This window comes from Triticum aestivum, chromosome 5D (genome assembly GCF_018294505.1).
Source record: "Triticum aestivum cultivar Chinese Spring chromosome 5D, IWGSC CS RefSeq v2.1, whole genome shotgun sequence".
In the NCBI taxonomy this organism is placed as follows: domain Eukaryota; kingdom Viridiplantae; phylum Streptophyta; class Magnoliopsida; order Poales; family Poaceae; genus Triticum; species Triticum aestivum.
This window is the reverse complement of record NC_057808.1, coordinates 543,070,994-543,143,082: the sequence shown is the minus strand read 5'-3', so window position 1 is coordinate 543,143,082 and position 72,089 is coordinate 543,070,994. Positions and strand designations below refer to the sequence as shown.

The window sequence follows — 72,089 nt, the reverse complement described above, 5'->3', positions numbered from 1 at the left end:
CCTCAGATCACTGGCCAAGTCTGCATCATTGCTACTATCAACTCTCAACTTATTTTTCTCTAGGAACATAACAAAAAATAAACGGGGAGCTACATCGCGAGCTATTGATCTACAACATAGTTATGCAAATACTATCAGGACTAAGTTCATGTTAAATTAAAGTTCAATTAATCATATTACTTAAGAACTCCCACTTAGATAGACATCCCTCTAGTCATCTAAATGATCACGTGATCCAAATCAACTAAACCATGTCCGATCATCACGTGAGATGGAGTAGCTTTCAATGGTGAACATCACTATGTTGATCATATCTACTATATGATTCACGTTCGACCTTTCGGTCTCAGTGTTCCGAGGCCATATCTGCATATGCTAGGCTCGTAAAGTTTAACCCGAGTATTCTGCGTGTGCAAAATTGGCTTGCACCCGTTGTATATGTGAACGTAGAGCTTATCCCACCCGATCATCACGTGGTGTCTCACACGAAGAACTATCGCAACGGTGCATACTCAGGGAGAACACTTATACCTTGAAATTTTAGTAAAGGATCATCTTATAAAGCAACCGCCGAACTAAGCAAAATATGATGTATAAAAGATAAACATCACATGCAATCAAAATATGTGACACGATATGGCCATCATCATCTTGTGCCTTTGATCTCCATCTCCAAAGTACCATCATGATTTCTATCGTCACCGGCATGACACCATGATCTCTATCATGTTGATCTCTATCAACGTGTCGTCATATGGTCGTCTCGCCAACTATTGATTTTGCAACTATTGCTATCACATAGCGATAAAGTAAAGCAATTACATGGCGCTTGCATCTTATGCAATAAAGAGACAACCATAAGGCTCCTGCCAGTTGCCGATAATTTTAACAAAACATGATCATCTCATACAACAATTTATATCTCATCACGTCTTGACCATATCACATCACAACATGCCCTGAAAAAACAAGTTAGACGTCCTCTATTTTGTTGTTGCAAGTTTTACGTGGCTGCTACGGGCTTATAGGAAGAACCGTTCTTACCTACGCATCAAAACCACAACGATTTTTCGTCAAGCGTGCTGTTTTAACCTTCAACAAGGACCAGGCGTAGTCACACTCGATTCAACTAAAGTTGGAGAAACTGACACCCACTAGCCACCTGTGTGCGAAGCACGTCGGTAGAACCAGTCTCACGTAAGCGTACGCATAATGTCGGTCTGAGCCGCTTCATCCAACAATACCGCCGAATCAAAGTATGACATGCTGGTAAGCAGTATGACTGTTATCGCCCACAACTCTTTGTGTTCTACTCATGCATATAAAATCTACGCATAGACCTGGCTCGGATGCCACTGTTGGGGAACGCAGTATTTCAAAAATTCTTACGCACACGCAAGATCCATCTAGGTGATGCATAGCAACAAGAGGGGAGAGTGTTGTCCACGTACCCTCGTAGACCGAAAGCGGAAGCATTATATCAACACGGTTGATGTAGTCGTACGTCTTCACGATCCGACCGATCCTAGCACCGAACGCATGGCACCTCCGTGTTCAGCACACATTCAGCTCGATGACGTCCCTCGTACTCTTGATCCAGTTGAGGCCGGGGGAGAGTTCCGTCAGCACGACAGCGTGGCGACGGTGATGATGAAGTTACGGGCGCAGGGCTTCGCCTAAGCACTACGACGATATGACCGAGGTGTGTAACTATGGAGGGGGGCACCGCACACGGCTAAGACAAATCTTGAGTGCCTTTGGGGTGCCCCCTGGCCATGTATATAAAGGAGGGGAGGGAAGAGGTGGCCGGCCCAAGGGGGGCGCGCCAGGTGTGGGGAATCCTAATAGGACTCCCCAGTCCAAGTAGGATACCCCTCCTCTTTCCTATTCGGGGTAGGAGAGAAGGAAAGAGAGGGAGAGGGAGAAGGAAAGGGGGGCCGCGCCCCCACCCCTTGTCCAATACGGTTTGGGCAGGGGGGAGGCGCGCGACACCTCTAGGCCCTTCTCCCCTCTCTTCACTAAAGCCCAATAAGGCCCATTACTTCTCCCGGCGAATTCCCGTAACTCTCCGGTACTCCGAAAAATACCCGAATCACTCGGAACCTTTCCGATGTCCGAATATAGCCTTCCAATATGTCGATCTTTACGTCTCGACCATTTCGAGACTCCTCGTCATGTCCATGATCTCATCTAGGACTCCGAACAACCTTCGGTACATCAAATCACATAACTCATAATACAAATCGTCATCAAACGTTAAGCGTGCGGACCCTACGGGTTCGAGAACTATGTACACATGACCGAGACACATCTCCGGTCAACAACCAATAGCGGAACCTGGATGCTCATATTGGCTCCTACATATTCTACGAAGATCTTTATCGGTCAAACCGCATAACAACATACATTGTTCCCTTTGTCATCGATATGTTACTTGCCCGAGATTCGAACGTCGGTATCCTCATACCTAGTTCAATCTCATTACCGGCAAGTCTCTTTACTCGTTCCGTAATGCATCATCCCGCAACTAACTCATTAGTCACAATGCTTGCAAGGCTTATAGTGATGTGCATTACCGAGAGGGCCCAGAGATACCTCTCCGATACACTGAGTGACAAATCCTAATCTCGATCTATGCCAACTCAACAAACACCTTCGGAGACACCTGCAGAGCATCTTTATAATCACTTAGTTACGTTGTGACGTTTGATAGCACACAAGGTGTTCCTCCGGTATTCGGGAGTTGCATGATCTCATAGTCATAGGAACATGTATAAGTCATGAAGAAAGCAATAGCAATAAAACTAAACGATCATTATGCTAAGCTAATGGATGGGTCTTGTCCATCACATCATTCTCTAATGATGTGATCCCGTTAATCAAATGACAACACATGTCTATGGCTAGGAAACTTAACCATCTTTGATTAACGAGCTAGTCAAGTAGAGGCATATATACTAGGGACACTCTGTTTTGTCTATGTATTCACACATGTATCAAGTTTCCTGTTAATACAATTCTAGCATGAATAATAAACATTTATCATGTAATAAGGAAATAAATAATAACTTTATTATTGCCTCTAGGGCATATTTCCTTCAGCAGGCCCACCAAGCCGACAACCTGCATCTCCTCGATGAGCACCAGCAAGCGGAGGAGCAACTCTTCGCCGGCATGGCCATCGCGCCGGACGTGGACGTGGCGGAGCAGGCAGCACTGCTCGGGTCCTACCGTTCGCCCGCAAAATCCGCCCCGACCGCTGGTGGTACCGCCAATATCAGGTGGAACTGGAGGACGCCTACAAGGAGATGGATGAGGAGGTGGACGAGGTGTTCGGCAAGAGCCACGACGAGGAGGACATTGATGACGAAGGGGACGCAAATATGCACACACAAAATTTTGACTTTTATTCAAAAACTATAATATATCTAAAATTAAAAGTCAATTGAAAAAGCATGGGTGAGTGGAGCTAGTATTAGCATGGTGTGATAGATGGGGCATGTAAGAGCATCTACAGCCGGACTTGGCAAATCCGAGACAGTGACCGGTCACGCCTCAAAAAATGCAATCCACATCCGAATACCTCAAATTAGAAACCTCAAATCCATATTATTACATGCAACATAGCGATCTTTAAGCGGAGCTCCTCCGATCACCGTGGCCATGTCCGGCGGCCGGTTGCGCTCCTCAGAACGTTGGCCCGGTCGCCGGCAAGGTAGAGTAGGGCATGGAACACGAGCCGGCTCACGGGACTCAAGGCGCCGCCGTCTCCCATGCCCTACTCTTCCTCGTCGGAGTACAGAACCCGTTGGGTGCCGGTGGACGTCGGATCGATGACGGATCCGTCCTGGGACGAGCCACCGACGTCCACCACGATGTAGTTGCAGCGCCCGAACTGATGACCCACACAGGGCACTGGAGAATGCAACTCTGCCTTGCCGACGTCCAACGCCGCAAGGGCAGCCGCTGCCTCCCGCACACGGTGCCGGGCACGGTGGGCACGCCATGCCATGGCCTCATCGAATGAGGCCCGTGGTGTGTCCCATGCTCGGCACGCCAACGGAGGGGTTGCGCGTCCGCCAATGCGTTCGTATGCCAGACGGACCGCATGGCCTCCGGCGAGGCAGCTACGGCTGGCCTAGTGCCGGATCCATGCGCCATTTGGGCGGACGCAATGGATTCCCGACGAAAGGAGTCCGAACGCAGCCGTGCATGGGCCTTCTCTCGGGCGAGGCGGAACGCAAGCCGGATGGCCATCTCCTCCTCGGGGCCACATGGGATGAGCTCGGGGTCGCCGGATCTGTAGGTGAAGGATTAGGATCCGCTGCCCGCCATGCCGGAGACGGCCGGAAGTAGCCAGAGACGAGTTTGGGTGGTGGAGAGGAGTGGAGAGGAGGGGAGTGAAGTGGCTAGGGTTTGGGCCGGCGAGCGGATGTGGAGGAATTTATGTGGAGTCGGGTGGACCAGCGTGGGCCGGGTCCGACGTGGCGGGCGTGCCCGGGCGTCCCATATCTACCCCTTATTTGGGCTGGATATGAGGGGTGCCGGTCAGCCCAGGCGTTCGAGAGTCGTTTGAGGGGGGCGTCTAGGTAAAAAAAACATGACCGGACAATGGCCAGGCGGCCAGGCGGCCCGCCCAGACGTATGAGGAGAGTTTGAGGTGCCCGGTTGTAGATGCTCTAATCTCTCATAAAAGCATACGTGCATGGGCCTCCAAAAATAATCAAGGATTAAGCCTTGCATGCAAAGGACAAATCATAGACTGAAAAGAGGTCTTGCTGAGGTGAGGTGCACGTGATTGGGGTATCTTCTTGTTTCCCATAGTACAGTAGCTAGCAAGAACCCCAACCCAACCAGCCCTGCCCTTGCCGGAGCTTAGGCTTAGCTATATATATACATATATATGCCAGGCATGAAACAAGTATTAAAAGCTTGAGAGGGATTCGGAGACCATTTGCAAGGATGTGTTCTTCGTACTTGACCGTGCAATCATATGCAATGATGTGTCTTCTCGTCAGGTAAGCGTGTGATTTATATATTAGATCCATCGATCTGTATATAAACTGTTCTATAAACCATTTATTTTGGAGTGATTCGATCAGGTAGAAGTAGCTAGCTGGAGATCGAGCGAGCATGGATGACTCGAACATGTTCATCCAGTGGGCAATGGAGACGCTTGAGCAGGAGCAGGACGGCGCCGCCACCGGACACGTCTTCCCGTCGTCACTCCTAGAGCTCGACAACTCGGCGGCGCTGCAGAACGGCACGCACATGGCGGCCCACCGACACGGAGCCACCGACAGCTGGAGCTCAGGCGACAGTGGCGCCGCGGTGGCCGTGGAGAACGACGGCTGGTCGTCCAACTGCAGCACCAACTACCCGGCCGCGAGCTGGAACTTCATCTCGGCCATACCGCAGCCGCCCAGCATTATCGAGGCCACCCCGAGCCCACCCGCAGCTCCCAGCCACGTCGTGCCGGAGCTGGCGCACAGGTCGCCACCGTCGAGGAAATCCTCAGGCGCCAGTACAGGGACGGTGCCGACCGTGCAGGAACACGTCATGGCGGAGCGGAAGCGCCGGGAGAAGATCAACCGACGCTTCATCGAGCTCTCCACCGTCATCCCCGGCCTCAAGAAGGTCTGTACATTTCTCACACAAATAAATTTGTAGTAGCATCACTCACTTCAGCAGTTCAGCTCAGCATTGTTTCGCTCACTTCAGCAGTTCAGTTCAGCTCAGCATTGACTAAAATAATTTTCCGCTCAGATGGACAAGGCGACCATCTTGTCGGACGCCGTGAGGTACGTCAAGGAGCAGCAGGAGAAGCTCAAGGCACTCCAGGACCGTGACGCGAGGAGCATCGACTCGGTGGTGCTAGTGAAGAGGCCGTGCATCTCCAACGGCGATGATGGCTGCCCGTCACCGCCGCCGTCAGCAGCAGCTGGAGGAGGTCCGCCGACGACAAGGGTCACGTTGCCGGAGATCGAGGCGAGGATCTCGGAGAGCAATGTGATGATGAGGATCCACTGCCAGGACGGCAAAGGGGTCCTTGTCACGTTGCTCGCCGAGGTCGAGGGGCTCCACCTTAGCATCACACATACCAATGTCGTGTCTTTCCCGGCTTCCACTCTGATCATTAACCTCATGGCCAAGGCATGTTCACCACTTCACTCTACACATTTTCTTTCTTTTTTCTTATTTATAGGTTAGTACTCCTCAATATCAAAATATAAGACATGTTTGCAGTTCAAATTGAACTACAAAAATGTCTTCATTTGGTACAGAGTTAGTACTTGTTACCATATGAACAATTATTTTGTTTTTTTAGGTGACATTTTGTGAAGTCAAGAAAGACAATAACTCTAATGATAGAAGATAACTTGTGGCCCGTACAAAATACTGTGCAAATTTATGCATGATCTAAAAGAAAGAAAAATTAGAGGACTACCTTACTTGAGTTGTAGCAAATTGCCACAAATGTTTATTGAACACAATACAATAAAAGACAGTCCCATACACGCACATACACTCATTCGTATGAATAAATCTAGAAAAATATGAGCACCAACGCTAAGTCTAGGACTTGAACCCTGACGGGCTGGTTCCATCACAAGGAAACTAATCATCTGAGCTACTCTCAGTTCGCAATTGCCACAAATGTTATATGTATATACAAAATCACAATCATAATAAAATATTGATGAATAAACTTGATCAACGGTACCAATTTTGAGTCACTCCAACATATACTGTTGACCAAACCCTTAAACTTCTTAGAAAATAATCTCTCCATTCCAAAATGTAAGATTAATTTTAACACTATGATAGTGCAAAAAATAATCTTACATTTTGAGACGGAGAGAGCACTTATTATGGAACCACAGCCATAAGGAAATACTTATGAATAAATCTGATCAGTGGTACAAAGTTGGAGTCACACAACCTAGATATATATAATAATCGTCAACTAAGAAGATAGTCGAACTGCATCTTATATTGTTAACAGATGAATATCAAAGAAGTATTTACATTCCATTTTACTAACTAGTCTATAATTATTTCCTTTCAGTTAGACGAGGGCTTCGCCGTCACAGCGGACGACATTGTATGGAAGCTCGACTCTGCTTTGCGCGGACATCATAGCGGCAAATGATAGTTCTAGCTAGGAGAGGACCAATAAACATGAAGACGCAAAGGCTTAAGAAGCGGCAAGCAGGCAGCTCATGTCCAATTAGCATGTTCAATTAGTGCGTGTGTGTGCGCGCGCGTGCATTGTGAGTTACACTAATAGTGACCAGTGTGAATCTCGGGCACATGTTCAATTTAGCATGTTACCGTTTTTTGGGTGCATCTGTACGTGTCACTACAGCATCAAGGCGTTGATTTTTTAGCATGTCGGATCTTTCTCATGTCATGGTCCATCATGCTAGAGAGAGTAGTAGAATATTTTAGTCTGTATTACCTTCGTTTTTTCACTCTGCATATTAGGTCATCTCTGGATATACCTTTAATCAACAATCCTCTATAGGGGTCATTCGGTTTGGTGGAAAGCAAAACGTAAGAATTAGAAGTAGTATAGGATTTTGATAGGATGACATTTGCCATCCTAAGAAATTGACTTGCCCCGTTTCTATGTGTAAAATGAGCTTTGGGTGGATATGTAGTTTTCTTAAAAACACAGAAAATGAATTGTAATCCTACAAAATGTATGTACACATTTCCTACAAACTGAATGCATCTATAGGATTTTTTTTCTAGAATGCTTATTTCTATGTTTTTCCTACGACAATCCTCCAGACCGAACTAGGCCTAAAATTGCCTTGTCTGCAGAAAGGTAGCACGTCCAAGTTGGCAGGACAGGCCAAGCTCGATACAGTACTAGGAGTAGTGAGATGGACAACTCACGTGCGCCAGATCGACCGGATACACTCTCCTAGTCAAGCAGAGCTGGCATGCATGGCACATGCAGGCACGATTCCAGACGCTGGCTACACGACGGCTTTCCGGGCGATTCACGGACACGTAGTACACGCTTTCCGCATGTGCCTCTGTGGCACCTCGCACGGACGCCGTGACCACCGCCGACAGCATGGCGCAGACCACGGGCCACTCACTGATTGAAAGCGGTCATGCAGCTCGGGCTCAGCTGACTCGCCCACAGTTGGCTAGTCCATGTAAATTTTGTAGTGTGTGTTGAGTAACGTGTATTAGGAAATATAGGTTAGACTAGGAAATATACAAGGCCTTGTACTTCTATATATATATATATGCCCACGAGGCTCAAGCAATACAACGAACTATTCTATCAATCCTTTCTCTCCTTTCTAACATGGTATTTATCGCAAGTCGATCCTAAACCCTAGCCGCCGCCGCTTCCGTACCTGCGCGCCTCCCCCGGGCAGTCGGCCTCCATGACCGCCGCCGGGGGCCGCGCCGCCCGTACCTAGGGTTCGTCCGCCGGCCGTGTTGGCCGGCTGCCCTAAAGAGTCTTTTTTTCCGATCCTTTGATCCGGGTTTTCTCTCTCTCGCCGGTCGCTTTGATCGGCGTCTACTTTTTTGTTTTCCGGTCTATGTGATCCGGTTTGCGTCGCCCACCGCCGTCGTCGACCCCGTGCGCCTCTACTCCAACACCGGCGCGATCGGCCGACTTCTTCACCGACCCGGCGGCCTCGCGCGTCGTCCGCGCGTCTGCCCGTCGATCGGCCCGACCCGGCGGCCTCGCGCGTCGGCCCGCCGGTCGCCCCGACCCGGCTGCCTCGCGTCATGCGGCGGCCTTCACCGCCGCCGTTCTCGCACCGGCCCGCCCGTCGATCTACGCCGGCCGTCACCGCCCTGCTTCGACCGGGACTTCTGCATCACCCTGACCCGGCGGCCTCGCGCCATGCTGCGGCCAATCATAGCTGCCCTGCCGCCCGCCGCCGCCGGCTTCATCTCGGACTCCGCCTTCACCGAGCGGCGTCCCCGACCTCGCGCGCGATCGGATTCATCACCCGCACGCCGCCGCGATCCGCCTCATCTACGTCGTGCGACCGACCTGGCCCGTCGGTTGCGCGCGCCTCCGCAGGCCCCGTGAAGACCGTCCCGAGTTCAGCGCGCCCCTCTATCGATCGAGCAACAGGCTGCCGCTGCGTCGCCCCGTCGGGCCGCAGCGCCGCCGCCCCGTGGTTCTTCTCCCGGCTGCACCGACCCCCGTCACCGCTGCGTCGCCCCTTCGGGCCGTAGTACCGCGGTCCACCGCCGCCCAGAGGCCGTCCGCTCCAGGTCGTCCCCGTGGCAGTACCGACCCTCGCGCCACCACTGCGTCGCCCCGTCGGGCCGTAGCGAGCGTGGCACGCGGTCCACGCTGCCGTCCAGAGGCCGTCCTCGCGGTTGCACCGACCCGCGCTCCTCCGCCGCGCCGCCCCTTCGGGCTATCGCGCTGCGGCCCGCGGCCCCTGCCGCCGCCCTGAGGTCTTCCCGCCATCACCCCGACCTGAACGCCCCCGCGGCGTCGCCCCTTCGGGCCGTAGCGCGGCGGCCCACGGTCCACTTTGTTGTCCACGCGCGTTGACTTCCCGTGGTATGCGTCGCGCCGCCTCCATTGGCGCGGGAACGCCACCGTCCGCGCCGGTCTTCGTCATGATGTCGGGTTCTTCGCCTACTTCGAGCACCGCCGCCGCGCTCCTAACCTAGCCGCCGCCGCCGCCGTCAGGCCGCCGCCGCCGCTCTTCTTTGGCCGCCGCCGCCGCTACCCACGTAGCCGCCACCGCCCGTCCACCTCCTTCGTCTTCGTCCAGCACCGGCCCGTCGCCAGCATCGACGTCATCTACCCACTTTGTCTACTCCGACAACTGCAGGCAACATCGGCCCCGCGCTGATTGACGCCGCAACCGTCGTCGAGTCCTTCTCTGCTGGCCTCTCCGACTCCGCCGACATGGCGTACAGCTTATGCAGGTCCTCGTCTATGCATGCCCGGTGCTGGCAACACCGATGCGTGCCTTCGTCCACGATGTGTCCCCGGGTCTGGCAAGCCTGGTGCGGCGCTTCACCAACTTCGTCTTCGTCCGTCTACGCATGCCCGGTGCTGGCAACACCGGTGCGTGCCTTCGTCTACAATGTGTCCCCGGGCTTGGCAAACCCGCCGCGACGTGTTGTCAACAACATCTTCTTCCCGACGCACCACTACTTCGACACCAATGCGACCATGCTAACTCGGCGCCTCCTTGCGCCCGCGGCTCCACGGCGACATCCTCGACACCGGCTCCCCGACTCGACATCAACCATGACATTCTTCGCACGGCTACCTCGACCATGGCTACACCACCCTCCGCTCTTGGCTACATCGACAAACGACACAAAGGGCTACCGCCAGCTTGAGCAACCTCGTTGGTTTCTACTCCAGCCACGACTCCGCGATGCGTCGACCGTTACGACTGTGGGGGGTGTCCGTCGGCTTGCCTTCGGATTCTTCTCCAGTCTCACCGTCTGCGTCGCTACCGTTGTGACTGTGGGGGATGTTGAGTAACGTGATTGTATTAGGAAACATAGGTTAGACTAGGAAATATTCTGGCTTGCCTTGTACTCCAAGTAAATCATGTACTCCTATATATATATGCCCACGAGGCTCAAGCAATACAACGAACTATTTCACCAATCCTTTCTCTCCCTTCTAACAGTGTGGCCACAGTTGGCATAGTTCGGGCACTGGCACGACCACGACTAGTATCGAGCATGTAGCTTCGAGCCCAATCTGTGCACTTGTGTGTAGGGCTGCAAGAAAAGCTCGAGGCTCATGAGTCGCTCGAGATCGACTCGTTTTTTGGCTCGACTCGAGATCGACTTGAAAAGAAATGAGCTGAGTTTGAACACTTTATGTAGCTCAACCGAGAAACGTGACGATCTTGAGCCAATACTGGCTCCCTCAATTTTAGCTCGATAGCTCGACATAATACCATTATGTTAAATGATCACGCCATATATTAAATGGAAATGAGATAATTTGTTACTACCATATATGTTGTGCGTGATTTGCCTCCATTTTATTTACAAGCAAACATGGAAGCTTAATTAAGTGTAGAGAAGATTAGGTTTAATTATGATACGTGGTCGACCAAGTCTTAAATTTCCTGTTGTTTTGGACAAAAATTTCCCAGCATATGCACCTTTATTTTCTTGTTTTTCGTCCACAAAGAACACCATCTATTGCTAATTCACCCAAGAGACCAAGATGAGCTCTTGCCCTACAAAGTTGTGTCGTGTTGTGTCGTTATTTAGTTGGTATAATCACCATAGATTTATAATTTTTACCGTCTCATTTAGCTCGAAACTAGCTCGAGATCGACTCGAGATCGTGACAAACTGAGCACGAGTCATGTTCTAGAGCTCGATCTTGAGCTTCACTCAGTTTGAGCTCACTCAAATTTTAATATGAGTTGAGCTGAGCCAACTCCAACTCGCTCGAACTCGACTCGTTGTGTGCGTGCCTGTCCGTCCGTAGGTGCCGGGCCCAGTCACGTGCATGCATCCAGCTGTTAAATGTCCCAGGACAGCAGCCACTGATCAGTGGGCCATGCATGTAGACAGATTGAGCTGACTTGGGCCCGCACATACATGTGATGTGCATCGGAGACGGACCGGATACGAGGATCGTCGTTTGATCGGACATATGGACTCGCGTCGACGTCGTTCGTAGCAAATACTCAACAGTAAGAGCAACTCCAACGGGCCAATCCAAACGGACGGCGTTTTTGTCTGTTTTTTGTCCGTTTGGGTCGGTAGGCGAACACGAACGTCTGCTTTCGCGTTTGGGTCGGCGCATGCGCCCAACGCTGGCCCGACCCTTTTTTTACGGCGCGAGAAAAAGAAAGAAAACATGCAATAATTATACATTGAAGCCGGCCACGAAGGCCGGTGAGAGTCCACACGTCCACATTAGCATTAATAAAAACTAAAAATAAACTAAACTACGAGGTGGCGCGCTGCCCTAGGCATCGTCGTACGCGGAGAGGGCCATGGCCGCCTCGTACGCCGCCTCCTCTTTCTCTGTCGCCGCCGCCCTGCGCCGCTCGTCCTCCTCGCTCTCCCGGTAGAGCGCCGCAAGGGCAGCCTGGTAGGCGACCTCCGCCGCCTGGTCCTCCTCGCGGACGATGAGCGGGGACGGTGGCACGGTGCGGTCGACCTCGCGGACGCCGCGTCGCCTCGCATCCTCGTGCTCGAAGGCGAACCAGTGCACCTAGTTGGGCGAGTCAGAGGCGTAGGCGGCGTCGCGGCGCTGCTCCGGCGTCAGGAGCGCCCGCCGGCGCTGCACCTCCTCCACGTGCGCCCTGGCCGACCGCGGGGCCGCCGGCACCGGGATCCTCTCCAGATCTAGGTGTCAGTCGTGCGGCAGGGTGGCGTCGGGGTACGGGAGAGGCACGCGGTGCTGCCAGTGTCACTCCGCCTGGTGCACCGGCACGCTGACGCGATGCCCCGGCCGGCGAGCTGGCGCCGGCGGAGGCAGGAGAAACTCCGGGGGAATGGGGATGGCGGGCGACTTGCCCTTGGTCTTGCTGCTGCTGCCGGCGCCGAAGAAGAGCCACATTTGGCACAACTGGGGTGGCTAGGGTTTGCCGGCGATGGGGGAGCGAGTGTGGCTAGATGGGGACGGGGGCTGGCTGGATGAGGACGGCCCCGCCGCACGGTCGGCTTAAAAAAGACAACCGCCGTCGCTGACGTGTGGGCCCCAGGTCATAAATTAAGCTGAAGAGGGCCCTGTTTGGATCCCTAAGTTAGAGTTAGTTTTAGTTAGTTGGGGCTCAAATCTTTACCTAATAATAAAGCAAATTGAGTTTCTTTCGTCCGTCATGGCATTTTTCAGAAAAGTCCCTGTCTTTTCTTGAAATCAACCCGCCGTCCGGATTAAAGTCACACCCGAACCTTTATTTTACATTTTTCGAAAACCCCCCTAATATTTTAGGTAATTCATCCGCGGATTATATTTAAGTCAAACAAACGCTTATTAAAATCATCCATATCTTTTAAACCGTAACTCCGATTTGAACATGTTAGATATGAAATTTGATTAGAAAAATATGTAGAATATGAATATGAGATTATTTTTACCTGTTAAGTATTTTAAATATTATTTTGAAATATATTTGAGTCAAACCAAATGATTTTCTAAATTATCTGTATCTTTTAAACCGTAGCTTCGATTTTAACATATTATATATGAAATTTTATTAGAAAAATATGTGGAATCTAAATATGATGTTAGTTTTACCTGTTAATTTTTTTTAAAATATCTTTATGGAAGCAAACTCATAATTTATAGCGCAAGATCCTTTTTTTCATACGCGGCGATCCAGATTGCAAATAAACACCCCACTATAACCATATACGGAAAAGAAAACATCAATAACTACACATGCATACCTCTGAAAAATGTCGCAGGGGAAAACAACAGATTTCTCATCGCGAGAGTGAGAGAAAGCGCGAGAGAGAGAGAGAAAGAGAGAGAGAGAGAGAGAGAGAGAGAGAGAGAGGAGAGGGAGAGAGAGACGCCTTAGGATTAACCATATTTAACACATGTTTTTTGTTGTTTTATGTGAACACCGAGGCCATCGCCGGCGAGGGTGAGAAGGAGGATAAGCGGCAACACAAATATGATACCTCGCAAAAATAAAGGAGATGGACCTATTGTGGTCTTGAGTGATGGTTGTTGAGTTAATAGCGTGTGTTATGTTTTCTATCCCGTTGCAACGCACGAGCTCTTTTGCTAGTAACCCAAAAGTAGCCAAACATGATGGGTTAGTCTGGGTTAGTTGGATCTAACCCATCCCAAAAAACTAGCCCACACTAGAGAAGCTTATTTGGGTTAGTTCTCCTGGGCCCATTAAAAAAAATAGTAAAAAAAGTTACCCCTCCCTTCCAAACAGGGTCCAAAGTAGTAGAAATAATATTTATTGTCAATCTAACCCTACCATCCAAACAACTCTTTGGTTAGAGTTAGTTTAGGGTTAGTTCTGTTGGAAATATGCCCTAGAGGCAATAATAAATTGGTTATTATTATATTTCCTTGTTCATGATAATCGTTTATTATCCATGCCAGAATTGTATTGATAGAAAACTCAGATAAATGTGTGGGTACATAGACAACACCATGTCCCTAGTAAGCCTCTAGTTGACTAGCTCGTTGATCAATAGATGGTTACGGTTTCCTGACCATGGACATTGGATGTCGTTGATAACGGGATAACATCATTAGGAGAATGATGTGATGGACAAGACCCAATCCTAAGCCTAGCACAAGATCGTGTAGTTCATTTGCTAAGAGCTTTTCTAATGTCAAGTATCAGTTCCTTAGACCATGAGATTGTGCAACTCCCGGATACCATAGGAATGCTTTGGGTGTACCAAACGTCACAACGTAACTGGGTGGCTATAAAGGTGCACTACAGGTATCTCCGAAAGTGTCTGTTGGGTTGGCATGAATCGGACTGGGATTTTTCACTCCGTGTAAACGGAGAGGTATCTCTGGGCCCACTCGGTAGGACATCATCATAATGTGCACAATGTGATCAAGGAGTTGATCACGGGATGATGTGTTACGGAACGAGTAAAGAGACTTGCCGGTAACGAGATTGAACAAGGTATCGGGATACCGACGATCGAATCTCGGGCAAGTACCATACCGATAGACAAAGGGAATTGTATATGGGATTGATTGAATCCTCGACATCGTGGTTCATCCGATGAGATCATCGAGGAGCATGTGGGAGCCAACAAGGGTATCCAGATCCCGCTGTTGGTTATTGACCGGAGAGTCGTCTCGGTCATGTCTGCATGTCTCCCGAATCCGTAGGGTCTACACACTTAAGGTTCGGTGAAGCTAGGGTTATAGAGATATTAGTATGCGGTAACCCGAAAGTTGTTCGGAGTCCCGGATGAGATCCCGGACGTCACGAGGAGTTCTGGAATGGTCCGGAGGTAAAGATTTATATATGGGAAGTCTTATTTTGGTCGCCGAAAAAGTTTCGCACTTTATCGGTATTGTACCGGGAGTGCCGAAAGGGGTCCGGGGGTCCACCAATGGGGTCCACCAGCCCCGGGGGGCCACATGGGCTGTAGGGGGTGCGCCTTGGCCTATATGGGCCAAGGGCACCAGCCCCAAGAGGCCCATGCGCCAAGAGATAAGGAAAAGGGAGAGTCCTAAAGGGGGAAGGCACCTCCGAGGTGCCTTGGGGAGGAAGGACTCCTCCCTGGCCGCACCCTTCCTTGGAGGAAGGACCAAGGCCGCGCCCCCCCTCTCCCTTGGCCCTATATATAGTGGGGGGAGGGAGGGCAGCAATATCTAAGCCCTGGCGCCTCCCTCTCCCTCCCGTGACACCTCTTCCTCCCCGCTTGCGCTTGGCGAAGCCCTGCCGGGATCCCGCTACTTCCACCACCACGCCGTCGTGCTGCTGGATCTCCATCAACCTCTCCTCCCCCCTTGCTGGATCAAGAAGGAGGAGACGTCGCTGCTCCGTACGTGTGTTGAACGCGGAGGTGCCATCCGTTCGGCGCTAGGATCATCGGTGATTTGGATCACGACGAGTACGACTCCATCAACCCCGTTCTCTTGAACGCTTCCGCTCGCAATCTACAAGGGTATGTAGATGCACTCCCCATCCCCTCGTTGCTAGATTACTCCATAGATTGATCTTGGTGATGCGTAGAAAATTTTGAATTTTTGCTACGTTCCCCAACAGTGGCATCATGAGCTAGGTCTATGCGTAGTTTCTATGCACGAGTAGAACACAAAGTAGTTGTGGGCGTCGATGTTGTCAATTTACTTGCCGTTACTAGTCTTATCTTGATTCGGCGGCATCGTGGGATGAAGTGGCCCGGACCGACCTTACACGTACACTTACGTGAGACAGGTTCCACCGACTGACATGCACTAGTTGCATAAGGTGGCTAGCGGATGTCTGTCTCTCCCACTTTAGTCGGATCGGATTCGATGAAAAGGGTCCTTATGAAGGGTAAATAGAAATTGGCATATCACGTTGTGGCTTTTGCGTAGGTAAGAAACGTTCTTGCTAGAATCCCATAGCAGCCACGTAAAACATGCAACAACAATTAGAGGACGTCTAACTTGTTTTTGTAGGGTATGCTATGTGATGTGATATGGCCAAAAGGATGTGATGAATGATATATGTGATGTATGAGATTGATCATGTTCTTGTAATAGGAATCACGACTTGCATGTCGATGAGTATGACAACCGGCAGGAGCCATAGGAGTTGTCTTAATTTATTGTATGACCTGCGTGTCAATGAAAACGCCATGTAATTACTTTACTTTATTGCTAACCGTTAGCCATAGTAGTAGAAGTAATAGTTGGCGAGACAACTTCATGAAGACACAATGATGGAGATCATGATGATGGAGATCATGATGATGGAGATCATGGTGTCATGCCGGTGACGAAGGTGATCATGCCGCGCCTCGAAGATGGAGATCAAAGGCGCAGGATGATATTGGCCATATCACGTCACTTTATGATTTGCATGTGATGTTTATCATGTTTACATCTTATTTGCTTAGAACGACGGTAGCATAAATAAGATGATCCCTCACTAAAATTTCAAGAGACGTGTTCCCCCTAACTGTGCACCGTTGCGAAGGTTCGTTGTTTCGAAGCACCACGGGATGATCGGGTGTGATAGATTCTAACGTTCGAATACAACGGGTGTTGACGAGCCTAGCATGTACAGACATGGCCTCGGAACACATGCGAAACACTTAGGTTGACTTGACGAGCCTAGCATGTACAGACATGGCCTCGGAACACAAGAGACCGAAAGGTCGAACATGAGTCGTATAGTAGATACGATCAACATGGAGATGTTCACCGATGATGACTAGTCCGTCTCACGTGATGATCGGACACGGCCTAGTTTGACTCGGATCATGTAGCACTTAGATGACTAGAGGGATGTCTATCTGAGTGGGAGTTCATTAAATAATTAGATGAACTTAATTATCATGAACATAGTCAAAAGGTCTTTGCAAATTATGTCATAGCTTACACTTTAGTTCTACTGTTTAAGATATGTTCCTAGAGAAAATTTAGTTGAAAGTTGATAGTAGCAATTATGCGGACTGGGTCCGTGAACTGAGGATTGTCCTCATTGCTGCACAGAAGGCTTATGTCCTTAATGCACCGCTCGGTGTGCTGAACCTCAGCGTCGTCTGTAGATGTTGCGGAACATTTGACATACACGTTTTGATGACTACGTGATAGTTCAGTGCGTAATGCTAACGGTTTAGAATTGTGGCACCAAAGACGGTTTTGAAACGTCGCAGAACATATGAGATGTTCCGAAGACTGAAATTGGGATTTCAGACTAGTGCCCACGTCAAGAGGTATGAGACCTCTGACAAGTTTCTTAAGCCTGCAAACTAAGGGAGAAAAGCTCAATCGTTGAGCATGTGCTCAGATTGTCTGAGTACTGCAATCGCTTGAATCGAGTGGGAGTTAATCTTCCAGATGAGATAGTGATGGTTCTCCATAGTCACTGCCACCAAGCTATTAGAGCTTCGTGATGAACTATAACATATCAGGGATAGACATGATGATCCTTGAGCAACTCGCGATGTTTGACACCGCGAAAGTAGAAATCAAGAAGGAGCATCAATTGTTGATGGTTAGTAAAACCACTAGTTTCTAGAAGGGCAAGGGCAAAAGGGATACTTCATGAAACAGCAAATCATTTGCTGCTCTAGTGAAGAATCCCAAGGTTGAACCCAAACCCGAGACTAAGTGCTTCTGTAATGAGGGGAACGGTCACTGAAGCAGAACTACCCTAGATACTTGGTAGATGAGAAGGCAGGCAAGGTCGACAGAAGTATATTGGATATACATTATATGAATGTGTACTTTACTAGTACTCCTAGCAGCACCAGGGTATTAGATACCGGTTCGGTTGCTAAGTGTTAGTAACTCGAAATAAAAGCTGCGGAATAAACGGAGACTAGCTAAAGGTGAGATGACGATATGTGTTGGAAGTGTTTCCAAGGTTGATGTGATCAAGCATCGCATGCTCCCTCTACCATCGAGATTGGTGTTAAACCTAAATAATTGTTATTTGGTGTTTGCGTTGAGCATAAACATGATTGGATTATGTTTATCGCAATACGGTTATTCATTTAAGGAGAATAATGGTTACTCTGTTTATTTGAATAATACCTTCAATGGTCTTGCACCTAAAATGAATCTCGATCGCAGTGATACACATGTTCGTGCCAAAAGATATAAAATAGTAATGATAGTACCACATACTTGTGGCACTGCCATTTGAGTCATATTGGTATAGAACGCATGAAGAAGCTCCATGTAGATGGATCTTTGGACTCACTCGTTTTTGAAAAGATTGAGACATGCGAACCATGTCTATTGGTATATATGCATGAAGAAACTCCATGCAGATGGATCGTTTGGACTCACTTGATTTTGAATCACTTGAGACATGCAAATCATACCACATGGGCAAGATGACTGAAAGGCCTCGTTTTCAGTAAGATGGAACAAGAGAGCAACTTGTTGGAAGTAATACATTTGATGTGTGCAGTCCAATGAGTGCTGAGGCACGCAGTGGATATCGTTATGTTCTTACTTCACAGATGATTTGAGTAGATGCTGAGAATATTTACTTGATGAAACACAAGTCTGAATTATTGAAAGGTTCAAGTAATTTCAGAGTGAAGTTGAAGATCGTCGTGACAAGAGGATAAAATGTCTATGATATGATCATAGAGATATCTGAGTTACGAGTTTGGCACACAATTAAGACATTGTGGAAAGTGTTTCACAATTAATACCGCCTGGAACACCACAGTGTGATGGTGTGTCCGAACATCATAACTGCACCCTATTGGATATGGTGCATACCATGATGTCTCTTATCGAATTACCACTATCGTTTATGGGTTAGGCATTAGAGACAACCGCATTCACTTTAAATAGGGCACCACGCAATTCCGTTGAGACGACACCGTTTAGAGAAACCTAAGTTGTCGTTTCTTAAAAGTTTGGGGCTGCGACGCTTATGTGAAAAAGTTTCAGGCTGATAAGCTCGAACCCAAAGCGGATAAATGCATCTTCATAGAATACCCAAAACAGTTGGGTATACCTCCTATTTCAGATCTGGAAGCAAAAGTAATTGCTTCTAGAAACGGGTCCTTTCTCGAGGAAAAGTTTCTCTCGAAAGAATTGAGTGGGAGGATGGTGGAGACTTGATGAGGTTATTGAACCATGACTTCAACTAGTGTGTAGCAGGGCACAGGAAGTTGTTCCTGTGGCACCTACACCAATTGAAGTGGAAGCTTATGATAGTGATCATGAAACTTCAGATCAAGTCACTACCAAACCTCGTAGGACGACGAGGATGCGTGCTACTTCAGAGTAGTACGTGATCCTGTCTTGGAAGTCATGTTGCTAGACAACAATGAACCTACGAGCTATGGAGAAGCGATGGTGGGCCCATATTCCGACAAATGGTTAGAAGCCATGAAATCCGAGATAGGATCCATGTATCAGAACAAAGCATGGACTTTGGTGAACTTGCCCGATGATCGGCAAGCCATTGAGATAAATGGATCTTTAAGAAGAAGACGGACATGGACGGTAATGTTACCGTCTATGAAGCTCGACTTGTGGCAAAGAGTATTTTCACAAGTTCAAGGAGTTGACTACGATGAGATTTTCTCATCCGTAGCGATGCTTAAGTCCGTCGGAATCATGTTAGCATTAGCTGCATTTATGAAATCTGGCAGATGGATGTCAAAACAAGTTTCCTTACCAGTTTTCGTAAGGAAAGGTTGTATGTGATACAATCAGAAAGGTTTTGTTGATCCTAAGGATGCTAAAAGGTATGCTAGCTCCAGCGATCCTTCCATGGACTAGAGCAAGCATCTCGGAGTCAGAATATACGCTTTGATGGAGTGATCAAAGTTTTTGGGTTTATACAAAGTTTGTTAGAAACTTGTATTTACAATAAAGTGAGTGGGAGCGCTACAACATTTCTGATAAGTATATGTGAATGACATATTGTTGATCCGAAATGATGTAAAATTTCTGGAAAGCATAAAGGGTTGTTTGAAAGGAGTTTTTCAAAGGAAGACCTGGATAAAGCTGCTTACATATTGGGCATCAAGCTCTATAGAGATAGATCAAGATGCCTGATGATACTTTCAAAGAACGCACACCTTGACATGATTTTGAAAGAGTTCAAAATAGATCAGCAAAGAAGGAGTTCTTGGCTGTGTTACAAGGTGTGAGTATTGAGTAAGACTCAAGACCTGACCACAGCAGAAGAGAGAGAAAGGACGAAGGTCGTCCCCTATGCTTTAGACGTAGGCTCTACAGTATGCTATGTTGTGTACCGCACATGAAGTGTGCCTTGCCATGAGTTGGTCAAGGGGTACAATAGTGATCCGGGAATGGATCACATGACAGCGGTCGAACATATCCTTAGTATCTAGTGGACTAAGGAATTTTCTCGATTATGGAGGTGAAAAGGAGTTCGTCGTAAAGGGTTACGTCGATGCGAACTTTGACACTAATCCGGATGACTCTGAGTAGTAAACCGGATTCGTATAGTAGAGCAGTTATTTGAAATGGCTCCAAGTAGCGCGTGGTAGCATCCACAAGATGACATAGATATTCGTAAAGCACACACGGATCTGAAAGGTTCAGACCCGTTGACTAATAACCTTTCTCACAAGCATAACATGATCAAACCAGAACTCATTGAGTGTTAATCACATAGTGATGTGAACTAGATTGTTGACTCTAGTAAACTCTTTGGATGTTGGTCACATGGTGATGTGACCTGTGAGTGTTAATCACATGGTGATGTGAACTAGATTATTGCTCTAGTGCAAGTGGGAGACTGTTGGAAATATGCCCTAGAGGCAATAATAAATTGGTTATTATTATATTTCCTTGTTCATGATAATCGTTTATTATCCATGCTAGAATTGTATTGATAGGAAACTCAGATACATGTGTGGGTACATAGACAACACCATGTCCCTAGTAAGCCTCTAGTTGACTAGCTCGTTGATCAATAGATGGTTCCGGTTTCCTGACCATGGACATTGGATGTCGTTGATAACGGGATAACATCATTAGGAGAATGATGTGATGGACAAGACCCAATCCTAAGCCTAGCACAAGATCGTGTAGTTCATTTGCTAAGAGCTTTTCTAATGTCAAGTATCAGTTCCTTAGACCATGATATTATGTAACTCCCGGATACCGTAGGAATGCTTTGGGTGTACCAAACGTCACAACGTAACTGGGTGGCTATAAAGGTGCACTAAAGGTATCTCCGAAAGTGTCTGTTGGGTTGGCACGAATCGAGATTGGGATTTGTCACTCCGTGTAAACGGAGAGGTATCTCTGGGCCCACTCGGTAGGACATCATCATAATGTGCACAATGTGATCAAGGAGTTGATCACGGGATGATGTGTTACGGAACGAGTAAAGAGACTTGCCGGTAACGAGTTGAACAAGGTATCGGGATACCGACGATCGAATCTCGGGCAAGTACCATACCGATAGACAAAGGGAATTGTATACGGGATTGATTGAATCCTCGACATCGTGGTTCATCCGATGAGATCATCGAGGAGCATGTGGGAGCCAACAAGGGTATCCAGATCCCGCTGTTGGTTATTGACCGGAGAGTCGTCTCGGTCATGTCTGCATGTCTCCCGAACCCGTAGGGTCTACACACTTAAGGTTCGGTGACGCTAGGGTTATAGAGATATTAGTATGCGGTAACCCGAAAGATGTTCGGAGTCCCGGATGAGATCCCGGACGTCACGAGGAGTTCCGGAATGGTCCGGAGGTAAAGATTTATATATGGGAAGTCTTATTTTGGTCGTCGGAAAAGTTTCGCACTTTATCGGTATTGTACCGGGAGTGCCGAAATGGGTCCGGGGGTCCACCAAGGGGGTCCACCAGCCCCGGGGGGCACATGGGCTGTAGGGTGTGCGCCTTGGCCTATATGGGCCAAGGGCACCAGCCCCAAGAGGCCCATGCGCCGAGATAAGGAAAAGGGAGAGTCCTAAAGAGGGAAGGCGCCTCCGAGGTGCCTTGGGGAGGAAGGACTCCTCCCTGGCCGCACCCTTCCTTGGAGGAAGGGCCAAGGCTGCGCCCCCACCCCTCTCCCTTGGCCCTATATATAGTGGGGGGGAGGGAGGGCAGCAATATCTAAGCCCTGGCGCCTCCCTCTCCCTCCCGTGACACCTCTTCCTCCCCGCTTGCGCTTGGCGAAGCCCTGCCGGGATCCCGCTACTTCCACCACCACGCCGTCGTGCTGCTGGATCTCCATCAACCTCTCCTCCCCCCTTGCTGGATCAAGAAGGAGGAGACGTCGCTGCTCCGTACGTGTGTTGAACGCGGAGGTGCCGTCCGTTCGGCGCTAGGATCATCGGTGATTTGGATCACGACGAGTACGACTCCATCAACCCCGTTCTCTTGAACGCTTCCGCTCGCGATCTACAAGGGTATGTAGATGCACTCCCCATCCCCTCGTTGCTAGATTACTCCATAGATTGATCTTGGTGATGCGTAGAAAATTTTGAATTTCTGCTACGTTCCCCAACAAGTTCAGGGTTAAAATCTAACTCTAACCTTTAACTGAGTTAGAGTATCCAAACAAGGCCCAGGTAGGTGGTGAACGGTTGGACGACCGCCAGGTGGGGCCGCGGCGGACACCGAAAAGACGCGCGTGGCGTTCGTTCCGCGTCCGCGCCGACGCATTTAAGGCGCAAATTTGGGCTACAAATGCGTCGGCGCGGACGCAAAGCGGACTCCATTTGGTTGGGTCGCCACGTTGGGCCTCCTCTTTTGTGCACGCTGACCCAGACGGGCGGCGGCGGACGAAATGGGTTATCCCATTGGAGTTGCTCTAAATGGTAGGATAGGAGAGGATCGGTAAACACGAATACGTCAATTGTTATGGCCCTTATACGTATAAGAAGCATCAGGGAAGCAGCTCATACGACGGTGTTCGTGGGAGAAAAACTGCATCTGCGTCTGCATGTCGTCTTTTTGACATGCACCCCAAACTCACGTACGTGGCGTACGAACGCAGCTGGTGCACCATGCATGAGACGGGTTTTCTACTTCCGGCAGGCATACAGTCGGTCCGGATAATTATGCTGATGTGACGGGCTGATTAGTGGCCAAAGGGAGCCGCCTGCCACATCACGTTTGTTCTGTCAGACCACAAGCACGCACACACGCACACACAGTGCGTAAAAGTTGCAATTAGACATGTCAGAGCAATCACCCATCCACCAACAGTTGATGATTAGGGACGCGAACACGCTGACACAGACAGAGACCAAAGACTTTTCTACGAACAACTCACATGCTATTCTGGATCTCGATGGACGCCTAGCATGCAGTGAGAAAGGATAGGAGTGCGGATGAGTACCCCGTTCCAGACCCACAATTTTTGTTACAGCGACGTCCCATATTCTGAGGCGCGCCTACTGTACTCCAAACACAACTCTTTACTGTTTGTACACTTTTCTCATGTGTGTTACCCATAGCTGGCGGAGTCCCCCCCTCTCCCTCCCGAGAGTATGTTACTAGTCTAAGTTACTATCTTCATAGTGGGTAGTGTCGTAGATGTGGTAACATAGATGTATTCATTAATTACTTTATACACTCATCTTGCATTGGAAAGCGTTATGTGATGGTAACATATTATGTTACTCTATTTGTCTCTCTCCTCACTAACTACTTGACACATCATCAATTTTGCTTATGTGGCATCTATGTTACTAGTACTTATGTTACTCCCACTATGACCAGCCTAACAAGGCTGACCAGTCGTACTTGGCCCCCCTGACTCACGTAAACTCTGAAGAAAAGGAAAACGGACCATGAGAAAGCCCACTAATGGCCGGATGGCGTCCTCCCCGTTCGTAGTAGTTTGCTAGGTTGTAGGCCGGCCCTAGCGCTCTTCCGTGATTAGCATGTGTGTGGGATTAACCCTTGCGCCGCCGCCGTCATGCGACTCCTGCCTCCCGGCCGCCGTCGCCCTCCCTGCTTGGTGCTACAGTATGATCAACAGCGATGCGGGTGCTTCACTCCTCGATTCTTTAAGCTTCAGCTGACGATCTACCAAACTAGCCATGGTAAACACACTACCCTGTCTATTAATCTTTCTCAGTTCTCTTTCTGTTCGTGTCAGACTTATACGTCAGGTTTAATACTTTAATTACTTAATACTTTGGTTTTGTGCTCTATGATGCTGTGAAGATTTTTGTGATCTTGCACGTGGTGCTGTAAATTTTCGCCGTGCTACAAATTATCATCTACTACTTCATATCTATGTAAAAACATTCATATTACGAATTTATCCAATGTAGCTAATTTGGAGAATTCAGTTCAGACTCGATGAAGAGAAATGTGCCACCAAACACCATTCGAATTTATTCATTTTTAAAGCATGTTGATGCAACTAGTTATAATTCTCTTAGTCTCAATGGCCTACGTAAAGCGAGTTCATTCGACTATTAAAATCATCAAGACACGTCTTTGCACTAAAATGCGAGATAACTTGCTTCGTCTTTGCATGATAAGCTACATTCACAGATAATTAGAAGCTAAGGTACCAATTAATGATTTTACTGGCAACTATAGAGAAAAATTTAAACAAATTCAAATGCACTGATGTTTTTATAGCACCAAAGCAAAACCTTTATAATACTACATGGTTATTTTTCCGCACTTGATATTTTTTACCAACTTGGCTTGGCCCCCCCTTTTTCAAATCCTGGCTCCACCCTTGATGTGTGTTGTCATGCCTTCGTAAGAAAAAGGTCCCCGGGCGTCTCCGATGCTAACCCGGAATTTTGCTTTGACATCCGTCCACCGCTGACAGGGGATCAGTCCGCGGACATAAATGCGTGAGCCAGCCATCCAACGCTATCCGCATACATTTTAACCACTGCTTGAACTACTCGCAAAAGAACCAACACTGCTTGAACTAACCGGATGAAATCACGCAAACAAGTAGGATTTCATCAAAGTCCGGATAGAAAATAACACAAACATCCATACATAGCATGCAAATAAAGTCTAGTGCAATAATAGTTCAAATTCAACAAGATTAACCGAATGTTCAGCAAGTTTTACATGAACGAATCATGTTGTCCCACACATACTGCCCCTTCAGCTTCATCAAACAGTGTATGTGCCTAAATGGCCGTCCCTCTATCATGTGATACATCACAACAGTGCGTATGGGCTACATAGTGTGTAGAATAACATTGAATGAATCAATCAATCAACAAGTTGAGCAAGAAGAAGCGAAACTTTTGATCTCTTCGGCTGCCGCACGCATAGCCCCCTTGCCTCCAGCATATCAACTGCGCCACAAAAACTTGGTGACACTAGTCTGGATGGCATACCATCGATACGATAACGATCTCACGCTGCGATCATGGATGGTGTGCATGTCTTAGGGCGCAATATGCTTTTGCGCCTGAAGCGAATCATGCACGCGCTGCCAGAACGGCCCCCTCCGCTCCTGCCTACGAAATCCGCAGATACTGCCAACCACTCATCGCACAACAACTCATCCTCCATGGTCAAGCACCCCCCACCATTCTTCGTACTCTAAAAAAACAACATGGCGTTCGAAAATAAGCTCAATGGCATTTGACCGAACACCTACCAGGTGTGGTGACCGCCATGGATGAATACTACAGGGGAGCTGAGTGTACATGCCTATGAACGGGTCCAGGGTGGACGACGCCGTCGTAAAAAGCGAGCGGGTACGTTGGTGCTGGTTGCGAAGGTTCAGCAATGCATGTGTGCCGACCGAAGAGGTACAACGGCGGGGTCAGAGGAGGAGGGTTCGGATGCAAAGCAAGGAGGAAGAAAGGGGCAGACTGGAAGAAAATGGGACATGGAGGGGTGATTTAGTGGTCCGGGGGTGTCGGAGGCCTACGTGGCTGTTGTCCCAACTCCTACAAAGCCCCCCAACGTTGTCTTCGTTTTGAGGGAAAAAGAGTGTCTGGACCGCTCGGCGAACCAATACAGACCCACGTTGGATGGCACACGTGGTCCTGACGTAAGCAGGCGCGCGTTGGAGATGCCCTTACACCTCTCTCCGTTTCTAAATATAAGTCTTTTTTACATATGAATGTATATAGACGTACTCCTATATTAGTGTAGATTTATTCATTTTGTTTCGTATGAGATGTAAACTCTATTTTGGGTTGGTGGCCATGCGTGAGCCTTTGGGGCTCATGTAACCAAACATGTTGTATTACTCCTTTTCAATCTTAGTGAAACAGCACGCAAAACTCTTGCGTGTCCTGAATTTTTTTTTCGTGCTCAGTATGTAATTCATATTGAAATATCTATAAAAAAACTTATATTTAGGAACAGAGGGGCAGTACTGCATTAGTTTAGGGTAAAGTCTACGGAGGCACGGGTGCGGTTTAGGCAAAGTCCCGACACAGCTGCGGCAACATGCATGACACGACGCCGCGCAAACTGCTGCCACACCGGTCACTGATGTAAGTAGGCAAGGCGGCCATAGCCCAGCACGTACATGATGAGCATCGATCGATCGATCGTTCGTAGATTGCCCTTTGACTAGCGGTTGGGGCGTCACCCGGTGGCGCCGCTTGAGAGGAAGTTGGGCGGTGCCAGGTGGGAGGCGTCCCTTTCACTTTCTTATTTATACTATGTAATGGTATTGCATGAGATTCAAAGTAACAAGCTCGGCTAAGTGCAAAATAAGTGAAACAGAAGTAAGCTGGTACATTGGTGTATGCCAAAACTAAGTAGTATAACATCATCAAAAGAAGGAAGGTTACCACTGCCTAACGTATAAAAAGTACATCACTATTGTGAAAGAAAGACCATTAAGATATAGCAGCAGCATGGTGTTGCTTGTCTCCATTGGCTCTGGACAAGATACCTGCAACATAAAAATACTCGGAAAATGATGGCATAAGAAAGTTACTTAGCAATAGAAAAGCAAGCTAATTATAGGCGATTGCATCCTTATTGTTAACCACATTTAAAAGGAATTCCCCAATCATCATTCAGCTGTGAACGAGAAACACGAAGGCACAAAGCGCAAGAAATTTTGCCTGGTAACTAAAGCAGGAAGCTAACATCATAGCAGAATGAGGTATGTTGTTGCATCTTCAGTCGCAGCCTATGACCTAGATTCGGAAGAAGTTTCTGAAAACAGTCATCATTCAAACCTGAGAAAACACAACTGACCTCAAGTGTGGTATATATACATACTTTGACCCAATCCATCTATTGAGACACCCATTTATTCAGTACAGAGGGTACATATCGATCTGTAAAACATTGGCTGCTTCAACTTTAAAACATCAGTTACCAACAAACAGTAAAAAAAATCAGTAAGAAAAGTTTATCTGAAGGATGTGAAAAATTTAGGGAAAAAACCATCTAGATGAGTCCTAGGGGAGTAGCAGCGCCGTGCATCGCCACAGGGGTCGCAAGGAGGCGCAGCGTCGAGCCTTGTCAACAAGAAGAGAAGGCTGGGGGAGAAGCCAGGTCTCATGATGGCGACTTACATTGCTGGCAACACATCCTGCCAAACACAGTGCATATCATTCTTATACTATTTGAAACAGAGCCTATATGAGAATGTAACAACTAAATAATTTCAGTTCTGGTCACAAGGGCCATTCTATTGAAAAACACTTATTACTAAGCAAGCAATCGGCACATTAGTAATATATTTGCTTGACGGAACTTTGATTTAAAATTTAAAACCTATTACAAAATGGAAGAATTTCAGAAACAAAACTAATTTCTTTCCCTTAGTGTGCAACTGAGCAATATGCATGCAAAGCAAACAATCTCGTTACTAATGGCATATCTTAGAAATCTTACAAGTTAAATATCCTTTATACATCAAGGGTGAAAAGAACAATAAAATCAGGCAATTGATTTATAACTCAACATAAAAAGATCTACACGGGTAGATTGTGTCCAGAATACATACTCTAGGTCATCTAATAGTTGATTATTTCCCTTTATAACATAATAAGAATGGCATAGACAATGAGCTATAGGTAAATGTGCTACAATATGGTATGATGCACTGCTTATTTTCTGAAACAAAGACACATTTATTGGATGGCAGAATTTAACTGTAGCAGAATGAAATGGAGAGTCAACAGAAGGTAAACAGAGTGCTGCAAGCAGCCAAGCTTTGCTCCAAGTTTCACAATTCTACTTACATATACATGTATCAGTTCTATTAGATTAATGGTTCGTCAATCCCCTAGAGAATAAATTTTCCATCTGTAGTAGAAAATCATAAAATTAGCAGTGCAAATGAACAAGATACTCATGTCTGGCTTGCAACGCCTGAAGCCTAAAAGGAAGGACACATATAATACAAGAAAAATGGGGGGAATGAGCATTTGCTTCATGTGATAACATAATCCAGTATAAGGGAAAACATTCAACAAAATAAATATTTCACAATCCAGGAGCAAAAACACCAAATACGCGAAACATCCAACCCACGCAAACTAATAACTACAGTCATAATCCATTAATATATGTTCCTTCTATCTTTCCCCACGGAAATACAAAGGGTGGCATCCCAAAAATGTCTAACACAAGCACTGCCCTCGAGGGAGGATAGTAACTACGAAACCACCAGACTTACGACTTAAACACATATATAGAGTTACCAAAGCACGTCAAAATATCAAATTATCCCAGGAACTGGTGAAATTCCTCTCAAGTATCTTTGAAATTCAAGTTGGAACAACAACATCCGTATGCCAAAGTCATCGTCACATACTCGCATTGCATTAGTTGAGGACCACATCTCCAGCTAGTCTAACAGCAAGCGGCACCTCGCGACTCGATAATACAGTTTTTCTGAAGAACTGTAATCTCTAGATTATAAGGAGAATCCATATGATCAGAAGTCAGTGGTGAATACATACCTCGGTGATGGATCAGCTGATGACCAAGGAGCTCACCATGATGTGTGTCCTGATCTGTGAATCCAACCAAGAAAGAAAACAGAGAAAGGTCAGCAGCTTCTATGCAGCATCGATAAGAACAAAAAAGACAACGTGGGAAGCACCAAAGGATGGTTGACGAAGAGGTGCGCCCTATTCTATTACTACAGATGCAGCAAACCAGTCATAACGCATCACCAATATACAACTCTATCTAATCTATGAAATAAATGTACACCTAAATTGTGTCATGCGTCATCCTTTTTTTCCCAATATAGCAACCCTGAACCCAAGTGACATCAAACAATCCATGCACACCATCAAACTAAATGATAGACATCTAAAAAAACTTAAGTAAAAGAAACGAGGGCCTAATGCACGTACCTTGAATACCCTAGCCTAACAAAATTGTGATGCCTCAATCCACACCAAGATTAAGCACCTGCAAAACTAATTGGGCAGAACATGAGTAACACAATGTCAATCAGGCAAAGACAAAAGAAAGGAAAGTACACAAGAAAAGAAAGCAGCCATGCCGGCTTGTAGCACTGATGCACCTGTATAGTAGAAACAGAACCAAACAATCTGTATGGGAATATCATCGAACAGATGGTATGCGGATCTCGGAAGTAGACCAGATGTATGAACTCGCGGGCGTGGGGGCCGTGTAGGTCCTAGAGGATGTCGAGGAAGCGGACGAGCAGGAGGGCGACATACTCAATGCGCTTGTTATCCATAGAGACCTTGTCAGGACACGGAGCCGCAGCTGCGCGTAGATCGACTGACAACCTTAAACAAGAAAGGCACGTGAAGATTTATAGCTTGGTGTTCATTATAAACAGAAAAGATCAGGTGATAAAGCTCAAAGCTTCAGGTTACAGTTTTCATGTTTTAAATTCACTATGAGGACATATCATAACTGCGCGGATCACAATCTTTCTTTTGATTTAAGAATGATGCTAGTTGGCTATCTGAGATCTTGTAGAGAAATCAAACAAGATCATATCGCCTATTTAAAAAGATGTATCTGAATTTATCACATTATATTTTTATGTCAGTATTTGAACATGTACCAAAAACAAGAACATATCTCCAAACCGTCACTCTCGTGGCAACGAACCAACCAAATCAATCAACCTCCACAAGTAGCCACTTCCACAGGCCCAAAAGAGCAAGGAATCTCCCACAATCATGAAATCGCTGTAATCTCCCTCGAGCGATGCCGGATGACTCTGATCTGGGATGATCGCCACTGCTCAACCCTAAGGTCGATGGCGTTCCTGCCGACCACCTCCACGGATCTGGATTAAGGGAAGGGGAGAGGAGGAGCTGGCATGCCCCGCGTCGAGGTGATGGTAGGGGTGGCGTGGAGAAGGGAGATGGGCATGGAACTCGACGCGGAGTCGCCTTCGTAGGGAAGGTCGCGCTCGCCCAATCACTCCGCGCACGAAATCGCAACAGTCGCGGTGGAGAAGTGGTAGAGGAGGGCGGCACGGCAGCTAACGAGGACGGGCGGCGGCAAAGCAGCAGGGAAGGGGCGGGGTTGGAGGAGAGGTACAGAGAGAGAGAGAGAGAGAGAAAGAAAGAGAAGCGGCGGAGCAGCAGGGGAGAGGCAGGGGAAACGAGAGAGGGAGGGAGGTCTAGCGTGCTAGGCTGCCTTAGTGATGAAGATAAGGAAAGAATTTAATGCGGGGAGGTATTATCTGGGGTAGTTACGTGCGACAGTAAGACGAGACAGAGGGAGGTCCCACCCGCACCCACCGAAATTGCCCGCCCAGCACGCGCAGAACGAACCACCGCCCTCCAGCTGGCAGCGCAGCGCACGAAGCCTGCTCCCACGACGCGATTGGGCAGCCGCAAATATCTCTCGATCTCTCGATTTACCTGAACAGTAACCCATGGCGACGTGGACAGTGCGAGGAGCCGCCCTTCATGCACACGTTAATGCGTTTAATTTGTCATAGTAGTACTATCTTTTTTGTTTTTTGCGGCTAATCATAGTGCTATCGTGCATGCCCCGACATGAAGTTGGCCTAACTGCGGTTCAGCTTTCAAAGTGACATGCATGATGGGCAATCACCTTTTGCTTCGATGTCCATAGCCATAGGTGATGAAGCAAGATAATGGAAAATGAACTATTACTGCAGGGAACACACAAAAAATTGTCAAAAAAAAATGCTTTCATTGAGAGTTGAACTCAAGACCTCCCGCTTACTAAACGGGTGCTCTAACCAACTGAGCTATGAAAGCTTCTCCTGACAGTTTTTGAGCCCCATCCTAGTATTCTAAAGATTATTCTGCACAGCCTAAACTATAAACTACGGCACCTGACCTGCATTGTACTGCAGAAAAATTGTTGTACCGTCCAAAATCACTTTCCATGTTTGTGACAACTGATTGTACTGCTAAAAAATTTACTGTAAACACACACAAAAAATCTTAAGTCCAGAATTAGTATTCTAAAGATTTTTCTGCACAGTCTAAACTGTAAACTACGGCACCTGACCTGCATTGTACTGCAGAAAATTTGTTGTCCGTCCAAAATCACTTTCCATGTTTGTGACAACGATTGTACTGCTAAAGAAAACAACACCTTCCGTTCTGGATGTCAGGCTAGCCCAATTGGCTCTAACATGGGCATGGTATATTTGGTGGGAGAGAAGACAAATAGTGAATTCGAACCGGTTCAAATCCCTAGCCGAGCAGCAGTGTCCATTGGTGCATTGGCGACAAACTATATGAGGGCATGCAAAAAATTGATAAAGCCACGACAGGGCGGATGGACGCCTCCCATGGATGGATGGGTTAAGGTGAACGTCGACGCAGGCTTCGCGGAGGACCTTCAATCAGGACTAGTGGGTGTGATCATCTAGAATGAGACTGGAAAGTGTTGTTATAGCATGCGAGACGTTAGAAGCTTATGCTCTTTCACGAAGGCATGGGAATCACACAATTATGGCAGTGTAACCACATTATCATTGTAATTAATAGAAAAAAAAAGTCCATTTTACTACCCTGAATAAAGTGGGTGGTTCACTTTACCCCCCGATCTATTTTTCCGCTTCTTTTACACCCCAAACAAACCTAAACCGGACAAAACACCCCCCGGCTGGTTTTTCTCCATCCGCTGCTGATGTGGCACTAGTCAACGGCGGTTTTGACCTGGGTGGGACCCCATGTCAGGTCTCTCTCTCTCTCTCTCCAGGTTGGATCCGCCGCCGCCCGAAGTAGCTCGCCCCGGGCCGATCCAAGCCCGAGCCACTCGCACCCTAGCTCCCTCACTCCCCTGGAAAACAGTAGCAGCAACTAAGGAATAGCAGCAGCGGCAGCGGCTATACATCGGCAACAGCAAGAGCAGCTGCAGTGTAGAGCAGCAGCAATACACGGCAGCAGAGAGTAGCAGCAGCAGAGAGTAGCAGCAGCGGCGGGCAGCAACAGAGCGGCAGCAGCAGCGGCTCACAAGGGCAAACGGGGGCGGCGTGGGGCACGCAGGGACGGCGTGCACGGGACACGGCCTCGGGGCAGTGAGCGCGAGGCGGCAGCGACGCAAGGAGGCTGTGGCGCGTCGCAGAGAGGAGGAGCAGCAGAACAGTAGTAGAACAAGGAGGAGCCGAGCGCGTGCGGATGACGCCACGGAGCAGCCGAAAGCGGCGAGGCGCACACGGACGGCGCGGTCAGGGCGTGCTGGCGTGGGTGCGCACGCACGGGGTAAGATAGGGCGCGACCGAGGGCTCGCGGGCACGGACAGTGGGCGCGGTGAGCGAAGCTCTGGCCATGGCGGCCGAGCTCGCGGGGCGACTACGCGACGATGAATTGAGGCAGGTAAAAAGGGGGAATCGGCGGAGGGCCGGGGAGTCGTGGTGGTGTAGATCGACGGCGATGATGGCGACGCAGTGTCGGCCGAGTCGGGGAAGACGGCGATGGCGACGTGGCAGCCGCCTCCCAGCTCCGATCCGGTGGTGTGGTCGAAGAAGAAGAACCCTCCGGGGCTCCTGGACATCCTCCGGTGGCGCGGGGAGCACGGTGGCCGCGGGATCGAGCATGGCCATGGCGATGGTGCTACGGATATGTGCTCGGGGAAGAGAAGTGGCGCGATGGAGAAGAGAGGGAGAGGAGCTAGGGTTTTCCAGGTGAGAGAGGGAGAGGAGCTAGGTGCAGCGGCAACTCTGTCCGAGAGAGAGAGAGAGAGAGAGAGAGAGAGAGAGAGAGAAACCTTACAAGAGGGCCCCACCCAGGTCAAAACCATCATTGACTAGTGCCACATCAGCAGCGGGTGGAGAAAACCAGCCAGGGGGTGTTTTGTCCGGTTTGGATTTGTTTGGGTGGTAAAAGAAGCAGAAAAATACATCAGGGGATAAAGTGAACCACCCACTTTATTCAGGGTAGTAAAATGGACTTTTTTTAATTAATATGGGAAACTCATTAATTCAGAAAATATATTTGTAAAAACATTCTATGATTGCTCTATATCCCTTCAAATATATCAGGCCACGGCCAATTTTATGAATAAGATGGGCGAGACGATGTGTGTTTCTGCACGGTGAGAAAGCATTCCATATTACATACTACAGTATTGCCGAACCTCCCACGGTCCGATAAAGCACCAAGAGCTCAACCACAACAAATGGGAAGCATCGTCGCCATGGACATCAACCCCTATACATTGAGCCAAGAACTTGTCATGCTGAGAAACTGAGCACGAAGGACACGGACCATACTTTAAGTGTAGAAATGAGGGAGCAAGGGCTTGATGCAAAAATGAGCACTTCCATGTCGACAAATAGCATAGCTTAGATTCCCGAACGGACACACCGTTAGCAACATTCGTTTCTCAATAGGGAAGAATCGCAGCAACGCCAGACAACAAGGCAAACTTCTTAAGAAACTATCAAATTGGTCGTGTGTTGTACGTGCACGATTACTTTAGTGTAAAAAATGTCACTGATGTGGATTCAAGCCCTTCACCAAAGGTGAATGTGGTTAGAGCATTACTATATATGACACACCAGGAGGAGGGGGGTGTTATGCAATGATAAAAAAGTTGATGATTTTATATAGAAAAGGGGGAAATGCTTATACAAGTAAAAAAAAGCCAAAAGAAATTTATGATTTTACTCCCTCCGTTTTGAAATAATTGTAGTTCTAGACTTGTACCAAGTCAAACTACATTAAGTTTCACCAAGTCCATACACTAGTAGAAAAAGGGCCTATTGTCCCGGTTGGTAAGGGCCTTTTGTCCCGGTTTTTGAACCGGGACTAAAGGGTCGTTACTAATGCCCTAACCCTTTAGTCCCGGTTCTTACATGAACCGGGACAGATGGGCCTCCACGTGACCGGTGCGGCGAGCCCAGGCAGGAGGGCCTTTGGTCCTGGTTGGTGGCACTAACGGGACCAATAGGCATCCACGCGTCAGCATTTCAGTGGCTGGGGTTTTTGTTTTTTGTTTTTTTGAGGGGGGGGGGGGGTTGGGGGTTTTGGGGGGTTATTTTAGGTGTTGCATACATTGTGTTAGCTGGCTAATTAATAGAGAGAATTGTCCTCTCTTATCTTCGTGCTTGGTCGACGCTACGTACTATATACGTATGGAGAGGACTAGACACGCTAGCTAGTAAGCAAATGAAGGAAACAGAAGATCGTCATGAACATATGCATACAGAGAGAAGTGATATCGACCACCTCTCCTTCTCCGAGAGATTGGTCGAACAACAAGTTCTCGTATATCTATCCGACACTACCGGCTACATATATACAATAATTATCTCTTACAATATAATCTCCTAATTAAATTGTAAGAACACAGGGTCCACATAGTATTCTCCATTTTCAGCGATCACGTGGTCAAGGAAGAATGCCGCCAATTTCTCTTGAATTGCTCGCATACGATCTGGTGCTAGGAGTTCATCCCGCATCCGAAAGATCTAATTTGAAGAAGGGGGTCAATACATATATATATGAATAAATGAAACTCGACACACAAATGATGGTAATAAAATAAAATTGTGAATATTATTGCTTACGCACTTCATATTGTTCGTCAGAGTAGCCCCGCTCACAGGTCGTGTAGCGGATGGACTCGCAAATGTAGTATCCACAGTAATTATTCCCGGGTTCCTGCCACAACCACTTTACAAGAAATAGAGGTCAATCAAACTGATAAGCAAGCATGCTAAATGGTATTGATGAAACTAGCGCTTGAATCACTAGGAGATGCGCGGAACATGCTACTATAGTACTTACTTTCGGGTGGCTAAATTGCAGCTTCTTTGGCAGTCCCGGAGCTTTTTTGGTGAATTTTCTCCAAACCCTGCCAGACAAAGAAAACAATTACTTGATATCAGGAAATGAACAAAGTTGCTGATATGGTGGATAATGATCGATTTAACTTACTTCTCGAGCATTTGAGTCATGTCTGCATAGTCCTGGGGATCTTTTCGTCTCGAGTCTAAGACGGTTACTACTCCCTGCTCAAGCTTAATCTCTAGGAGAATATAGTGGAAGCTGCGCATGCATGCATAAGTCATCAATTACATTACTATAACCTGGACTAATAAGGGAAACCGAATATGCACAAGACAGTAACACTCACTTGAAGTTGTAAGGAAAGAGTATTATATCTTTGTTTTCATTTATTACCAACGATCGTAGCAAGTTGGCCTCGGTATTTTCGGCATGATATTTAACCTGAGTTGCATCTATGTGATTTGTGTTAATGAACCCAATATCACCGATTTGTCTTTTCTTCAATTCGGCGATCTTCAATCTGCATAATATAGTGAGGATAATTATAAATACATGCAATGAAAGAGCTGACCTATATAGAGAGACTTAATGACAGAAGTAGTACTACTTACAGACAGTAGCAAGTGATCGTTGATTTATCGAGGGCCTTTTGATTGAAAAACTGGAAGAACTCCTCAAATGGAACATTCAACAGTTCAATTCCAACGAGGTCATGCTCCGGTTTAACTCTCAGCGTCAAAGTATCCCTCCCCCAGACTCTCTGCAGGTTTTCATGTACCAATCATGTAATCTTCGCATCATCGTTGTTAGAGATCTTTCATCTTTGACGAGAGGCTTCCCGTAATGGTATTTGTGTTCGTCCACCTCCAAGATTTCATAATGTACATCGTCGGGCAGGTAATCTCCAAGATTGCTATAACCGGGCACCATCCTCGGATCTGCAGCGACGATGTCGCTAGACACCTTGAGCGGGGGGCACGATTGGTTCGCTTGTTCGCCGAGCTGGGCAATTTTTTTCCCAGCTCGTCGTTCTTTTAACCTTTGATCACTGACAGTACTTCCCGACCACTCCGCTTCGGCAAATGTCTTTCCAATAATGCGCTCATAGTTGCCTTTCGGCGGAGACTTTGGTGGTTTTGTCAGGGCAGCCAGAGTGCGCTTCGCTTTCACCGGATCTACCTTCTCCTCCGGAGGTGGATGTTTCTTTGCTTTCACCCCTTCAAAGAAGTTCGTCACTTCGGCTCGCACGATCTTCGTGGTTTCCTCCTCGGTCCTCTCGTATGGTAACTTCTCTGGAGTCTTCAGAGAAGGACCGAATCTGTATTGCCTCCCGCCTCTGGCTGTACTGCTAGACGCCGGCAGAGCAGACGGAGCGGCTGCGGCTGTCTTCTTTCCTTGCTTACGAGGCGGAGGAGAAGGACTACGACGCGCCGGAGCAGCCGGAGCGGCGGCGGGTCTCTTCCGCCCTTGCTGACGAGGCGGAGAAGGAGGAGGCTGGCTGCTCTGGCGCGCCGGCGCAGGCGGAGAAGGAGGCGGAGTGCCGCCACGCGCCGGAGAAGGAGGCTGAGTGCCCTGATCACTCGCCGGAGGAGGAGGCGGAGGAGGCGGAGTGCCGCCACGCGCCGGAGAAGGAGGCTGAGTGCCCTGATCACTCGCCGGAGGAGGAGGCGGAGAGGAGCGGAGTGCCCTTACTCGCCGGAGGCGTCCAGTTCGGAAGGTTAATGAGCTCCTTCCGCCATAGGCATGGAGTCTTCAGAGCAGAACCCAGCCGAGTCTCCCCTTCACCGGTAGGGTGGTCAAGCTGGAGGTCCTCAAATCCCTCCGTTATTTCATCCACCATCACCCTAGCATATCCTTCTGGAATCGGCCGGCAGTGGTAGGTTGCGCCGGGTTCAGGAGGTAAAACAGAGCCAACAGCCGCCTTGACTTTGAAGTTCTGCCATTGCGCCATAAGGTGGCAATGTTGAGACTCCGTGATAGCATCCACGGGGTAGCTAGCAGGAGCCGTCAAGACATGCTCCGGCTGAAGCAGCTCGGTGGAAGCCACGCTGCTTCTCCGCTGAGATGGCGGGGTAGCTTCGGGGGTAGTTTCGGCATGTCGATTGCCGTCTCGTTCCTCTAGCGCTTGAACCCTTTCGTGCAGCTTCTGAATTTGGGTCTGCTCCACTTTTTTCCTCCTCTCCTGGCTTTTGTAACCGCCTGCGTCCGGAAAACCAGCCTTCCACGGAACGGAGCCTGGCGTGCCTCGTGTCCGTCCAGGGTGCTCAGGATTCCCGAGGGCCATTGTGAGCTCGTCGTTCTCTCTGTCTGGAACGAACGTCCCTTCCTGCGCTGCATCGATATACTGCTGAAGCCTCTTGACTGGTATTCTCAAAAGCTCGTCCGTCCAAACGCACCTCCCTGATACAGGGTCCAATTTTCCGCCAGCCCCGAAGAACCAAGTCCGGCAACGGTCTGGCCAGTTCATTGTCTGTGGTTCGATCCCTTTATCAAGCAGATCATTCTCAGCCTTGGCCCACTTAGGCCGGGCTTTGAGGTAGCCACCTGACCCCGTGCGATGGTGAAGCTTCTTCTTCGCAGCATTCTTCTTGTTTGTCGCTGACATCTTCTTACTCTTTTCTGATGTCTTGTGGGCCACAAATGCGGGCCAGTGATCTCTGATCTTCTCATACCGGCCGATGAATTCTGGTGTCTCTTCTTTGTCGACAAACGTTTTCAGCTCATTCTTCCACCTCCTGAATAGGTCTGCCATCTTCTTAAGAGCATGAGACTTGATTAATTGCTCTTTAACTGGCTTCTCCGGATCCTCCTCTGGCGGTAGGGTGAAATTTGCCTTCAGCTCAGTCCAAAGATCATCTTTCTGCATATCATTGACATAAGACACCTCAGGGTCTTCCTTCTTAGGCTTATACCATTGGTGGATGCTGATCGGGATCTTGTCCCTAACTAGAACCCCGCACTGAGCAGCAAATGCATCCTTTGTCCGGATGGGTTCAATCGGTTGGCCGTCGCGCGCGATTGCTGTGATCTCAAACCTTTCATCCGAGCGCAACTTTCTCTTCGGGCCTCGTCTCTTTACCGAAGTTGTGCTCGATCCGGAGGGCTAGAAAAAAGAAGAAAGACGAGTGTTAATTAATATGTGTACATACCAAAACAATGAATGCATCAATTAGCTAGTCAGCACAGGCTTAACTAATATATTTACCTGGCCGGACTCTGTTCGGTCACCGGAGCCGTCACCACGGGCTCCTTCTTGCACCAGCATTGGGTCACCGGAGCCATCATAATCATGTCTTTCCTCCTCCACTCTTCGATCACCGTAGCCTGCTTCTTCACCCTGTTCTTCCAGACCATCATTGTCGTTAAGATACGACAAGATATCACCTCCGGCTAAGATTATGTCCCCCAACACCTCTTCTGCTTGCTCGTCTCGTCCGTGCTCCATTGTTTCTGCAAATATTACAACATGGCAATTATTACACAAACATGACAGCAGGTGGATATATTAGTGCAAACGTAGACCTAGCTTATTCCGGGTTTGGGGTGGCCTCGGCAACGCTTCAAGGGTAGGGGCGCGGCGGGAGGGGGTAGGAGACCGACATCGTTTTTTTCTAGGGTTTGGGTGTCCTCGAGAGTTTTGGTCGAGCGAGAGGGCCGGGGGGTGCTCCCGTGGTATAAGTTATCATGGTCGAGAGGGGGTATAAATATCGACCGTCCATCATGTCGAAGTTATCTGGGAGGGAGTTATATATATCGACAACGACGACATACATACATGGGAAAATAATGTTATCGGGGAGGGGGTATATCGACAACGACATACCCGATAAAAAATAAGAAGACGAAGAAGAAATAAAAAGAGGAGTAGAAGAAAGGAATAGAGGGGATATATCTATTTTTCTTCTTCTTCTCCTCTATTCCTTTCTTCTTCTCCTCATCTTTTTCTTCTTTTTTCCTCTTCTTATTTATTTCTCCTCTTCTTGCTCTCCTCTTCTTCTCCTTTCTTCCTCTTCTTATTTTCGTTTTTCCTCTCCTTCTTTTTCTTCTTCTTCCTTTCCTAGCTAGATATATAAAACTTTTCTAAAAATGTAACTTTTGCATATATAAAACTTTTCCTAACTCTTTTACAACCACAAAAATTACTCCAACTTCATGACAGTACCCACACTCCATTTCACCAAAACCTTCTGATCCATAGTTCAAAATTTTCAAATTTCATTCAAATGAAAATTTGAACCAGATTCAAATTCCTTGCTGAAAACCTATTCAAATTCCTTTCTAAAAATCTAACTTTTGCATATATGTATTTTTAAAAACATCATTACAGTTGAAAAAATACATACATACATACAAAAACATGTAAAAAATACATACATACATATATGAACACACATAAAAAAATACATATATCTAAAAAATATATTTAAAACATCATTACAGTCGGCGACGGCGGGGCGCGGGCGACGGCGACGACAGGCGCGGGCGACGGCGACGGGCGACGGCTAGGGCGAGGGGCAGGGGCGGCGCGCGTCGGGGCAGGGACGGCGCGCGGCGAGGGCGAGGGCGACAGCGACGACGGGCGCGGGCGACGGCGACGGGCGAGGGCGCGGGGCAGGGGCGGCGCGCGTCGGGGCAGGGACGGCGCGCGGCGGCGACGTCGAGCGAGGGCGCGGCGACGACGACGACGGGCGCGGGCAACGGCGACTGCGGGGGCGGCGGGCAGCGTCGATGTCGTCGAGGGGTCGTCAGGGGCAACTGTGAGATGAAGATGAAAATTTTCACAAGTGTTGGTTATATACCAAGAGCTTTGGTCCCGGTTCATGGAACCAACCGGGACCAATGCACCCTTTACTCCCGGTTGGTGCCACCAACCGGGACCAAAGGCCGCCGCTTCCCGCCCTTTGGGCTGCTGAAAAGAGACCTTTGGTCCCGGTTGGTGGCACCAACCGGGACTAAAGGGGGTGAATTGGTACCGGTTCGTGGCACCAACCGGGACCAATACACCCCTTTAGTCCCGGTTGGTGCCACCAACCGGGACCAAAGGACATGTGCTGCCCGCGTCGCGGCCAAAGTTTAGTCCCACCTCGCTAGTTGAGAGAGCTCGAGAGTGGTTTATAAGCGCTGCTGCGCCAACCTCTCGAGCTCCTCTCCATTGCAGGCTTACGGGCCTAATCTTGCACTGCTATGCCTGTGGGCCTGCTGGGCCTTCTGCGGGCCTGAATCCTGGCCCATTGATGGGTTTCTAGTCGTATTCAGGCCGTGGTGGCCCAGTAGGTGGCATTTTTTTATTTTTTCCCAGTTTTTTGTTTTCTTTTTTGCTTTATTTATTTTATTTTGTTTCTACTTACAACAAAATACTTATTTATTTTATTTATTTTGTTTCTAATTACTTATTTATTTTACTTTATGATAATTCTTTTTGCTATTAAAGTTTCTATCAAAAAAAGTTTTTTATGAAAATTCTTTTTGCTTTTAATGATTTTGAACATAAAATACTTCGATAATTTTAGTTGCATCAATTTTATATGATTTTAGTTTCAATAATACTAGAGGTTTCTTATAATGTTTTGAACAGAAAATACTTTGTTAATTTTAGTTTCATAAATTTTATTAAAGTTTATTTTATTTTGTTTCTACTTATATATTTTAATAAAGTTTATATTATTTTGTTTCTAATTACTTATTTATTTTATTTGTTATTTTTCATGCATTTACTGATTATTTTGAGCTATAAGACCCTAAAATTGAAAAGCATTTCAAATGAACTCTGAAAAGGTTGAAAGTTGGCATGGTATCATCATTTCATCCACATAGCATGTGCAAGAAAGTTGAGAGGGTTACGGCAAAAACTAGATGCACTTCGTGTACAAAACGGACAATGGTATCATACTCGTCTGTTACAAAGTTGGCATGGTATCATCATAATAGTTGCGGGAGAAAGTCTTCACTTTTTCTTCGCTTGTGTCATTTGCTTATTGCGCCGTAACCATGGATAATCTTCATCGTTTATCAGGATGCTTGGGTCAGCCTTGACTTTGAAGGGAGGAATTTCATGAAACTTTTCATAATCTTCAGACATGTCTGTCTTGCCCTCCACTCCCACAATGTCCCTTTTTCCTGAAAGAACTATGTGGCGCTTTGGCTCATCGTATGATGTATTCGCTTCCTTATCTTTTCTTTTTCTCGGTCTGGTAGACATGTCCTTCACATAGATAACCTGTGCCACATCATTGGCTAGGACGAACGGTTCGTCAGTGTACCCAAGAGTGTTCAGATCCACTGTTGTCATTCCGTACTGTGGGTCTACCTGTACCCCGCCTCCTGACAGATTGACCCATTTGCACTTAAACAAAGGGACCTTAAAATCATGTCCGTAGTCAAGTTCCCATATGTCCATTATGTAACCATAATACGTGTCCTTTCCCCTCTCGGTTGCTGCATCAAAGCGGACACCGCTGTTTTGGTTGGTGCTCTTTTGATCTTGGGCGATCGTGTAAAATGTGTTCCCATTTATCTCGTATCCTTTGTAAGTCAATACAGTCGAAGATGGTCCCCTGGACAACGAGTACAACTCATCACAAACAGTGGTGTCACCTCTGAGACGTGTTTCCAACCAACTGCTGAAAGTCCTGATGTGTTCACATGTAATCCAGTCGTCACACTGCTCCGGGTGTTTGGAGCGCAGACTGTTCTTGTGTTCATCGACATACGGGGTCACCAAGGTAGAGTTCTGTAGAACTGTGTAGTGTGCTTGAGACCAAGAATGCCCGTCCCTGCATATTATTGAGTCCGCTCCTAGCGTGCCTTTTCCAGTCAGTCTCCCCTCATACCGCGATTTAGGGAGACCTATCTTCTTAAGGCCAGGAATGAAGTCAACACAAAACCCAATGACATCCTCTGTTTGATGGCCCATGGAGATGCTTCCTTCTGGCCTAGCGCGGTTACGGACATATTTCTTTAGGACTCCCATGAACCTCTCAAAGGGGAACATATTGTGTAGAAATACGGGCCCCAGAATGACAATCTCGTCGACTAGATGAACTAGGACGTGCGTCATGATATTGAAGAAGGATGGTGGGAACACCAGCTCGAAACTGACAAGACATTGCGCCACATCACTCCTTAGCCTTGGTATGATTTCTGGATCGATCACCTTCTGAGAGATTGCATTGAGGAATGCACATAGCTTCACAATGGCTAATCGGACGTTTTCCGGTAGAAGCCCCCTCAATGCAACTGGAAGCAGTTGCGTCATAATCACGTGGCAGTCATGAGACTTTAGGTTCTGGAACTTTTTCTCTGGCATATTTATTATTCCCTTTATATTCGACGAGAAGCCAGTCGGGACCTTCATACTGAGCAGGCATTCAAAGAAGATTTCTTTCTCTTCTTTCGTAAGAGCGTAGCTGGCAGGACCTTCATACTGCTTCGGAGGCATGCCGTCTTTTTCGTGCAAACGTTGCAGGTCCTCCCGTGCCTCAGGTGTATCTTTTGTCTTCCCATACACGCCCAAGAAGCCTAGCAGGTTCACGCAAAGGTTCTTCGTCACGTGCATCACGTCGATTGAAGAGCGGACCTCTAGGTCTTTCCAGTAGGGTAGGTCCCAAAATATAGATTTCTTCTTCCACATGGGTGCGTGTCCCTCAGCGTCATTCGGAACAGCTAGTCCGCCGGGACCCTTTCCAAAGATTACGTGTAAATCATTGACCATAGCAAGTACGTGATCACCGGTACGCATGGCGGGCTTCTTCCGGTGATCTGCCTCGCCTTTGAAATGCTTGCCTTTCTTTCGACATTGATGGTTGGTCGGAAGAAATCGACGATGGCCCAGGTACACATTCTTCCTGCATTTGTCCAGGTATATACTTTCAGTGTCATCTAAACAGTGCGTGCATGCGTGGTATCCCTTGTTTGTCTGTCCTGAAAGGTTACTGAGAGCGGGCCAATCGTTGATGGTTACAAACAGCAACGCGTGCAGGTTAAATTCCTCCTGTTTGTGCTCATCCCACGTACGTACACCGTTTCCATTCCACAGCTGTAAAAGTTCTTCAACTAATGGCCTTAGGTACACATCAATGTCGTTGCCGGGTTGCTTAGGGCCTTGGATGAGAACTGGCATCATAATGAACTTCCGCTTCATGCACATCCAAGGAGGAAGGTTATACATACATAGAGTCACGGGCCAGGTGCTGTGATTGCTGCTCTGCTCCCCGAAAGGATTAATGCCATCCGCGCTTAAACCAAACCATACGTTCCTTGGGTCACCTGCAAACTCAGCCCAGTACCTTCTCTCGATTTTTCTCCACTGCGACCCGTCAGCGGGTGCTCTCAACTTCCCGTCTTTCTTACGGTCCTCACTGTGCCATCGCATCAACTTGGCATGCTCTTCGTTTCTGAACAGACGTTTCAACCGTGGTATTATAGGAGCATACCACATCACCTTCGCAGGAACCCTCTTCCTGGGGGGCTCGCCGTCAACATCACCAGGGTCATCTCGTCTGATCTTATACCGCAATGCACCGCATACCGGGCATGCGTTCAGATCCTTGTACGCACCGCGGTAGAGGATGCAGTCATTAGGGCATGCATGTATCTTCTGCACCTCCAATCCTAGAGGGCATACGACCTTCTTTGCTGCGTATGTACTGTCGGGCAATTCGTTATCCTTTGGAAGCTTCTTCTTCAATATTTTCAATAGCTTCTCAAATCCTTTGTCAGGCACAGCATTCTCTGCCTTCCACTGCAGCAATTCCAGTACGGTACCGAGCTTTGTGTTGCCATCTTCGCAATTGGGGTACAACCCTTTTTTGTGATCCTCTAACATGCGATCGAACTTCAGCTTCTCCTTTTGACTTTCGCATTGCGTCCTTGCATCGACAATGACCCGGCGGAGATCATCATCATCGGGCACTGGTTCCTCTTGATCTTCAGCAGCTTCCCCCGTTGCAGCATCATTGGGCACATCGTCTGGTTCCTCTTGATCTTCAGCAGCTTCCCCCGTTGCAGCATCACCGTATTCAGGGGGCACATAGTTGTCATCGTCCTCTTCTTCTTCGCCGTCTTCCATCATAACCCCTATTTCTCCGTGCCTCGTCCAAACATTATAGTGTGGCATGAAACCCTTGTAAAGCAGGTGGGTGTGAAGGATTTTCCGGTCAGAGTAAGACTTCGTATTCCCACATGTAGGGCATGGACAACACATAAAACCATTCTGCTTGTTTGCCTCAGCCACTTCGAGAAAATCATGCACGCCCTTAATGTACTCGGAGGTGTGTCTGTCACCGTACATCCATTGCCGGTTCATCTGCGTGCATTATATATAATTAAGTGTGTCAAAAACCATTACAAAACATCATGAATAGATAATTAAGTGACCAAATTAATAGAAGTTCATCATCACATTAAAACCAAAGTACATACATAGTTCTCATCTAACAACATATAGCTCTCCAGAGCATCTAATTAATTAAACCATACATTGAAACTATGTAAAACATTTCAATGCGAAAACAAATGCGATCATAATCGCAACCAAGGTAACAATTGATCCAACGGCATAATGATACCAAGCCTCGGTATGAATGGCATATTTTCTAATCTTTCTAATCTTCAAGCGCATTGCATCCATCTTGATCTTGTGATCATCGACGACATCCGCAACATGCAACTCCAATATCATCTTCTCCTCCTCAATTTTTTTATTTTTTCCTTCAAGAAATTGTTTTCTTCTTCAACTAAATTTAACCTCTCGACAATAGGGTCGGTTGGAATTTCCGGTTCACATACCTCCTAGATAAATAAAATCTATGTCACGTTGGTCGGCATAATTTTCATAAACAATAAATGAACCAATAGTTATAAAGATAATATATACCACATCCGAATCATAGACAGGACGAGGGCCGACGGGGGCGGATACCAAAACCATCGCACTATATAATAACAAGCAATACAATAGTAAGAAAATTAGACAAGTATCTATCAAAAGTAAGAATTTTTTTCTTTCAGAAAGAAGATAAGAACAAGAGGCTCACCACGGTGGTGCCGGCGACGAGATCGGCGCGGGCGATCGACGGCGGTGAAGACGGGAATGGGACGTGACGGGCCGCTAAACCTAGACAAATCTCGAGGAAAATGGAGCTTTGAGGTCGAGCTTCGAGAGAAGAAAGCTTAACTACTGTGGCTCGGGCATTTCATCGAACACCTCATGTGCATAGGAGGTGAGCTAGAGCACCACAAAGCCCTCCCCTCGCCGGTCAGAGAAAAATAGAGCACTCTAGTGCTCTGCTCGCGGGCGAGGGGTATATATAGGCACCTCATTGGTCCCGGTTCATGGCATGAACCGGGACTAAAGGGCAGCCTGTGGTCCCGGTTCAAGCCACCAACCGGGACCAATGGTGGTGGGCCAGGAGCGAGGCCCATTGGTCCCAGTTTGTCCCACCAACCGGGACCAAAGGGGCCAGACGAACCGGGACCAATGCCCCCACGAGGCCCGACAGACCCCTGGCCTCACGAACCGGGACCAGTGCCCCCATTGGTCCCGGTTCTGGACTGAACCGGGACTAATGGGCTGACCCGGCCTGAACCAAAGCCCTCTTTTCTACTAGTGATATGAACTATATCAACAACTATAATACTAAATTTTCTTCATTAGATTTACTATGAAATATATTTTTGCATTATTTATATTTCACATTACAGTTCTTAACAAATTTCCCTATAGCCTTGGTCAAAATTCAGAAAGTTACACTTAGAATAATCATAAAACTTTAATTATTTTGGAAGACACAACATGGTTATACAAGTAGACATGTAAAAAAAGTGATGATTTTGTATAGAAGAAAGAAAATACTGAGTACGTGGGAACCATGGAAAATTTAGAAAAACTGCCCTAGAAAACACAAAAAAAAAATGCATGCTTTCATTGAGAGTTGAACTCAAGCCCTCTTTTCTACTAGTGATATGAACTATATCAACAACTATAATACTAAATTTTCTTCATTAGATTTACTATGAAATATATTTTTGCATTATTTATATTTCACATTACAGTTCTTAACAAATTTCCCTATAGCCTTGGTCAAAATTCAGAAAGTTACACTTAGAATAATCATAAAACTTTAATTATTTTGGAAGACACAACATGGTTATACAAGTAGACATGTAAAAAAAGTGATGATTTTGTATAGAAGAAAGAAAATACTGAGTACGTGGGAACCATGGAAAATTTAGAAAAACTGCCCTAGAAAACACAAAAAAAATGCATGCTTTCATTGAGAGTTGAACTCAAGACCTCCCGCTTACTAAACGGGTGTTCTAACCAACTGAGCTATGAAAGCTTTGGCTGAAAGTTTTTAGGACTAAGTAAATGTCACCTCTCCAGAACATTATTCTACATCCTAGACACTGAAAAACAACGACGCCTAGCATGCGTCAGTGTAGCAACATCATTGTACTGTCCGAAATCACTTTGCGGTTTTGCGACAATGTATTCTGCTACTGCCAACAAATGACACCTGAGACCGGTCAATTTGCACGTCAGATCCGGGTGCAGTTAACGCCTATCTCAATCGTTTTTCCTCTCGCGTCCAGGCGGCTGGAACCCTAGCCACTGCCAGGAGGCCAATGTTCTAGCGCCGTCCTCCGGCGGCTCCCCTCCGCCGGCAACCTCGGTCGGTGGTGGTGAGGGGGGTCGTCAGATCCATACGCGTGGATTGTTTTTACTCTCTCATAGTTTAGATTTTTAGGTTGTTCATCGTCTTCTTCGACGGCGACGATGACGGCGCTGAATAAAGATTCTTCGCATCCATCCCCGACGAGGTCATCGATCCTATGGTTGGGGATGAATTTGGAAACCAGTCTGTTCAAGTAAGGATGGTGTGGCGGCGGCGGCATCCTCGCGGTGGACATGTGTCCTCGGGCTCCGCCGTTGCGACGGCGTTTGCTCCAACGTCAGCACGGAGCTTGGGAGCGGATGCAGATTGTGGTCTGCATCAACGACATCTGAAAGACGGAACGTGTGCTGGGTTCGTGGTTCATGGATGGCGGTATGGTTTCCTCCTTCAGCGTCTTAGTCGTGGTGGGGTGCCAGATCTGGAGTTCGATGGCGTGTCCGGGGTGTTGCCCCGGTCTGATTCGTTCAACGGTAAGGGCTTCACTTTTGGTGAGCCACCTTGAAGGTTTGTAAAGTTGCATATCAGCGATGGAGCCGCGTCGAGCTCGGGTGAGGAGGTGATCCTTCATTCTTTTTATTCGGTGGCTGCTATGGTGGTACCGGAGACAGGTGGCGGACGTTGGTGTCAAGCTCAGAGATGTTCTACCATCTTTTTAGTTTTGTCATGTCGGTTCTTACGTGACTTATAGTTTGATCTTTATAATATGAATGAGACACGTATTACCATGCACTAGTAGAAAACAGGGCTTTGGTTCGGGCCTGGCCAGCCCATTAGTCCCGGTTCTTCATGAACCGGGACCCATGGGGGCATTTGTCCCGGTTCATGAGCCCAGGGGGCCGGCCGGGGCCTCGTGGGCATTGGTCCCGGTTCGTCTGGATCCATTTGTACCGGTTCTAGGCATGAACCGGGACCAATGGGCCGCGCTCCTGGCCCACGGCCATTGGTACCGGTTCGTGCCTAGAACCGGGACAGAAGGGGGGCTTTAGTACCGGTTCCTGCCACGAACCGGGACAAATAAGTTGCCTATATATACCCGTCGCCGCGGCAGAGCACTCCACAGTGCTCTGTTTTTTCTAGCCGGCGAGGGAAGGGCATTTGGGTGCTCTAGCTCACCTCCTATGCACATGAGGTGTTCGATGAAATGCCCGAGCGACACTAGTTAAGCTTTCTCCTCTCGAAGCTCGACCTCGGAGCTCCATTTTTCCCGAGATTTGTCTAGATTTAGCGGTCCGTCGCGCCCCGTCCCCGTTTTCACCGCCGTCGATCGCCCGCGCCGATCTCGTCGCCGGCACCATCGTGGTGAGCCTCTTGTTCTTATCTTCTTTCTGATTTTCTTACTTTAGATAGATACTTGTCTGATTTTCTTACTTTTGACACACATAATTATATATAATGCACACAGATGAACCGGCAATGGATGTACGGTGACAGACACACCTCCGAGTACATTAAGGGAGTGCATGATTTTCTCGAAGTGGCTGAGGCAAACAAGCAGAATGGTTTTATGTGTTGTCCATGCCCTAAATGTGGGAATACGAAGTCTTACTCTGACCGGAAAATCCTTCACACCCACCTGCTTTACAAGGGTTTCATGCCACACTATAATGTTTGGACGAGGCACGGAGAAATAGGGGTTATGATGGAAGACGGCGAAGAAGAAGAGGACGATGACAACTATGTGCCCCCTGAATACGGTGATGCTGCAACGGGGGGAGCTGCTGAAGATCAAGAGGAACCAGACGATGTGCCCGATGATGTTGCAACGGACGAAGCTGCTGAAGATCAAGAGGAACCAGACGATGTGCCCGATGATGATGATCTCCGCCGGGTCATTGTCGATGCAAGGACGCAATGCGAAAGTCAAAAGGAGAAGCTAAAGTTCGATCGCATGTTAGAGGATTACAAAAAAGGGTTGTACCCCAATTGCGAAGATGGCAACACAAAGCTCGGTACCGTACTGGAATTGCTGCAGTGGAAGGCAGAGAATGCTGTGCCTGAAAAAGGATTTGAGAAGCTACTGAAAATATTGATGAAGAAGCTTCCAAAGGATAACGAATTGCCCGACAGTACGTGATACGTCTCCGTCGTATCTACTTTTCCAAACACGTTTGCCCTTGTTTTGGACTCTAACTTGCATGATTTGAATGGAACTAACCCAGACTGACGCTGTTTTCAGCAGACTTTCCATGGTGTTATTTATGTGCAGAAACAAAAGTTCTCGAAATGACCTGAAACTCCACGGAACATCTATTTGGAAAATAAGAAAAATACCGGAAGAAAAATCCACGTCAAGGGGCCCACACCCTGTCCACGAGGGTGGAGGGCGCGCCCCCTACCTCGTGGGCCCCCTGACGCTCCACCGTCCTCAACTCCAACTCCATATATTCACTTTCGGGGAGAGAAAAAATCAGAGAGAAGGATTCATCGCGTTTTACGATACGGAGCCGCCGCCAAGCCCTAAAACCTCTCGGGAGGGCTGATCTGGAGTCCGTTCGGGGCTCCGGAGAGGGGGATTCGTCGCCGTCGTCATCATCAACCATCCTCCATCACCAATTTCATGATGCTCACCGCCGTGCGTGAGTAATTCCATCGTAGGCTTGCTGGACGGTGATGGGTTGGATGAGATCTATCATGTAATCGAGTTAGTTTTGTTAGGGTTTGATCCCTAGTATCCACTATGTTCTGAGATTGATGTTGCTATGACTTTGCTATGCTTAATGCTTGTCACTAGGGCCCGAGTGCCATGATTTCAGATCTGAACCTATTATGTTTTCATGAATATATGTGAGTTCTTGATCCTATCTTGCAAGTCTATAGTCACCTACTATGTGTTATGATCCGGCAACCCCGAAGTGACAATAATCGGGACCACTCCCGGTGATGACCATAGTTTGAGGAGTTCATGTATTCACTATGTGCTAATGCTTTGTTCCGGTACTCTATTAAAAGGAGGCCTTAATATCCCTTAGTTTCCATTAGGACCCCGCTGCCACGGGAGGGTAGGACAAAAGATGTCATGCAAGTTCTTTTCCATAAGCACGTATGACTATATTCGGAATACATGCCTACATTACATTGATGAATTGGAGCTAGTTCTGTGTCACCCTATGTTATGATTGTTACATGATGAACCGCATCCGGCATAATTCTCCATCACCGATCCAATGCCTACGAGCTTTTCACATATTGTTCTTCGCTTATTTACTTTTCCGTTGCTACTGTTACAATCACTACAAAACACCAAAAATATTACTTTTGTTACCGTTACCACTACTATCATATTACTTTGCTACTAAATACTTTGCTGCAGATACTAAGTTATCCAGGTGTGGTTGAATTGACAACTCAACTGCTAATACTTGAGAATATTCTTTGGCTCCCCTTGTGTCGAATCAATAAATTTGGGTTGAATACTCTACCCTCGAAAACTGTTGCGATCCCCTATACTTGTGGGTTATCAAGACTATTTTCTGGCGCCGTTGCCGGGGAGCATAGCTCTATTCTTTGAGTCACTTGGGATTTATATCTGCTGGTCACTATGAAGAACTTGAAAGACGCTAAGACAACAATTTATCCCTCAACTACGAGGGGAGGTAAGGAACTGCCATCTAGCTCTGCACTTGATTCACCTTCTGTTTTGAGTAAGCTTGCGACACCTAAACCTGCTTCTGCTATTTGTTCTGATATGTCGCACGTTATTGATGATGCCACTTCTGCTATGCATGATACTTATGATGAAACTACTTCTATGCTTGATACTACTGTGCCACTTAGTGAATTTCTTGATGAACAAATTGCTAGGGCTAGAGAGAAAGAAATTATTGAAACTGATTATATTGATGAAAGTGATGATGAAGACTTGCCTGTTATTCCTGAGGGTTATGTTTTTGAAAAAGAAGCTGCTTTAGCTATTTTAGCTTGCAAAGATAGATATGAGCTCAAGAGGTTATTAGTTAAATGGAAGCAGCAATCTCTTAATGCTAGAATGAAACCTGACCCTGCTTTTGCTACTTCACCTATCTGTGTTACTGATAAGGATTATGAATTCTCTGTTGATCCTGATATAATTACTTTGGTTGAATCTGATCCTTTTCATGGCTATGAATCTGAAACTGTTGTGGCACATCTTACTAAATTAAATGATATAGCCACCCTGTTCACTAATGATGAGAGATCTCGCTACTTCTATATCCTTAAAATATTTCCGTTCTCATTAAAGGGTGATGCTAAGATATGGTTTAATTCTCTTGATCCTGGTTGTGTGCGTAGTCCCCAGGATATGATTTATTACTTCTCTGCTAAATATTTCCCTGCTCATAAGAAACAAGCTGCTTTAAGGGATATATACAATTTTGTGCAAATTGAAGAAGAGAGTCTCCCACAAGCTTGGGGGAGGCTTCTCAAGTTACTTAATGCTTTGCCTGATCATCCTCTTAAGAAAAATGAAATACTTGATATCTTTTATAATGGACTAACCGATGCTTCCAGAGATTACCTGGATAGTTGTGCTGGTTCTGTTTTCAGGGAAAGAACACCGGATGAAGCTGAAATTCTATTGAATAATATGTTGACAAATGAAAATAATTGGACACTTCCTGAGCCAGCTCCTGAGCCAATTCCTGAGCCTATTCCTAAACCAACTCCGAAGAAGAGAGGTGTTCTATTTCTCAGTCCTGAAGATATGCAAGAGGCAAAGAAATCTATGAAAGAAAAGGGTATTAAAGCTGAAGATGTTAAGAATTTACCTCCTATTGAAGAAATACATGGTCTTAATTTACCGCCTGTTAAGAAATATATGATCTTAATCCATCACCTATTGACGAAACTCATGGTCTTGATAACCCGACACAGGTAGTAAAGGTAAATTCTCTCTATAGATATGATAAAGCTGAAATCCCTCCTACTAAAATTGCTAGCCAATGCTTGGATGAGTTTGATAACTTTATGGTTAGGCAAGAAGATTTCAATGCTTATTTTGGTACACAATTAAAACAAAATGCTTATATGATTGAACACTTGGGTGATTATATGTCTAGAGTTAAGGGTGAACTTAAACTCATTACTAAACATGCTTCTATGGTTACCACTCAAGTAGAACAAGTACTTAAAGCTCAAAATGATTTGCTCAATGAAATGAATAGTAAGAAAAATGATTATGCTGTTAGAGTGGCTACTAGAACTGGTAGGATGACTCAAGAACCTTTGTATCCTGAAGGCCACCCTAAGAGAATTGAGCAAGATTCTTAGAGAAATAATATTGATGCACCTAGTCCTTCTAAAAAGAAGAAAAAGAAAAATGATAGGACTTTGCATGCTTCTAGTGAACCTATTGCTGAACCACCTGAGAATCCAAATGATATATCTATTTCTGATGCTGAAACACAATCTGGTAATGAACATGAACCTAGTGAAAATGCTAATGATGATGTTCATGATGATGCTCAACCTAGTAATGATAATGATGTAGAAATTGAACCTGCTGTTGATCTTGATAACCCACAATCAAAGAATCAACGTTATGATAAGAGAGACTTTGTTGCTAGGAAACATGGTAAAGAAAGAGAACCTTGGGTTCAGAAACCCATGCCTTTTCCTCCCAAACCATCCAAGAAAAAGGATGATGAGGATTTTGAGCGCTTTGCTGAAATGATTAGACCTATCTTTTTGCGTATGCGATTAACTGATATGCTCAAAATGAATCCTTATGCTAAGTATATGAAAGAATTGTACTAATAAAGAAAGATACCGGAAGCTGAAATTTCCACCATGCTTGCTAATTATACTTTTAAGGGTGGAATACCAAAGAAACTTGGAGATCCAGGAGTACCCACTATACCATGCTCCATTAAAAGAAACTATGTTAAAACTGCTTTATGTGATCTTGGAGCCGGTGTTAGTGTTATGCCTCTCTCTTTATATCGTAGACTTGATTTGAATAAGTTGACACCTACTGAAATATCTTTGCAAATGGCTGATAAATCAACTGCTATACCTGTCGGTATTTGTGAGGATGTGCCTGTTGTGGTTGCAAACGTTACTATTTTAACGGACTTTGTTATTCTTGATATTCCCGAGGACGATAGTATGTCTATTATTCTTGGAAGACCTTTTTTGAATACTGCAGGGGCTGTTATTGATTGCAACAAAGGCAATGTCACTTTTCATGTTAATGGTAATGAGCATACGGTACACTTTCCGAGGAAACAACCTCAAGTTCATAGTATCAATTCTATTGGAAAAATTCCATCGATTATTTTTGGAGGTTTTGAATTTCCTCTTCCTACTGTCAAGAAGAAATATGATATTCTTATTATTGGGGATGTGCATATCCCCGTTGAGGTAACATAGTGTTATTCGAAATTTCTCCGGTTCCATGTTATTCGGAATGAGTTTGTTAACAAGACTTGATCAACCTTGTTAGTGGATTCCTTTTGATGAGCATGAGATGGATGAAACTAGAAGGCACAACCTTCTGTACCCTCTTTCTACTTTCTGTTATTTAGTTGAAATAAAGTAAAAATAGTATTTTCTGTCTGTTTTCTGATTTATCCGTGCAATATAAAAATACCCCGAAAATAAAAGTTCTCCAAATGCCCTGAAAATGGAATATGATTTTTTCTAGAATATTTGAGAATATCTGGCACTGAGAACACAGCAGAAGGGGCAAGCACCTGGCCACGAGGGTGGAGGGCGCGCCCTACCCCCTGGGCGCGCCCCCTGCCTCGTGGGCCCATGGTGGCTCCCCTCCACTTATTCCTGCACCCACACACTTCTTCTTCCTCCCAAAAAATCACCATCCAGCTCAAGCACGAGTTCTAGCTCATTTTGCTGCGATTTTCGATCTCCTTGCTCAAAGCACCTCTCACAAAACTGCTTGGGGAGATTGTTCCTTGGTATGTGACTCCTCCATTGGTCCAATTAGTTTTTGTTCTAGTGCTTTATTCATTGCAAATTTGTGCTGCCTAGGTGACCATGTTCTTGAGCTTGCATGTCAAATTTATATGGTTCCAAGTAGTTCTAATGCTTGATATAGGCTCTAGGCACTTGTAGGAGTAGTTGCTATCAATTTTGTTGAGCTTGGTTCACTTTTATTTGAAGTTACTAAAAATTTCAGAAATTTTTCAGAGGAAGAAATATGCTTAGGAAAATGTTCCAAGGTGGTTCTTCAAGGAAGCAAGGACCCAGGCTTGCAATGCGTGATGCTGACGATGAGCCACCAAGGGACGCTCCAGTGCGGCCTTGTGAATGGCCTTCAGAAACTTTATGGATCGAGCGGGAATCAAGGAAGAATTTAACGCATATTTGCGTAACGCTGATCTTGTGAGCTTCGAGGCAGAGAAGTGCCGCCAATACCACTATCTCACTAGTTCATTTGTGAGGAGGTTTGAATTTTCATCTTCACGTAATTCTCCAACTGTCCTATTTGATCTTTATGAAAAATCTTATACGATGGACTTAGAGGATTTTACCACTGCTTGCAAACTTCCACAATGGGGTAGTGCTAGTGAACCCCGCAAATCTGAATTTAGAAATTTTCTTGCTAGTATAATTGTGGGGGAATCTAGAGACATAGCACAAGCTACCATAGGGAGCATTCATTTTCCTGCTATACATTACTTTGCTCTCTTCATAGGTAGGTGCATAAATGGTAAAGATGAAGCATGTCACATGTATGTCCCTGATCTCAGTATTCTTAGGAGTGCTGTGTTAGGAGACAAAACTTATAACTTGGGAGCCATTGTTGCACGTAGGTTGCATCATAATAGATTTAATGGAGATTTCTTTGGAGGAATTTATGCAACCCGCTTAGCTGATTCTCTTGGTGTCGACATTCGTGAGGATGATATTGAGTTGCCTCCTACTTATTTAGACTATAATTCTATGGTCCACCACCAGTTTATCGAGAGGAATGAATCACCTCTCCGGTATCGCTTAATCTTTGACAAACGTCATGCTGTCCGTATTACTCTCCCTGCTCCTGCCTTCTTTGATTATCAGGCAAAAGGAAGATATGTTATTACCAGAGAGGAGGCAGATGAGTACGAGAGGAGGGCGGAGGCAGCTCGCCGCCACGCTGCAGCTCAGGAGGCAATAACTGCCGCAGCTCAGTACGACCCCAGCTACAACTATGGATATTCGCCAGGCCATCCGTGGAAATGAACCAACTCAGGCCAAAAGCCTAAGCTTGGGGGAGTACGTATCTCTCACCGACATTACATTCATGCACACACACTCATTGCTAGATGTCGGTGCTCATACTCTTTCACTGTAATATCCATGCTAGTTTATTTTCTTTTTTTTCTCGCTTTCTTCTTGTGTGTTTGTTAAACCTTAAGAAAAACAAAAAAATTAGTAATAGCTTTTAGTTAGTTTACTTTTCTTGCTGTATTAGTAATAATTAAAAAGAAAACCCAAAAAGATTTCCCGTTCTTCTTTTGCTTGTTGGGAGCTTTCCCGTGTAAATAGTTTTATTCCTTTTCTTTTCTTTGGGGGTCGATAGGAGAAGACCATAATTAAATTGTTGAAGTGGCTCTTATATGCATTATTGTCGATTTAACCAAGAGCCCATATTGCCTTGTCTTCTCCTGTTTATTGAATGCTCGCAGATTCCAGCTTAGTCCAATGCACGTGCACTCTTATTATTTTCACATCGTTCGGTCGTGCAAGTGAAAGGCAATTATGACGATATATGATGGACTGACTGAGATGAGAGAAGCTGGTATAAACTCGACCTCCCTTGTTTTTGTAAATATGATGAGTTCATCGTTCCTGATTCAGCCTATTATGAATAAACATGTTTGCAATGACAATTAGAGATCATAGTTGCTTATGCCATGCTTGATTAGCTATGAGTTATAATGGTTTACCTTGCGTGCCAACATGCTATTAAAATGGTTGTGATGTGGTATAGTGGGGTGGTATCCTCCTTTGAATGATTTAAGTGACTCGACTTGGCACATGTTCACACATGTAGTTGAAACAAATCAACATAGCCTTCATGATATTTATGTTCATGGTGGATTATATCCTACTCATGCTCGTACTCAATGTTTATTAATTTTAATGCATGTTCATGACTGTTGTCGCTCTCTAGTTGGTCGCTTCCCAGTCTTTTGCTAGCCTTCACTTGTACTAAGCGGGAATACTGCTTGTGCATCCAATCCCTTAAACCCCAAAGTTATTCCATATGAGTCCACTATACCTTCCTATATGTGGTATCTACCCGCCGTTCCAAGTAAATTTGTATGTGCCAAACTCTAAACCTTCAAATGAAATTCTGTTTTGTATGCTCGAATAGCTCATGTATCAACTAGGGATGTCCGTATCTTCCATGCTAGGCGGGTTATTCTCAAGAGGAGTCGACTCCGCTCCTCACTCACGAGAAAATGGCTGGTCACCGGGATGCCCAGTCCCATGCTTTATGCAAACTAAATCAAAATAATTGCAAACAAAACTCCCCCTGGGACTGTTGCTAGTTGGAGACACTCGTTGTTTCGAGCAAGTCATGGATTGATGCTTGTTGGTGGAGGGGGAGTATAAACTTTACCATTCTGTTTGGGAACCGCCTATAATGTGTATAGCATGGAAGATATCGCCATCTCTTGGTTGTTATGTTGACAATGAAAGTATGCCGCTCAAAATATTATTTATCTCTATTTCAAAACCGAGCTCTGGCACCTCTACAAATCCCTGCTTCCCTCTGCGAAGGGCCTATCTATTTACTTTTATGTTGAGTCATCACCCTCTTATTAAAAAGCACTAGCTGGAGAGCGCTGCTGTCATTTGCATCCATTACTATTAATTTATATTGGGTATGACTATGACTGGATCTCTTTTACCATGAATTACAATGTCTAGTCAGTCCTTGATCTTTAAAGGTGCTCTGCATTTATGTTTTGCGGTCTCAGAAAGGGCTAGCGAGATACCATCCTGTTATATCATATTATGATTGTTTTGAGAAAGTGTTGTCATCCGAGATTTATTATTATCGCTCGCTAGTTGATTATGCCATTGATATGAGTAAACATGAGACCTAAGAGTTATTGCAAATGTGGTTAGTCATAATCTTTGCTGAAAACTTGAATGTTGGCTTTACATATTTACAACAACAAGAGCAAACAGAGTTTGTAAAAGTTTTTCTTTATCACTTTCAGTTTATCAACTGAATTGCTTGAGGACAAGCAAAGGTTTAAGCTTGGGGGAGTTGATACGTCTCCGTCGTATCTACTTTTCCAAACACTTTTGCCCTTGTTTTGGACTCTAACTTGCATGATTTGAATGGAACTAACCCGGACTGACGCTGTTTTCAGCAGACTTTCCATGGTGTAATTTATGTGCAGAAACAAAAGTTCTCGGAATGACCTGAAACTCCACGGAACATCTATTTGGAAAATAAGTAAAATACCGGAAGAAAAATCCACGTCAGGGGGCCCACACCCTGTCCACGAGGGTGGAGGGCGCGCCTGCCCCCTAGGGCGCGCCCCCTACCTCGTGGGCCCCCTGACGCTCCACCGACCTCAACTCCAACTCCATATATTCACTTTCGGGGAGAAAAAAATCAAGAGAAGGATTCATCGCGTTTTACGATACGGAGCCGCCGCCAAGCCCTAAAACCTCTCGGGAGGGCTGATCTGGAGTCCGTTCGGGGCTCCGGAGAGGGGGATTCGTCGCCGTCGTCATCATCAACCATCCTCCATCACCAATTTCATGATGCTCACCGCCGTGCGTGAGTAATTCCATCGTAGGCTTGCTGGACGGTGATGGGTTGGATGAGATCTATCATGTAATCGAGTTAGTTTTGTTAGGGTTTGATCCCTAGTATCCACTATGTTCTGAGATTGATGTTGCTATGACTTTGCTATGCTTAATGCTTGTCACTAGGGCCCGAGTGCCATGATTTCAGATCTGAACCTATTATGTTTTCATGAATATATGTGAGTTCTTGATCCTATCTTGCAAGTCTATAGTCACCTACTATGTGTTATGATCCGGCAACCCCGAAGTGACAATAATCGGGACCACTCCCGGTGATGACCATAGTTTGAGGAGTTCATGTATTCACTATGTGTTAATGCTTTGGTCCGGTACTCTATTAAAAAGAGGCCTTAATATCCCTTAGTTTCCATTAGGACCCCGCTGCCACGGGAGGGTAGGACAAAAGATGTCATGCAAGTTCTTTTCCATAAGCACGTATGACTATATTCGGAATACATGCCTACATTACATTGATGAATTGGAGCTAGTTCTGTGTCACCCTATGTTATGATTGTTACATGATGAACCGCATCCGGCATAATTCTCCATCACCGATCCAATGCCTACGAGCTTTTCATATATGATTCTTCGCTTATTTACTTTTCCGTTGCTACTGTTACAATCACTACAAAACACCAAAAATATTACTTTTGTTACCGTTACCATCACTATCATACTACTTTGCTACTAAATACTTTGCTGCAGATACTAAGTTATCCAGGTGTGGTTGAATTGACAACTCAACTGCTAATACTTGAGAATATTCTTTGGCTCCCCTTGTGTCGAATAAATTTGGGTTGAATACTCTACCCTCGAAAACTGTTGCGATCCCCTATACTTGTGGGTTATCAGAACGTACGAAGCAAAGAAGGTCGTATGCCCTCTTGGATTGGAGGTGCAGAAGATACATGCATGCCCTAATGACTGCATCCTCTACCGCGGTGCGTACCAGGATTTGAACGCATGCCTGGTATGCGGTGCATTGCGGTATAAGATCAGACGAGATGACCCTGGTGATGTTGACGGCGAGCCCCGCAGGAAGAGGGTTCCTGCGAAGGTGATGTGGTATGCTCCTATAATACCACGGTTGAAACGACTGTTCAGAAACAAAGAGAATGCCAAGTTGATGCGATGGCACAGTGAGGACCGTAAGAAAGACGGGAAGTTGAGAGCACCCGCTGACGGGTCGCAGTGGAGAAAAATCGAGAGAAAGTACTAGGCTGAGTTTGTAGGTGACCCAAGGAACGTATGGTTTGCTTTAAGCGCGGATGGCATTAATCCTTTCGGGGAGCAGAGCAGCAATCACAGCACCTGGCCCGTGACTCTATGTATGTATAACCTTCCTCCTTGGATGTGCATGAAGCGGAAGTTCATTATGATGCCAATTCTCATCCAAGTCCCTAAGCAACCCAGCAACGACATTGATGTGTACCTAAGGCCATTAGTTGAAGAAATTTTACAACTGTGGAATGGAAACGGTGTACGTGCGTGGGATGAGCACAAACAGGAGGAATTTAACCTGCACGCATTGCTGTTTGTAACCATCAACGATTGGCCCGCTCTCAGTAACCTTTCAGGACAGACAAACAAGGGATACCACGCATGCACACACTGTTTAGCTGACAACGAAAGTATATACCTGGACAAATGCAGGAAGAATGTGTACCTGGGCCATCCTCGATTTCTTCCGACCAACCATCAATGTCGAAAGAAAGGCAAGCATTTCAAAGGCGAGGCACATCACCGAAAGAAGCCCGCCATGCGTACCTGTGCTCACGTACTTGCTATGGTCAATGATTTACACGTAATCTTTGGAAAGGGTCCCGACGGACTAGCTGTTCCGAATGATGCTGAGGGACGCGCACAATGTGGAAGAAGAAATCTATATTTTGGGACCTACCCTACTGGAAAGACCTAGAGGTCCGCTCTTCGATCGACGTGATGCACGTGACAAAGAAACTTTGCGTGAACCTACTAGGCTTCTTGGGTGTGTATGGGAAGACAAAAGATACAGCTGAGACACGGGAGGACCTGCAACGTTTGCACGAAAAAGACGGCATGCCTCCAAAGTAGTATGAAGGTCTTGCCAGCTATGCTCTTACCAAAGAAGAGAAGGAAATCTTCTTTGAATGCCTGCTTTGTATGAAGGTCCCAACTGGCTTCTCGTTGAATAAAGGGAATAATAAATATGCCAGAGAAAAAGTTCCAGAACCTAAAGTCTCATGACTACCACGTGATTATGACGCAACTACTTCCGGTTGCATTGAGGGGGCTTCTACCGGAAAACGTCCGATTAGCCATTGTGAAGCTATGTGCATTCCTCAATGCAATCTCTCAGAAGGTGATCGATCCAAAAATCATACCAAGGCTAAGGAGTGATGTGGCGCAATGTCTTGTCAGTTTCGAGCTGGTGTTCCCACCATCCTTCTTCAATATCATGACGCACGTCCTAGTTCATCTAGTTGACGGGATTGTCATTCTGGGCCCCGTATTTCTACACAATATGTACCCCTTTGAGAGGTTCATGGGAGTCCTAAAGAAATATGTCCGTAACCGCTAGGCTAGAAGGAAGCATCTCCATGGGCCATCAAACAGAGGATGTCATTGGGTTTTGTGTTGACTTCATTCCTGGCCTGAAGAAGATAGGTCTCCCTAAATCGCTATATGAGGGGAGACTGACTGGAAAAGGCACGCCTGGAGGGGACTCAATAATATGCAGGGACGGATATTCTTGGTCTCAAGCACACTACACAGTTCTACATAACTCTACCTTGGTGACCTCGTATGTCGATGAACACACGAACAGTCTGCGCTGCAAACACCCGGAGCAGTGCGATGACTGGATTACATGTGAACACATCAGGACTTTCAGCAGTTGGTTGGAAACACGTCTCAGAGGTGACAACACTATTTGTGATGAGCTGTACTCGTTGTCCAGGGGACCATCTTCGACTGTATTGACTTACAAAGGATACGAGATAAGTGGGAATACATTTTACACGATCGCCCAAGATCAAAAGAGCACCAACCAAAACAGCAGTGTCCGCTTTGATGTAGCAACCGAGAGGGGAAAGGACACATATTATGGTTACATAGTGGACATATGGGAACTTGACTACGGACATGATTTAAAGGTCCCTTTGTTTAAGTGCAAATGGGTCAATCTGTCAGGAGGCGGGGTACAGGTAGACCCACAGTACGGAATGACAACAGTGGATCTGAACAATCTTGGGTATATTGACGAACCGTTCGTCCTAGCCAATGATGTGGCACAGGTTATCTATGTGAAGGACATGTCTACCAAACTGAGAAAAAGAAAAGATAAGGAAGCGAATACATCATACGATGAGCCAAAGCGCCACATAGTTCTTTCAGGAAAAAGGGACATCGTGGGAGTGGAGGGCAAGACAGACATGTCTGAAGATTATGAAAAGTTTCATGAAATTCCTCCCTTCAAAGTCAAGGCTGACCCAAGAATCTTAATAAACGATGAAGATTATCCATGGTTACGGTGCAATAAGCAAACGACACAAGCGAAGAAAAAGTGAAGACTTTCTCTCTACAACTATTATGATGATGCCTTTGATCTAGAATATCACTGCAGTTACATGTGAAGAAATGAAATGCATGTTGTAACAGACGAGTTTCCGTGTGAAATGATGATACCATGCCAATTTGCAACCTTATTGGAGTTCATTTGAAATGCTTTTCAATTTCCGGGTCTTATAGCTCAAAAAAGCAGTAAATGCATGAAAAATAACAAATGAAGTCAGAAAAGGTTGAAAATAGATGATGTTGCTTTGAATGGTGCATTTTGAACACACAAGAAGTCTGGAGTTCAAATAAGTTCAAAAAAATGAAATCCCTTTGTAACAGATGAGCTTTCGTCCGAAACCCTGATACTTTGAAAGAGATTGTCCGTTTTGTACACGAAGTGCATCTCGTTTTTGCCGTAACCCTCTCAACTTTCTTGCACATGCTATGTGGGTGAAATGATGATAGCATGCCAATTTTCAACCTTTTCGGAGTTCATTTGAAATGCTTTTCAATTTCCGGGTCTTATAGCTCAAAAAATTAGTAAATGCATGAAAAATAATAAAATGCATAAAACTATAATATTGTTATGATCAACTAAAAAACTAAAATCAATTAAAATATTCTGTTATGATGAACTAAAATAAAACTATAATATTCTTTAATAGCAAAAAGAATCAACTAAAAAGCTTTTATAAAACTATAATAGCAAAAGGAATCAACTAAAAAGCTTTTATAAACCTCTAGTATTTTTGAAACTAAAATTATATAAAATTTATGCAACTTATATTAACAAAGTATTTTTTTTGTTCAACACATTAATAGCAAAAAGAATTTAATAGCAAAAAAAGTTAACAAAATCTGGTTTTGATTAAAACAGATATTTAAAATAACCTAAAATTACCAAATTGAGTATAATGATAAAACACAGTAATATTAAATAGCAGGAAAAGTAATCACTCAAAAATCTATTTTTATAGTAAATTTATTCATAAAACTAGTGATTCACATACATTTAAAAAAATTCAAATTTTAAAACTAATGGCACTAACAGAAAGTTTATAATTTTTGTGACCTTAAAGCAAAAAGAAATCACTAAAAAACTATAAATATTTAGTTTTAAGTAGAAAAAAATAAAAAGAAAAAAAGGAAAAAATGACATCTACTGGACCTCCACGACCTGAATACGATTAGAAACCCTACAATTGGCCAGGATTCAGGCCCGCAGAAGGCCCAATAGGCCCAACAGGCATGGCAAAGTAGAGATTAGGCCCGTAAGCCTGCAATAGAGAGGAGCTCGAGAGGGTGGCGGCAGCAAAGCTTATAAACCACCCCGAGCCCCTCTCAACTAGCTAGGTGGGACTAAACTTCCCACCGCACCGTGCCAGCACAAGGCCTATGGTCCCGGTTGGTGCCACCAACCGGGACCATAGGCGGACATTCGTAGTTCGTGGCACCAACTGGTACCAATGCCCACCTATGGACCCGGTTCGTGCCACCAACCGGGACCATAGGCCTCTGTTTCCCGCCCTTTGGGCTGCCGAAAAGAGACCTTTGGATCCGGTTGGTGGCACGAACCGGGACCATAGGTGGGCATTGGTACCGGTTGGTGCCACGAACCGGGACCATTGGTTTTGCTATATAAGGTAGCACTTGTGAAAAATTCGCCAACTGCTCCCATTCCCCCCGACGCCGCCAGGCCATTCCTCGTCGCCGTCGCCGCCCCGAGCCCCTGCCCCGACGCCGTCGCCGCGCCCCTGACCCGCCGTCGACGTCGTCCTCGCCGTCGACGTCGCCGTCACCGCCCCCGAGCCGCTCCTCCCCGAGCCCTCGCCGCGCACGTAACCCCTCCCCCACGAGCCCGCCGTCCTCGTCGCCATCATCGTCGTCGTCCTCGTCACCGGCCTCGTCGCCGTCCCGCCTCGAGCCCCCAGTGAGCCCCTTCCCATCCCGATCCGTGCGCTGTCGCGGCTGCCACCGTCCCTGTGCGCTGCCGCCGCCCCCCTGCGCCGCGCCGCCGCCCCTGTTTTTTGTATGTATGTATGTATATGGATGTATGTATGTATGGATGGATATGCATGTATATGGATGGATGTATGTGTATGTGTTCATAGTTTTTCTTGTTCATAGTTTTTTGTTCATAGCATTTTTATGCTGTATAGTTTCATTTTTGTTCAATGTTTATGGTTAGAAGAGGAGAGGAAAAAATTGTGTTGCAAAAGTTACATTTAAGGTTAGTTGATTTAGTGCATTTTAGGTTATTAATTCTACTGTTAGTGCATTTAAGGTTAGTTTATTTTTAGTAAGTACTACTTTATATTTATAGCAAATGCTTAATAGTTGAACTAGTTGATTTAATAAAACTACTTTATTTTACTATATACAGAAGTAGTTTATTTTTAGTAAGTACTACTTTATTTTATTTATAGTAAGTGCTTAGTAGTTGAACTAGTTGATTTAATAAAACTACTTTATTTTACTATATATAGAAGTAGTTTATTTTAGTAAGTACTACTTTATTTTATTTATAGTAAGTGCTTAATTAGTAGTTGAACTAGTTGATTTAATAAAACTACTTTATTTTACTATAGAAGTAGTTTATTTTTAGTAAGAAAATTAATAGAACTAGTTTATTTTTTTAGTTCAAGCAATTATTCCCGCATCGACGTCGATGATGCCTATCCCGCATCCTCGTCGTCGACTCGGCGGAGGAGGCCGGCTTGATCAGAGGGGCCATGTCCGGGACTGGGCTCCGCCGGGCTGGTATTGGGAGGTGCTACCTTCCGGGGGGCGTAGGTTGGTGAGGAGCCAGCCCGTCGTTGACCCGATCCTTGTTTGGTGTCGGTCGTGTGGGCCAGTGATGGTGCCCAGGCTTCCGGACACCGCGGAGGTGGTACGTCACCGTGTCAGCGAGGAGGACGAGCACGTCCGTCGCTACATGGTTGCGTTGGAGGGCAGGTTCGACAATACCTGGCAGCTTCTTCAGAGATCTCATTGGAGCTATGATCCTATGATGGTTCCTTCTCTTTCAGTGTCCACCGCCCGCGCCGATACCCGTCGGGCGCTACGGTTCTAGCTGTACTAGCGATGCTATATGTATGATAGTATTCGAGGTGTATTAGTGATAATATTCGACGATGTACGGATGCAAGAGATTATGTAGTTTTGCTTATAATTGAATGCATCCTAATTTGAATACTACTTTATTTTGCGATTTGATTTTGCTTATTGAATGCTCAAATTGGAAAACTACTCCTACTTTGAATGCTAAAATTAGAGAGCACTATGCAAGGTGTATGCATATGATTAGTTGATAACTTATAGGGTTCTTGTTTTCGCAGAAATCTAGGAGCCCCCCTCCATCATCCCCGCCGTCGTCCCCGTCACCGACCCCCTCCGACCTCGAGGTGAGACCAACCAAATCTCCATGTCAATATGAGTCCTATAATATGAGTCCTCGGGTTGATTTTAAGTCTGTCGAGTCTCCACCATATATGAAAGGACGAAGAATCCAGAATGTTGTCGTGGGGGTAGCTTCTCCTTCGTTCCCGTGATGAATAATAATGGTCTAACTTAGGTTTTTTAGTACATATATTTAATTGTAGATGTTTAATATTTGAATTATGAACATAGGAAATGTCGTACTCGGACGACGAAAGTCTCCCGGGGGAGTGCGACTGGTGCCACGACGACCGAGGTCAGTGCGACAGGCCTCACCTGGACGAAGATCGGCGCTTCAGCATTAAGCTGGAGGAGACCTTCAATGTTGAAACGGTACGCAACGACGACAAGTGTTATTTTTTCGTAATTAAGCACGACTTCAAATATTTCAACGTGTACTTTTCATCTTTTACAATTCGACTAGCTTATCCCATGCCATGCAAGACGCTATGTCTTGGAGAGGATGGGTTTTGAAGACCATGAAGTTTCGAAACAAAGAAAATTCACCTAAGGACCCGTCATGGTGTGGATTTTGAAGTAAAGCTGTACAATTCTGAGAGCGTAACCCATTTTGGTTGCAAAAAATGGGAAGCACTTTGCAAGATGTACGGTTTTGATGAGGGTATGCTTGTCACCATGGATCTTGGTGATCCTGAAATCGAGCAAGACAATATGGACATTTGGGTCCTTGTTGATACGCCTCCAATTCTACCGCTATGTGAGTTTCTCAAACATAGTTATTAGCAAATTTATATTGTTTATTTCAAAATAGTTGACAGCTTATTTCCATTGACAGCTTATTTTGATTGTTCAAAGAATGTGCGGAAGATGGTAGACAAAACCCACTACACCGATGGCTCCGAATTAACTTATCAGGAGAAAAATCATCTGGTCGGATTTTGTACTGATATTGAGAATTACAATATCTACAATCAAACTCCTCAACATTATGGTCAATACGTGCCACTAGTGCACGTGTTGACTACGGTAACTACCATGGAGATACCCTGGTAAGATTTTTAGTATTACGACATCCGTGCATCTTTTGCATACTTCTAAAAGTAGTACATCATTGCTAACTATGAAGTTATTACTATGTTTTTCAACAGAGAATCCCAGAGGATTGTGTGCCTCATTTGATGTATCAGAATGGCAGCCTTCGTGTTTTGAACATATATGCAGGTCATCCTACGAATCTCAACTGTCCATACGGGATTTCTCAAAGAAGTGTAGACATGCTAATCAAAGAATGAAAAAAATGTATGGACAGTCATAAGGAGGTTCTTGGAAGCAAAAGAAAGCGAAGCGCAAGAATTGGAGACAGGATGATCTCCATTCTCCATAATGGAGAGTCAGGGTCTATATTGTTTTCTGCTATTTTACCTTAAAGAGGGTATTTAGGTCCTATCTAATACTGATGATCATGTGCTAAGAACAATTAAGTAGGGTTGGTTCGATGACTATAAGGATGATGATCGTGTGACTTGTTATTAATAACGAGTACAAGTTGTATGATGATGATTAGTAGGACTTGTTATTATATATGATGATGCATGATGCGAGCATGAAGAGTTATTATATATCAGCGGGTGAAATGAACATGGATTGAATTGAAGTGAAGGCAACATGCATGTGCTGCATGTCGAAAGTAGTACAATCCAAACTTGATCACAGTTAGGATTAGTATTACTTTCGACATGCACCACATGTTGCCTTCACTTCAATCTAAGCCATGTTTAGGCATAGCAGTAGCGTTGGTAAACCAAGCACGGAGATATAAGAGAGGACACTTCTCTCTATTAGCTAGCTAATAACAACCTAAATTAACCCCCAAAATCCCTAAACCAGCCCCTTAAAAAAACCTCAGCTCCAGCCAACTGCTGACGCGTGGATGCCTTTTGGTCCCGGTTGGTGTCACCAACCGGGACCAAAGGCCCCCGTGCCTGGGCTGGCCGCAGCGGCCACGTGAAGGCCCATCTGTCCCGGTTCATGTAAGAACCGCGACTAAAGGCCAAGGGCATTAGTAATGACCTTTTAGTCCCGGTTCCAAAACCGGGACAGAAGGCCCTTACGAACCGGGACAAATGGACATTTTTCTACTAGTGATACAAAAAAACAAATGACACCCGCCATTGTTAATTGTCCGAAATCACTTGTCATTGTTGACTTTTTTTTCTACCATTCATGGAAAAGGATCATAGGATTCGTGCGCCTCGCTAACTCATGCAACTCGTGATTCGTGAAACAGTAAAGACCTGAAATTGGACATTACCAACTGCTAAAATGTCCTGCATTGGTGTACAGAGGTTGTATATATAAAAACTTGACGGACAGTTTAATTAATTATTATCCTAATAAAAAACTCTTTTTTTACAACTAACAGCAGAACTCCGCCGTCGAGCGCGACGGCCTCTTCTCTGCTCACCGTGGTCTCAGGCAGCGCCGTCGTGCGGAGCCAATCGATTGGCACGTACTTGGAAATATTATTTTTGAAAGTCGTAGAATTGGAGGCTGGCGTGTAGAATGGCAATCCCCTCTGGCCCATTGGGCTCGCCAACTGACAACTCCTCCATGGGCCGAATTTATAGTGTGCAAACTCTATCTAAACAGTAGATCTTCAAAAAAACCTAAAAAAAGTAGATCTTAAAAAAATTCTACCTAAACAGTCAACGAAGATTTCTGCTAAAACAAAGTCAACCGCGAACCAACCTGTGGTTGGATGGTTAAAGGGACTGTGGTATCCCCATCTCATCAGGGTTCAAATCCTGGTGCTCGCATTTATTTCTGGATTTCCGGCGATGTGCATTCAGTGGAAGGAGATTTCCGGCGATGCGCATTCAGTGGGGGGAGACGTTCCCGTCGACGACGAGGTGCCTACGGTGACTTCGTAAATTTCAAGATGTATGTCGGTTCAGTCTTTCGGAGGTGCTCACAGGGGTAGGGTGTGCGTTTATAAGGATGAGTATATGCGCGTGTATATGAGCGCTTGCGTCCGTCTGCATTAAAGAAAACAAAGTCAACCAAGATGTTTTACTAAAAAAGTAAAATGGCAACGAGGATGTTCTCCAAAAAAGACCTCAAAGCATGAACTAGTTAGGTTAGCTAGATTTTCTCCTCCGAGTGTGCATGGATAACGCGCCTAGTGATGTTATCCTGATCTTTGTATCTGATGCTACACTGCTATTGAATGAATAAAGGAGGAGATGATTATCAAAAAAAGACCACGTAGATGAAGTACTGGAAACATTTTTACGGGGAAATGTGTGTGGGTGGGGGGGTCAAGGGGTGTGCAAAATTTTCTTCTGACAAACACACCATAACACAGATGCCCACAAAATACATACATATAGGGACCTCCTGTACGCCGCTTACTTTTTTTTGAGGGAAAGGCCTGACTTTATTCATCAAAAACCACAACATGTGGTATCAAGTTCACGTCATGTGGTAGGCCAAACCACACATGACACCCGGGAACTAACAAAATAGCAAATCTCGCTAATCTGTATGCTTCAAAATTACTAGCTCTACCTTCAAAAATAAATTGACAATCAAAGAGGGAAGCTCGTTCCCTAATTTCAGTGACTATTGCTCTGTATCTACCTTGAGATCCACTAGCAATCTCCCCTGTAACCTGTTTAGAGTCAAAGGCCACAATGAATTGTTGGAGGTGGAGATCCTCCGCTAGGCACAATGCTTCCTGACAAGCTATAGCTTCGGCTGTTGCCAGGTCGTCGACACCTGCCACAACGAGAGCCGAACTCCCCAGGTGCGTACCGTTGTGATCCCGGCATATTGCTACCGCCGAACATCCTCTCCCGCGTCTGATCCCTGCATCCACATGAATTTTCGCAAAATCTTGCGGTGGGCCTCTCGGTCACCTGCGGGCATTACCTGCTACCGGAGCTTAGATGTTGGTGTTGTTGGATGGTTTGATCTCCTTTATCATTTCAAGCTCAGCTACGAATCTGTTAACAAAGGAATGCACCGAGTGTGGGCTCTGGAACACCCCTTCATGGATAGCCTTCCTCCTCGCTGGCCATATAGCCCAAGGAGTGACAGCCAACCTCACAAACATAGCATGTGATAAAGCTTCCTGTTGTGAGAAGAGCCACTGTTTTGCATTTGACACCGTGCTTGCGACTAAGCTCTGTCCCAAGTCCTCATCCATTAATGCCCACATGCAGCGAGCCATAGTGCACTCAATTAAAGAATGACGCCATGAGTCTGGTGCCCCACAAAGGCCGCACGCCGCAGATGTTGCCATATTACGATGCTCCCTTACATCTTCTGTCGGCAGAGACTGCTTGGATAGACGCCATAGAAACATACGTACCTTACCAGGGACTGCTGTTTTCCACAAATATTTCCAACCAGATGCTTCAGTAGTGGTAGTTGAAGGACCAGACGAGCCCTCTAACCATGCTTCCCTGCGCAGTTTAGTGGCTATCAACATGTTATATGCTGATCGGACTGAGAAAACCCCGCTTCTCTCAAAGTGCCAACACCAGACATCGGGCATGTTCCTCGTGCACAAAGGGATACCGGTGATGAGTGAAGCATCGAAAGGGAAGAAGACTTCTCGGAGCTTTGGAACATTCCAGGTCGCTGACTGTGGATTGATGAGCTCTGAAACAAAAGTTGGGGGGTTCTGAACTTTGCACCCATAGGGGCGCAGCATCTCATCTCTAGGTAACCAATTGTCAGTCCATATTCTAGTTGATTCGCCATTACCTATTCTTTTGATCAGACCTTGTTTCAGAATGTCACGCCCCTCAATGACCGACCTCCAGACCTGGCTTGGATGGCTGCCGAGGGAAGCTCCAAGAATTGTTGTCTCTGGATAGTAAACAATTTTTAGAACTCTTGCACTCAACGAATCAGGGCTTTGCAAAAGACGCCATGATTTCCTTGCAAGCAAGGCTAGATTAAAAATCTCAATATCTTTGAAGCCTAGGCCTCCCATACTTTTCGGCTGTGTCATATCCTTCCATGACACCAAGTGTGGTTTCCTTTTTCCGTCCTTAGAACCCCACGAAAACTTCCTAATGAGCTTGTTTAAATGTTCACATAAGCCTCTCGGTAACTTGAAGCATGACATGGAGTAAACCGGTACTGCTGTGCCACTCATTTGACCAAGACCTCTTTTCCAGCCGATGACAGAGTTCTCTCTATCCACCCTTGTATTCTGTTCCACAGCCTATCTCTGACATATTTGATGTTGGGGAACGTAGTAATTTCAAAAAAAAATCCTACGCACACGCAAGATCATGGTGATGCATAGCAACGAGAGGGGAGAGTGTGTCCACGTACCCTCGTAGACCGAAAACGGAAGCGTTATGACAACGCGGTTGATGTAGTCGTACGTCTTCACGATCAACCGATCTTCAGTACCGAATATACGGCACCTTCGTGTTCAGCACACATTTAGCTCGGTGACGTCCCGCGAACTCACGATCCAGTAGAGCTCGAAGAAGAGTTTCATCAGCACGACGGCGTGATGACAATGTTGATGAAGTTACCGACGCAGGGATTCGCCTAAGCACCGCTACGATATGACCGAGGTGGATTATGGTGGAGGGGGGCACCGCACACGGATGGGAGAGATCAATGATCAACTTGTGTGTCTATGGGGTGCCCCCTGGCCACGTATATAAAGGAGTGGAGAAGGGGGGAGGGCCGGCCTAGCTATGGCGCGCCCTGGAGGAGTCCTACTCCCACCAGGAGTAGGATTCCCCCCTTCCAAGTAGTAGGAGTAGGAGAGAAGGAAGGGGAAGAGAGAAGAGAAGGAAGGAGGGGGCGCAGCCCCTCCCCCTAGTCCAATTCGGACTAGGCCTTGGGAGGGCGCGCGGCCTGCCTATCTCTCTCCCCTAAAGCCCAATAAGACCCATATACTTCTTCCCCGTATTCCCGTAACTCCCTGGTACTCCGAAAAATATCCGAACCACTCGGAACCTTTCCGATGTCCGAATATAGTCGTCCAATATATCGATCTTTACATCTCGACCATTTCGAGACTCCTCGTCATGTCTCCGATCTCATCCGGGACTCCGAACTACCTTCGGTATATCAAAATACATAAACTCATAATACAAATCGTCACAGAACTTTAAGCATGCGGACCCTACGGGTTCGAGAACTATGTAGACATGACCGAGACACGTCTCCGGTCAATAACCAATAGCGGAACCTGGATGCTCATATTGGTTCCTACATATTCTACGAAGATCTTTATCGGTCAAACCGCATAACAACATACGTTGTTCCCTTTGTCATCGGTATGTTACTTGCCCGAGATTCGATCGTCGGTATCTCAATACCTAGCTCAATCTCGTTACCGGCAAGTCTCTTTACTCGTTCCGTAATGCATCATCCTGCAACTAACTCATTAGTTACATTGCTTGCAAGGCTTATAGTGATGTGCATTACCGAGAGGGCCCAGAGATACCTCTCCGACAATCGGAGTGACAAATCCTAATCTTGATCTATGCCAACTCAAGAAGTACCATCGGAGACACCTGTAGAGCACCTTTATAATCACCCAGTTACGTTGTGACGTTGGTAGCACACAAAGTGTTCCTCCGGTAATCGGGAGTTGCATAATCTCATAGTCATAGGAACATGTATAAGTCATGAAGAAAGCAATAGCAATATACTAAACGATCGTATGCTAAGCTAACGGAATGGGTCAAGTCAATCACATCATTCTCTAATGATGTGATCCCGTTAATCAAATGAGAACTCATGTCTATGGCTAGGAAACTTAACCATCTTTGATTCAACGAGCTAGTCAAGTAGAGGCATACTAGTGACACTTTGTTTGTCTACGTATTCACACATGTATTATGTTTCCGGTTAATACAATTCTAGCATGAGTAATAAACATTTATCATGAAATAAGGAAATAAATAATAACTTTATTATTGCCTCTAGGACATATTTTCTTCAGTCTCCCAATTGCACTAGAGTCAATAATCTAGTTCACATCGCCATGTGATTTAACACCAATAGTTCACATCACCATGTGATTAACACCCATAGTTCACATCGTCATGTGACCAACACCCAAAGGGTTTACTAGAGTCAATAATCTAGTTCACATCGCTATGTGATTAACACTCAAAGAGTACTAAGGTGTGATTATGTTTTGCTTGTGAGAGAAGTTTAGTCAACGTGTCTGCCACATTCAAATCCGTATGTATTTTGCAAATTTCTATGTCAACAATGCTCTGCACGGAGCTACTCTAGCTAATTGCTCCCACTTTCAATATGTATCCAGATTGAGACTTAGAGTCATCTGGATCAGTGTCAAAACTTGCATTGACGTAACCCTTTACGATGAACCTTTTGTCACCTCCATAATCGAGAAACATATCCTTATTCCACTAAGGATAATTTTGACCGATGTCCAGTGATCTACTCCTAGATCACTATTG

General features: G+C 46.1%; 1 protein-coding gene, 1 long non-coding RNA gene and 2 other non-coding genes across 6 annotated transcripts; 1 reads left to right on the top strand and 3 right to left on the bottom strand.

The window, feature by feature from the left end:
• The first annotated feature begins 4,860 nt into the window (after nucleotides 1–4,860).
• Nucleotides 4,861–7,393, top strand: LOC123123678 (transcription factor bHLH18). The gene is made up of 4 exons (XM_044544243.1): nucleotides 4,861–5,018; nucleotides 5,103–5,637; nucleotides 5,767–6,153; nucleotides 7,070–7,393. The coding sequence occupies exons 2-4, from the start codon at nucleotides 5,134–5,136 to the stop codon at nucleotides 7,151–7,153; spliced, it is 975 nt and encodes a 324-aa protein (XP_044400178.1). The 5' UTR covers nucleotides 4,861–5,018; nucleotides 5,103–5,133; the 3' UTR covers nucleotides 7,154–7,393.
• A 19,319-nt stretch (nucleotides 7,394–26,712) lies between these two features.
• On the bottom strand, nucleotides 26,713–30,653 carry LOC123123677 (uncharacterized). Of its 3 annotated transcripts, none has more exons than XR_006460729.1 (4): nucleotides 29,569–30,653; nucleotides 29,396–29,453; nucleotides 28,271–29,047; nucleotides 26,713–27,615 (listed from the first exon to the last, which is right to left on the bottom strand). It is a non-coding gene; the product is annotated as an uncharacterized lncRNA (long non-coding RNA). The 3 variants fall into 3 exon arrangements; XR_006460728.1 differs by having other exon boundaries at nucleotides 26,713–28,334; nucleotides 28,994–29,047; XR_006460727.1 differs by having other exon boundaries at nucleotides 28,994–29,047.
• A 534-nt stretch (nucleotides 30,654–31,187) lies between these two features.
• On the bottom strand, nucleotides 31,188–31,261 carry TRNAT-AGU (transfer RNA threonine (anticodon AGU)). The gene has a single exon. It is a non-coding gene; the product is annotated as a tRNA-Thr (tRNA).
• Nucleotides 31,262–46,516: 15,255 nt separating this feature from the next.
• On the bottom strand, nucleotides 46,517–46,590 carry TRNAT-AGU (transfer RNA threonine (anticodon AGU)). The gene has a single exon. It is a non-coding gene; the product is annotated as a tRNA-Thr (tRNA).
• Between the last annotated feature and the right edge of the window lie 25,499 nt (nucleotides 46,591–72,089).

Bases quoted from the DNA above. Each gene is read 5' to 3' on its own strand.
- LOC123123678 (XM_044544243.1), top strand. From the start codon at position 5,134: ATGGATGACTCGAACATGTTCATCCAGTGGGCAATGGAGACGCTTGAG. The intron at 5,638-5,766 runs GTCTGTACATTT...TTTTCCGCTCAG, and splicing joins TCATCCCCGGCCTCAAGAAG to ATGGACAAGGCGACCATCTT. The intron at 6,154-7,069 runs GCATGTTCACCA...ATTTCCTTTCAG, and splicing joins TCATTAACCTCATGGCCAAG to TTAGACGAGGGCTTCGCCGT.